This window comes from Clarias gariepinus, chromosome 21 (genome assembly GCF_024256425.1).
Source record: "Clarias gariepinus isolate MV-2021 ecotype Netherlands chromosome 21, CGAR_prim_01v2, whole genome shotgun sequence".
Classification (NCBI taxonomy): Eukaryota; Metazoa; Chordata; class Actinopteri; order Siluriformes; family Clariidae; genus Clarias; species Clarias gariepinus.
The window spans coordinates 3,326,769-3,398,857 of record NC_071120.1 but is presented as its reverse complement, the minus strand read 5'-3'; the positions used below and the strand labels follow the sequence as shown (position 1 = coordinate 3,398,857).

The following is a 72,089-nucleotide window of genomic DNA, read 5'->3' as shown; positions in this document are numbered from 1 at the left end:
GAGCTGTAAGACAGTGGTAAGATGTGCTGTAGGTGTGACAGAAGAGTTTAAGGTGGAGGTGGGTCTGCATCAAGGATCGGCTCTAAGCCCCTTTTTGTTTGCTCTGGTGATGGACAGGATGACAGATGAGGTAGGAGTCCCCATGGACTATGATGTTTGCAGATGACATTGTGCTCTGTAGCGAGAGCAGGAAACAGGTGGAGGAAAATTTGGAGAGGTGGAGGTATGCTCTGGAAAGCAAAGGAATGAAGGTTAGCCGCAGCAAGACGGAATACATGTGTGTAAATGAGAGAGACCCAGGAGGATCGGTGAGGCTACAGGGAGCAGAGGTAAAGAAGGTGCAGGATTTTAATTACTTGGGGTCAACGGTCCAGAGCAACGGAGAGTGTGGAAAGGAGGTGAAGAGGCGGGTACAGGCAGGTTGAAATGGGTGGAGAAAAGTGTCAGGTGTGTTGTGCGATAAAAGAGTATCAGCGAGAATGAAATGAAAGGTGTACAGGACAGTGGTGAGACCAGCAATGCTCTATGGCTTAGAAACAGTGGCGCTGAAGAAAAAACAGGAGGCAGAGTTGAAGGTAGCAGAGCTGAAGATGTTGAGGTTCTCTTTGGGAGTGACAAGGATGGATGGGATTAAGAATGAGTTTATCAGAGGGACAACCCACGTTAGATGTTTTGGAGATAAAGTCAGAGAGGCCAGATTGAGGTGGTTTGGGCATGTTCAGAGGAGAGATTGTGAATATATTGGTAGAAGGATGCTGAGGTTGGAACTGCCAGGCAGGAGGTTTAGAGGAAAACCAAAGAGGAGATTTATGGATGCAGTGAGAGAGGACATGAAGTTAGTTGGTGTGAGAGAAGAGGATGCAGAGGATAGAGTTAGATGGAGGCAGATGATTCGCTGTGGCAACCCCTGAAAGGGAACAGCCGAAAGACAAAGAAGAAGAAGACCATGCTTGTGTTTACATTTGCTTATTATGGCTTATGCCTATTTCATGGTACCTACCCAGGCTTGACCCACACTACTGTATGCAATTAAAATAAAAACACACCAAGGTTATATACTTATTTTTCTTAGTACAAGGACATTTATGTGCATTGGACGGACCAACATACCAAAATACCAACAGATAGAAAGCGGTCCCAACACTTTACAGAATCTTTTGCTTTAAAATAAAAGCATTAAATGCCTCTTTCTTCTTAAAAAAAAAAAAAAAAAACACACTCAGTAAACACTTTTATTCCTCAATTATTCCCATACAATCTTTATGTCCCAAAATTGGCAGTACATCATGTTAATGAAAACATCTGTATCCATGGGCGTCGCTAGGCCATTTTTAGGCACATTTGTACTCAACCCCCTTAAAAAGTCTCCATAAACTTCTCACACATTGGTGATCGCCCATAGTGCCCTTTAAATTTTATATGAAAGCGGCGGCAGACTTCGGCTCCTTCGGCTCCTCCCCGTCTTTCAGCACGGTCTTTAATTCGCCATCACAGAGGGAGGATTAAGGCAAGGTTTGTGTTTTTCGATAAATTGTTATATCTGCATGAGTGCAGTCCTTTCTCATAAATACAGTTTACAAAATGTCCTGAGGGATTAAACAGTTAAATCTTTGCTGTATTCACCCTCATCACACCAGCTGTTTCCTCTAGTGAAAATTAAGCATTTAATACACACTCTATAAACCTACTGTATAGTCTATTTTATAAAACAATCATGCTGTTGCTGTTTTAATTGGAAAACCTAACTGTCTATAAAACACTGCACAGTGCATATGGCATTAACTACCATATAGTTCTGCACATAAATGATTAAAAATAGTGATAGACAACATTCAGTGCACTCGTTTTAACTGCATAGCAGTGTGATTTACAGAGATAGAAAATCCTTTTTTTTTTTTGTAAAAAATATTGTATTGTATTAACTAATGTCCCAAATCGTAAAATACATTTATTAGCCTTAGAGTAGGGGTTTTGTCACTTTGATTATCATGTTTTCTAGTTTAATTTAATGTTTTAGCTACATATATAAGACAGTAGGTTCCCTAAACCCCTTAAAATCACATAGCTACTTATTCAAATTCATTGATATAGACAAACATTGTTTTAATGTAGTTAAAAAAGTATTTTTTTCTAAATCAAAGTTTTAATATTTATATTTAACTGTAGATGGAAGGGTTTTCAAGTCAAATGAAAAAAAAAAGATGTTCTATTCTTACCTGCTGCTTATTTGGAGACCTACTCCCATGTGACTTGAAAAACCTTCTATCTCCAGTTCTCTGTTCAGTTCTACAGTTCAGTTCTCTGAAAGCGCAGCCTCTCAGGCACATTAACACTGTGTTCCCAACATTGATTAAAGTCATTGCACCAGAAACCATTTTTTACATTTTTTATTTCTGCTAGTATCCAACAAAAAGGAGCAATATTGTCAAATAATTAACAGATAAATGTTTAACATTATTGGCCCCCACACAGTTTATTCCATTGTCCAGCCTCATAGGTGTGTTGTTTATATTGCTAATCAATGGAAGTTTAAAGTTATATGCTGTTTCTGGTTACATTTTTCTGATTGTACCTGTACATAGAAAAAGGTTTATATGGTAAACAGCGTGTGTGATCAAGAAGACTCATTGTCAGAGTACTAATTCTGAACAAGCCAAATATGTGTTAAACATCTATGGGGGCTGAGCCCCCCTTAACTTAAAATCCTACAAACGCCCCCTGTTTGTATCAGCACCAATATTTTACATCATTATGTACAATATCACTGGAAGTCATGAGTTTAATACAATTTAGACAAATAGTATTTTTTTCAGAAATATAAGGACAAATTTAAAGATCGGGGGTTCCAGCCCCAGCTCCACCAGATTACCATTGTTGGGGCCTTGAGCAAGGCCCTTAACTGTATCTGCTCCAGAGGCGCTGTATCATGGCTGACCCTGTGCTCTGACCCCAGTTACGCTGGGATATGCAAAGAAAGAATTTTACTGTGCTGTAATGTATATGTGACAAATAAAGGATTAACTTAACTTAACCTCACCACCACACCAGCAAGGCCCTTAAGGGCCTTGCATAAGGTCACTGTTTAATGATTTCTGTGTCACATGTGGGAGGTGCCTCATATTCTTGATAAGGCTTCATCTGCCCATCACTAGACACTACACATGGCTGGCAGGATGAAGCATTGAAAGCAAGTGATATCCTGGAGCACCATAAGAAACAAAAGAAGGCGAGGCCTTTATTAACTTTATGAAATCAAAAAGTGTTTTAAAGTACATTTGGCAGCATTTGTCTCATTCTAGTATTAACAGAATTTAAAAAAAATATCTTTTTTAATTCTGACAAATCCATCCTTTGCTTCTATGATTGAATACAAGAACTGTTAAACCCCATAAAGTGGGAAAGAGCAGTGAATTGGTGAGATGGTGACCTCTGAACTTTATGTATCTTCTATGCATATGTAATTTGTTATGATGTTCAATCACCTTTGTAATTAATTACTTAGTTATTAACCTAGTTAACCCAATGTAAGTATGTATCCAATGTTGTAAACATTAAAGCACTTTTTGTAAGTCGCTCTGGATAAGAGCGTCTGCCAAATGCCTAAATGTAAATGTAAATGTAAAAAAAAAAATTGTGCAAAAAAAAACAACACTTTTCTCCTTGTTCCAATTTGCTGCCATTGACTTACAAAAACACAATCAAAGCACAAGTTTTTAATAATAATAATAATAATAATAATAATAATGTGTAATCAACAAATAATTGTAAGCTGTATAGTGGTTTGTTTAGCATATAAAACATAAAATTGATTTAATTCATTCATAGGATAAAAAAAAACTTGGTAAATGTGTGAGGTAGTGATATGTTGAATGGCTGAAAAATAAAACATGAAAAAAATAGTTCAATATGATTTACATCATATTGAATGTTTCGTTATATTTTTGATGTTTTCGCTGATGTTTTTTACGCTGATAGTCTAAAATTGGCATAACAAATCGATTAATAACGCATAATATCTGGAACAAATATCTGTTCATACGGATCAGTATGTCTTTAGTCATTTAACCAGCATAACATTCCCACATCAAAGATCACACTTGAACACAATACTAACAGAACTAAACAGTTCCAGAGGGTCAGCTACTGTATTTTTTACTGCTTATATATTTTTGCATAGTTTCATTTGGTTTTACACGATTGCATGTTTTATTTGTTTGTGTGTGAGAGAGAGAGAGAGAGTGAGAGAGAACGCGTGCGCGAGAGAGAGCATATATTGTGATTTATCCAAGGTTACTAAAGCCTGGCTTACTACTACTAATAAAAAATATTTCATTGTAACCCATGGGTCTCAATTACAAAATCAGCCAACGCTGTAAACAGATGACAAGACAAATTATATACTCTGAAACGTTAATTTGAACATTTAAAAATATATTTAAAATATATTTAATATATTTAAAAAACATAAATGTAAAAACAATCGACTATTATTGTCAGGGTCAAGTTTACGGGGCTTCTCAGTCTTTCGTTAATTTAACTACTGACTCGAAACCAATGTGGCTTATTAAAGATGCACTGTTTTATTGGACATGGCTGTTTTGTAATGTTCTGCAAAATAAACACTCTCTACGGTTCGAATATACTGTGAACGTCTCAAAGTCACGTCTTTTTAAATCCTTTTGCACTGTTATCATCGTGTAAATTATTAACGTATCGATGTATTTCACTTGCGGACCAAATAGACCATGTCTGGTAACGAAAGTAATGAATTTGTCACTACTCTTCTCTTAGGCAGCACGGCTAAAAAGATAATAAAAATGACACCAATCCTGCCATGATGCTACCCTGTGCATACACAACACTGGCTGGGGAGATTAACTCAGACTTTCCAAAACTTACTATTATTTCTTAAGATAAAATTAAGCTAGGATGAAGAGAACAGAAGTGAACTCCCCTCTGTGCAATATCTAAGTAGAGTGTAACTGAAGCAGCCACAAAATGACCCCCCCCTCCCCCCCGTGTAACTCTGATTAGGAAAAGCTCACAGACACCAAACCTGCAGCACTTTGGTGTAATTTTTTATTATCTATTTAGCCAGGCTTCATGAGAGAAGAGTAGTGACAAATTTGTTACTTTTTATAACGTGATGTTTGATTGGATATTATATCATTTCCAGGTTTGATAGTGTCGATTTTAGAGTGCATTATACGTACGATGCGAAAAGGTAGTAAATAAACACGTAGCAATGCAAAGAGGACAGAGCTGTGAAATATTTAAGCAATATAAATTCAATAAAGTGTGATCATAATGGTTGTTGTTGCTGCTGTTTAGGTAATTGGTTCCACCGTGTTACTGAACGCAACTGTGTTCACAAAACCGAGCGTAGGAAAAGAAAAACATTCGCTAAAGCGTTTGAATGAAAAGAGACGGTGGCTTTTCTTTGAAGATAGCGATTGTGTAATGGGGGGCAATCCGTGGCAGGGGCCGTTTTAGGGCATTACACACCTCTGAACGTCTTTTGTCTTGTAAATGATTATCTTCGTTCACCTTCCAATCCCCCACAGCGCACACACTCTCTACACTGTTGCTATGTCTGTTGGGGCACTTGGTTATACACAGCACTTTAATTTATGAAACACTTACTTCCTGGTTTGTTTTATTTTAAATATTGCTTATTACATTTTCCCGCAAAATAAACATTAAACATAAACAACATGTTATCATTGTGTAAATTATTAACATATTGGTGTCTTTTAATTACGGACAAAAACAGACCCTGCGCTTGTGTTTAGGACTGATGCTGAACAGCTGTGTTCATAGGTTTAATCAACGATTTACAAGACAACAGTTAAAGCGTTTGTGGATGAGAGGTGTGTCTATGTGCGCTCCTGCATTTCTCCGTTGGTTTAACACAAACATTTGCGCACAGACAAGTAAGTCTGAAGTACCCCTCCCCCCGCCAAACACACACACAGAGCAATTAGCACCATGTCATAGTCAGTATTCTCCACTGAGGTCTCTTACCTTCTACTCCTTCTAAGTTTGTCTTTGCTCTTTTGATGGAGTTCTTAAAACCCCCCAAAAATTTTATACTGAGAAAAACATGATTATGGGTCACATAATCACAAACACAAACTAGCACAGATACATATGATCAAGTGTTTAACTGTTGTTTTCATTTGTTTCTATAACCAGTAATAATAATAATAATAATAATAATAATAATTATCATCATTATTATTATTATTATTATTATTATTATTATTATTATTATTAGCCCAACTTTGAAGTTGTTGGTTTAAGTAAATGTAATTTTAAATACCCAAACAATCCCCCAACAATTAAAACACGCACACATGACTTTAAAAATAAAATGTATTCTTCCAAAAACAATAATTTGTATAAAACAGGTGAAAACATGTTTAATTTTTACCTAAAGGTCATTAAAATACCCGGATAACACCAGCTGCTTATCAGTCTCTATCTGGTTCTTTTATATTAAAATATCATTTTTTAAAAATATTAAAGATGGAACTGTTTAATTTTTTGTTTCTCCCCTAAAGTATCAGACTTTTTGCAATTCTATGTTCAGAATATACAGTAGACCTGACCAAACATCATTCTACAGCTGTTGCACTGTGACGTCATCCCTCCTACAGCTCCCTCAACAGCTTGTTCAGGCTCCTCCAGTAGCTCCAAAAGGCCAACCGTCATCCGTCTGACCCCCCAATCCTCCACAGCAGAGCTCTGATTACGGAAAACAAGAGAATTTAGTAAAGACGAAGATAAATAAACTTTACAGAATATCTAGTTGTAATAAATATAAAAGATATTAGTAAACCTACACCACAGAGTGTGTAAAATACTGTTTTGGGGAATTCTGGAATGTAAATAAACTGGGATAACTTTAACCAGTGAACTTTGTTAGCGTTAACCCCGGTCTGTCTGTATTATCATCTGCATTAAATTAACTGAAAATTTACTTAATGCGCTTTTCATACAAATAAGTTAGGCGATATAACACTCATATATATTAATTCATCTCTGAAGCATAACTTCCCGAGTACTGAAGATTAACTCTTACCCAAAGAATAAATAAATTCTGAATTTATCCAGACAACACGCGGTCAGATTCTAAAGGCATTTTTATAGAGCACAAACACTCTTCATCCGGTAGTGCAGCTTTTGTAATAGGGACATTAATAGTATTTTCGAAGCTTTAGTGTCTTTTTTAGTTAAAGATGAGTGACATTGTGAGTTTGTGACACTGACAGTATGCTGTAATGTTAACTCTAGACTTGGTAAACAGACCATTAAGTTATCTAAAGTTACATCGCACACTGCTGGTGCTGCCAGTGATTTTCAAAACGGCCGATAAAAAAACTAAACTGGGAAATAAACTATAAACTAATCCCAAACTAATTTTATAAATTAAAACACCACTTACCGCGAATAGTCCATTAAGCCGCCATCTTCATCTCTAGTGCAGTTTGGTAGCGTCAGTTCGGCGGGGGTGGGGATGGTTTGTTAAAATCACGTGATTGCAACTCAGCGCAGCTAAATTGCTGGCTTGTGTTAACGTGTCCTTGAGAACGAAGCGCCATCTAGTGGTGGAACCAGGTAAATGCATAAATAAGGCTTGTATGGGCGTGTTAATATGAAATCTTGACACGCCTTTCTTGAAGGAAAAGGAAGGGGGACTACGGCATGCATAGGGCAGCCGTACGCCATTTACACGCCATTTACAGATGGAGCCACGCCAAATAGCCGCGGCCGTGTGAATTGCGTACGAATGGCGTACGGCTGCCCTATGCACGCTGTAGTCCCCCCTCCTTTTTCTTTGAGAAAGGCGTGTCAAGATTTCACAGTAAACACGCCCATTCAAGCCCTATTTATGCATTTACCTGGTTCCACCACTAGATGGCGCTTCGTTCTCAAGGACACGTTAACACAAGCCAGCAATTTAGCTGCGCTGAGTTGCAATCACGTGATTTTAACAAACCATCCCCACCCCCGCCGAACTGACGCTGCCAAACTGCACTAGAGATGAAGATGGTGGCTTAATGGACTATTCGCGGTAAGTGGTGTTTTAATTTATAAAATTTGTTTGGGATTAGTTTACAGGTTATTTTCCAGTTTAGTTTTTTTACCGGCCGTTTTGAAAATCACTGGCAGCACCAGCAGCGGTCAGATGTAACTTTAGATAACTTAATGATCTGTTTACCAAGTCTGGAATTAACATTACAGCTTACTGTCAGTGTCACAAACTCACAATGTCACTCCTCTTTAACTAAAAAAGACACTAAAGCTTTGAAAATACTATTAATGTCCCTATTACAAAAGCTGCACTACTGGATGAAGAGTGTTTGTGCTCTATAAAAATGCCTTTAGAGTCTGACCGCGTGTTGTCTGGATAAATTTAGCATTTATTTCTTCTTTGGGTAAGAGTTAATCTGCAGGTTATTTCTGTGAATATTATGTGATGCAGTTCATGAAGGACACAAGCTGAGGATAGATGTACAGGAGCTCGCGAGCTAAACGCTCATAACCGGGTTCATATTTTTCTCAATTTGGCCGTGACTTTGCGCGGTAGTGCGAGCGCTTAGTTACCGAGCTGGATAAAAACTCTGAAGTGTTTATCAGTTAAGGAGTAGGGTGTGTGTGTGTGTGTGTGTGTGTGTGTGGAGGTGTGGGGGGAGGGGGAGGTGTGTGTGTGTGAGGAGGTGTGGGGGGCTTCAGTACTGGGTAAGGTATAGTTTGGCTTCAGAGATGAACTAATATATACGAGTGTTATATCGCCTAACTTATTTGTATAAAAAGCGCATTTTAATTTAATGCAGACGATAATACAGACAGACCGGGGGTTAACACTAACAAAGTTCAATGGTTAAAGTTATCCCAGTTTATTTACATTCCAGAATTCCCCAAAACAGTATTTTACACACTCTGTGGTGTAGGTTTACTAATATCTTTTATATTTATTACAACTAGATATTCTGTAAAGTTTATTTATCTTCGTCTTTACTAAATTCTCTTGTTTTCCGTAATCAGAGCTCTGCTGTGGAGGATTGGGTGGTCAGACGGATGACGGTTGGCCTTTTGGAGCTACTGGAGAAGCCTGAACAAGCTGTTGAGGCAGCTGTAGGAGGGATGACGTCACAGTGCAACAGCTGTAGAATGATGTTTGGTCAGGTCTACTGTATATTCTGAACATAGAATTGCAAAAAGTCTGATACTTTAGGGGAGAAACAAAAAATTAAACAGTTCCATCTTTAATATTTTTAAAAAATGATATTTTAATATAAAAGAACCAGATAGAGACTGATAAGCAGCTGGTGTTATCCGGGTATTTTAATGACCTTTAGGTAAAAATTAAACATGTTTTCACCTGTTTTATACAAATTATTGTTTTTGGAAGAATACATTTTATTTTTAAAGTCATGTGTGCGTGTTTTAATTGTTGGGGGATTGTTTGGGTATTTAAAAATACATTTACTTTAACCAACAACTTCAATGTGCAAAAAATGGGACCCAACATTGTTTTAAATAGTCAAAGAGTTGGCCTAATAATAATGATAATAATAATAATTATTATTATTATTATTATTATTATTATTATTATTATTACTGGTTATAGAAACGAAATGAAAACCACAGTTAAACACTTGATCATATGTATCTGTGCTAGTTTGTGATTGTGACCCATAATCATTTTTTTCTCAGTATAATTTTTTGGGGGGTTTTAAGAACTCCATTAAAAGAGCAAATACAAACTTAGAAGGAATGGAAGGTAAGAAACCTCAGTGGAGAATACTGACTATGACATGGTGCTAATTGCTCTCTGTGTGTGTTTGGCGGGGGAGGGGTACTTCAGACTTACTTGTCTGTGCGCAAAATGTTTGTGTTAAACCAACGGAGAAATGCAGGAGCGCGCGCGCGCGCACACACACACACACACACACCTCTCATCCACAACTGCTTTAACTGTTGTCTTGTAAATCGTTGATTAAACCTAAGAACACAGCTGTTCAGCACCAGTCCTAAACACAAGCGCAGGGTCTGTTTTTGTCCTTAATTAAAAGACACCAATATGTTAATAATTTACACAATGATAAGATGTTGTTTATGTTTATTTTGCGGGAAAGTGTAATAAGCAATATTTAAAATAAAACAAACCAGGAAGTAAGTGTTTCATACATTAAGGTGCTGTGTATAACCAAGTGCCCCAACAGACATAGCAACAGTGTGTGCGCTGTGGGGAATTGGAAGGTGAACGGAGATAATCATTTACAAGACAAAAGACGTTCAGAGGTGTGTTATGCCCTAAAACGCCCCCCTGCCACAGATTGCCGCCCATTACGCAATCGCTATCTTCAAAGAAAAGCCGCCGCCCCTTTTCATTCAAATGCGTTAGCGAGTGTTTTTCTTTCCCTACGCTCGGTTTTGTGAACACAGTTGCGTTCAGTAACACGGTGAAACCAATTACATAAACAGCAGCAACAAAAACCATTATGATCACACTTTGTTTAATTTATATTGCTTAAATATTTCGCAGCTCTGTCCTCTTTGCATTGCTACATGTTTATTTACTTCCTTTTCGCATCGTATAATGTACTCTAAAATCGACACTATCAAACTTGGAAATTATATAATATTAAATCAAACATCAAGTTATTAAAAGTAACGAATTTACCCTAACCCTAACCCAAGAAACCCTAACCCTAGCCCCGTAATTTATATATATATATATATATTATATATATATATATATATATATATATATTTATATTTATATAAATATATATATATTTATATTTATATAAATATATATATATATTATATATAAATATATATATATATATATTTTTTTTTTTTAAATGTTCAAATTAACGTTTCAGAGTAGCCTATATAATTTGTCTTGTCATCTGTTTACAGCGTTGGCTGATTTTGTGATTGAGACCCATGGGTTACATTGAAATATTTTTATTATTAGTAGTAAGCCAGTCTTTAGTAACCTTGAATAAATCACAATATAAGCCCTCTCCCGCGCGCACGCTCTCTCTCTCTCTCTCTCTCTCTCTCTCACACACACACACACACACACACACACACGTACACACACAAACAAATAAAACATGAAATCGCGTAAAACCAAATGAAACTATGGCAAAAATATATAAGCAGTTAAAAATACAGTAGTATCCTGTATCCTGTAGGTGAATCCTGTCCTGATAACAGGCGCTGACCCTCTGGACCTGTTTAGTTCTGTTAGTATTGTGTTTAAGTGTGAATGTTTATGGGGATTTAATCTGTCTCTGCTGCCGCATCTATTCACCGTAGTGATAAGTGATTAATGTTCCATCAGATCTTTAATGGGGAAACGTTATACTGGTTAAATGACTAAAGACAGACTGATCCGTATGGACAGATATTTGTTTCAGATATTATGCGTTATTAATCGATTTGTTTTGCCAATTTTTGACTATCAGCGAAAAAAAAACATCAGAGAAAACATCTAAAATATATCAAAAACAAACCCAAGCAGGAGTTAAATTTTAAGCTTTACTTTGCAGCAAAATATTATCTACCAGTGTATTAAACGGAAATAGATAAAATACACCGTAATGTAAAATACTGTACATAGCCCGCATTTGTATTCCATACCTACAACGACTGGAATCGTTAACTACGTCATCGCGGGGGATCACATTCCGTGCACGGATCGATCATGGTCCTGTCACTGTCCTGTCATGGACCTATCATGCTCCAAGCGGCTGTTTGACGTGGCTCCCACTGTACACGGTCGCGGCTATTTGGCATGGCTCCATCTGTAGAAACCCCCGCATAAGCTCACCCGAGAGCCCCCTCTTCCTTACGGAGGAACACATCCATACCTGCTCTCCAGTAGCAAAATCTCGCCCCTGGCTGCGAGTGTCCATGCCCATACGCTCCATAGTGCCCCCACCCGAAAGTCCTGCAGCGATGCTTGCGAGTGCTGGGTGGGGCCCTTCTCCTGCTTGGCGATGAGCAGATCACGGTCCAGCTGTGACACCGGCGAAGAGACTACGGGTGACGCTCTGGGTGGTGCAGTAACTCGGCTGCACGCTGGCTCGGATGGCTGATCACCGGCGGAGAGCCTGGAGGACTGCACAGGGAGAATGATCAACATCGAGGGTTCTACGTCGCCGGAAGTTCCGCCCCGGGTGTGTGCTACTAACATGTCTGGCTGTGGTTTGGGTCTTAGCAACCTGGCTACCCCAAAGTTACCACGCAGAGTTCCGTTAGCCAAATTCAGCACCGCAACCCATCTCTTCAAAATGTCCAACCCCAAAATGCAGTCCTCCTCGATATTCCCCACAAAGAACTCGTGTGAATAAGTTCGCTCACCTATTTGGACTCGCACCGTGCGACACGCCCATACCTTCACGTAGCCCCCAGTAGCGGTGCGGATGTTGAAGGCGGGATCAGGCAGTCTGCAAACGCACTAGCGCACGTAGTAAGACGCCGTCCAGCACACAGTCGACGTAAATCTCAGCACGATGTCCTACACCTCCCGAACAGAAGTTAAACCCACCAGTTGGAGGAGCAAGAATGGTTGTGGGAGGCGGCTTCCCCTTAGCGCCCCCTGGCGCTAGTTAGGGGCTCCTGGAGTACGCTGTCCCTCAGGCCTTAGGACGTTGCAACGGTAGTCTCGAGGTCCCGTGCCTCGGCATCGAAACCTCTGAGACTTGCTCGTTGCCTAGCCGCGATGGGTAGCCCTGTCCCCGGCTAGGTTCACCTACCGAGCGCCACTGAGCTGCGGGCTGCCGCTCGGCTATTTCACCGTGATGTTCCGCCATTATGGGCTCAGCGCGCTCAGCCTCGCACAGCGCCTCGGAAAGGGAAGCTGGTGCCGCTAACCTGATGTGCTCACAGAGCCGCGGCTAGCTTTTCCCGCTTGTCGTGCTCGAATTCCGGATAGCCCTCGCTATCGTGGACCGCTCGTGGACCGCCAGCTCCTCGCACGCTGCCTCCTTACGATCACCCGCGCCGAACCGGAAGTGGAGCAACTCCCGTAGCTTTGCCCAGCCCTTTCGCTCATCGGTCCAGAGGTCTTCCAGAGCCCGGGGCGCATCACCCTCCAGCGAGAGAGTTACCCGAACGGGTGTTTCCACCAGGGACCAGTCAGCAAAGTCGGCGGCTAGCTCTACTTGGGTGAGGAATGCGTGGGGCATCTCGCCGCTCCACTTTGGTCGCCGTGCTGTGCACGCGGTAGCTCCGTCAGGTAAGAGCTTTTTTATATCCAGTAGCCGTTCTGCTACTCGGTGACCTGCTTGGATTTTTTGTAGGTCCTCCGTCGTGCGCTCCAACGCATTACTCTCCATTCCACTTCTGACACCATGTAGCGTTTTACCACCAGAAACGATGTTGGAGAGACGAGTGAGCTTAATTGCTGCCCAATGCAATGGCTGGGAGTACTTTATTTTGTACACAGCATGTATAGCATGAGCAGCACATTCACACAAGAACGTACAACCAATTCAGCCTAAGCATGACCCACCGCACATTTAACAGGTCACACACTCCACACACAAACATGGCCGAAGTCACTAACCCAAACACCCTTCCCCAACATGGTGAACACATAGAAACCCCCGCAAGGCATGCGCTCGTCAGCTGCCCCCCCGCCCACGCCACAATATAAAGACACCTACAGTATGTATAAACTATATACAGACACCAAATACTGATGAGCATATTGATGATGTTTGCTTCAGTGTAATGGTGGGCAGAGGCTGTGTGCAAAAATCATGTCTTACATTTGCAGTTCAACAAAACGCCTAGCACTGATTATCTCATTACAATCACAGTTCTGAGGGGGGAAGATTATGTACAGTATCATCATGTGTTAGAAGCCGGAAACATGGGCATGTGTAAGGATTTGAGCAACTTTAACAAGTACCAGACTTTGATGGCTAGATGACTGAGTCAGAGCATCTCCGAAAGAGCAGGTCTTGTGGGGTCTTTTCAGTCTGCAGTGGGTAGTACCCACCAAAAGTGGTCCAAGGAAGGGCAATAGGGTGAATCGGTGACAGGGTTATGCTTTAAGAGTTGTTGGTTGAAGAATCCCCTTCAGAGGCTGTAAGACATTCACATCTATCACAAAGTGACTAAACACTGTGTATAAATAATGTAGTGGTTTTAAACATCATTTATGGATCATAAAGGTTCACTTACAGGATTTGGGTGGAACAGATCTGAAGCCTGAAACAGATGATGGACAGACAGTTAGTATTAAATATTAATAAATTATATTAATAAACTTCACATCTGCCTCCTTCCATCCTCTCACCAGAGTTCTTCCTCTTCCAGACCACAATTCCAGCAACAACGGCAACAAGAGCAATGAGAGCCGCGACTACAGCAGTGATGATAGCAATTGGTGCTCCACCTGATCCTCCATCTATTAAAACACAACACACTACATTTTTAGCAAAACAGTCTTTATTATTTGTCAGATAAATTATTTATTGATGTATAAATATCTCTATATATACGCTCTACTGTATATGTCTCTAGTTGTATAGGAAAGTGTTTATCTGACCTCTCATGATTCGGCTCACATGCAGCACTAACTCCTTCTCCAAGCTGCTGTGCTGAACCATGCAGGTGTAGTTGTGTTTCTGCAGCTCCTCAGCTGGGACTTTCAGAATGCTTCTCTTCTGGAAGCTTCCATCCTGGTTGGGTAACGTCTCTCTGAGCTCCACATCCTCATGCACGTCCTCTCCGTCCTTCTGCCAGGTGATCATCACTGCTTTGGGGAAGAAACCTGTAACGTGACACACCACCTCTGGAGAAGATGAGTGCTTCTGGAACACTGACACTTCAGGACAAACTGCAGAGACATGCAGGTACACTAATATTAAAAGAATAAATATTATTTAACATGCAAATTAATTTACACAGAAGTGTAAGATGATTTTAATATAAAATAAATGGTCAATATTTTATGTATACAATTAAATAAATTACTATTAAGTTTCATGCAGAAAAATATATTTATAGAATGTTATAGTACCATTTCACATACTTTACCTTTTTTCTCCAGAGTCTCTCTGCCATAAGACACATATAACTTCATTCTTTTAATACAAATGGTGCTCAGATAGATCTTCCGGCCCTCAGTAGCGAAACTATCTATATAATCCCATATTTGCTGGCTGATCTCAGCTCCAAGTTTATCTGGAATCCAGGTTGTATTTTTCAAATCAAAATTGAGGAAATTCTCTCCATCAAATCCTAACTGTGCGTGTCCTCTATTGGTGCCATCATCATCAAGCTCACAGCCAAAAATCCACTGTAGTGTGTGAACTCCTGCAAACATACACCAAAATGCACAGGTAAGTCTGGTGAGGTTAAGGTGAGTTTCAGCAAACAGCCAATCATCCACTTCATTTACATTTACATTTACGGTGCATCCGAAAATTATTCACAGGGCATCACCTTTTCCACATTTTGTTATGTTAGTCTCAAGTCTTTTTGAATATGATGCCACAAGCTTCGCACACCTATCCTTGGCCAGTTTCACCCATTCCTCTTTGCAGCACCTCTCAAGCTCCATCAGGTTTGATGGGAAGCGTCGGTGACAGCTATTTTAAGGTCTCTCCAGAGATGTTTAATCACCACAGAGGACCTCTGGAGCTCTGACAGAGTGAGCATCGGGTTCTTGGTCACCTCTCTGACTAAGGCCCTTCTCCCCTGATTGCTCAGTTTAGATGGCCGGATAGCTCTAGGAGTCCTGGTGGTTTTGAACTTCTTCCACTTATGGATGATGAAGGCCACTGTGCTCATTGGGACCTTCAAAGCAGCAGAAATTTTTCTGTAACCTTCTCCAGATTTGTGCCTTGAGATAATCCTGTCTCGGAGGTCTACAGACAATTCCTTTGACTTCATGCTTGGTTTGTGCTCTGAGATGAACTGTCAAGTGTGGAACCTTATACAGACTTTCCAAAATCATGCCTTTTCAAATCATGTCTAATCAACTTAAGTTGCCACAGGTGGACTCCAATTAAGCTGCATAAACATCTTAAGGATGATCAGGAGAAACGTCTCGGGTTACTTTGCTGTAACCCTGTTCCCTGAAAAGGCGGGAATGAGATGCTGCGTGAAAACGATATGGGAGCATCTTTTCATGTTGCCGGTTGTGAAGCATGTGTGTATCCAACACGCCAAATTTTGGCCTATATAACCTCGGTAGGGTGATGTCATCTGATTAGACGCAACTGCAGGTTATAAATGCATGTGAACCGGAAACATGCCTCAGATTGATTTATCTGAACGGACGTCCGGTCACGAGGCAGTGCAGCATTGGGATGCAGGATCTCGTTTCCGCCTTTTCAGGGAACAGGGTTACAGCAAAGTAACCCGAGACGTTCCCTTTCAAAGGCTACACTCGATGCTGCGTGAAAACGTTATGGGAACGAGAGTACCAACGTCGCTGCACTGCAAGTGTCTGGACCCCTGAGTTGTGTAGCGTGTGCACACAAGGCCAAGAGGTCTCAGAACTACATCTGGAAAGCTAACTCGAGGACTCGTGAGCCCGGAGTGGCATGAACATCCAGACTATAAAATCTAACAAATGTGTGCGGAGAGGAAACCCTTGCTAGTGCAATAGATGAGTTGATCCCCTTGGTTGAATGAGCCCTGATTCCTAGAGGTGAAGTGAGCCCACGCGCCTCATAGAAGAGGGGAATAGCATCTCTGACCCAGTGTAGTGGCGGCCGCCCCCCGGTTGCGGCCCCAAAACATGTAAAAGCTGCTCTGACTTACGCCACTGGCTGATGCGGTGGATGTAAATCTGAAGAGCACGTATTGGACAGTAAGGAAAGTCTCTCCTGCTCCGAAGCTGTAAAGGCGGAGGACAGAAGGCTTCAAAAAAAATAATAGGGTGCATGCTGTTAATAGAACTTTCGGAAGATAGTTCAGTGAGGATGCAAAGTGGATGCACTTAAAATAGTCTTAATTACGCTGGCTAGGAGACCAGCTTGACTTAGTTGGTCCCGTTCAGAGACTGAACGTGAAGGTTTCAAGGCCGGGGGTGAAATATCGTCCCCTGCGCCTGAGACAGAAGATCCCACCTCATTGGAATCACCCATGGTGAGCCGTTGAAGCGGGATACTAGATCCAAGAACCACACTCTGGTCGGCCAACAGGGTGCTATCAGATAAGAGGTGCAAACGCTGTTAAGTGACCCTTGCCAAGACTCCAGTGAATGCTTCTTGATTCACCATGCTGCTCATGCTCAGAGCCCTAGAGTAAAATCCCCTCATTCTTAGCCACAACTGAGATGCTCTCATGTGCAGAAGGCCCAAAGGCATCACCGTGGATACAGCTGCCATGAGAGCTAAGATCTCTAAAAGTGACGGTCACTTTCTAGTCTAGCTTGAATTCCTTAAGGGTGCTGGAAATTAATTCGACACGAGCGGGAGACAGCTGTGCCCGCTTACAATCGAATCCCATGTGGCACCCAATATGTTGTCCTTTGAACAGAAAAGAGCACACTTTTCGTGGCGTTGGGTCTCAATCCTAAGAAACAAAGGTGAGCTAGGACGACATGCTGATGTTGAAGCGCTAACTACTGAGACTGGGCCAGCCAGTCGTATATGTAATTCAATATGGATGCCCTGGAGTCACAAGAGCCAGAACTACATCCATGCATTTTGTATATGTGCGGGTGAGAGCTAGACCAAATGGAAGGACCCGATACTGGTAAGCTTTGCTTTAGTTAGTGGTTCGGCATCCTAGGATGTAGCAGGATAAAACCGAGGCACTAACATATCTTTGGACATCGGTGTCATCTGAAACACCAGAGGCGGCGGAAACTGAACACCGACCCCCTGGGGGTGCCTGGGGAGGGCATGCTCTTAAGAAAAAGAGCGCTGAGTGCCGCTTTCCGGGTCCTGAGCGCGTGGGCTATCAGGACTTATTTTTAGCGAAGAAGACATTGGGGCGATCTGATTTTTCGTAGGCTGTCTGTGAGGGGCGAAGAGCCATACCCCAGTCGTTACGGGGGGGGGGGGGGGGGGGTTGTGGTGCCCGGGTGCTGCCGCTCTCCTTCTGCGCCTCTTGCCTGGCGAGAATCAGATCTGGTTGAGGCTGGGTGGCCGACCGCCTTGACTCCTGAACACGGCGTGGGAGAAGTTTCCCAAAGGCCTGTTCATACAATCTAGCCTCTCGGAGGGAAGTGTTCCCTGGAGTGAAATCAAAGCCAGATATAAATGAGATGCATAAAACATAAATGAAAAACATTATAGTTTTATTAAACATTTTAAAAATCCTCAATTGACAGCAGACAGTGAGGAGCCACAAAAAAAAAAAAAAAACACCACCTGGGACCAGTCAGTGTCCATACTGTCCACCACAACATTAAAACCAGCAGATTAACAATGTTAAAAATATTACAGTTTACTATAATCACTAATTTGTAAATCAAGCCCATGCATAAAAATAAATACATAAATGAAATAAACTAAAATGTGCAAAATGCAACATACAGTTTTTATTGTATAATAAATTAACAATTTGCACAATATAATAGGCAACAGCAAAATCTGTCAAATCAAGACACTAAATGATACAAAATGTCACCCAACCTGACAAAGATATTGTAGCGTTTTACCGCCGAGAAGGATGTTGGAGAGACGAGTGAGCTTAATTGCTGGCCAATGCAATGGCTGGGAGTACTTTATTTAACACAGCACTGTATAGCATGCGCAACACATTCACACGAGAACCACATCCAATTCAGCCTTAGCATGAACCGGCGCACATTCAACAGGTCAAACACTCAACTAACAAACATGGCCGAAGCCACTAAGCCAAACATGATGTTCGTCAGCTGCCGCCCCGCCTACGCCACACTGCCGCCACCCGAGCTGTGACCGTCCCCGGGCACCATGACAAACACAGTCTCTGAGGCGTGAAGGAGGTCGGCACTGGCGTTGGGAACGTGGGAGTCCTTTTGCGGGGGAGGGATGAGAGCAACATTGTCCTGAGGCGGTCCGCCCACCACAGAGTTCAATGTTTCGCTGGCATGTGGCTGGTAAGGCGCAAGACGGTCCCGGTGGAGCAACCCTTCTCACCAACCGCACCCGGTAGATGACATCGGAGAGCTGAGCAATTACCGTACAGGAGCCCACCCAGTGGGAGATAAGCTTAGCTGAGAGCCCCCTCTTCCTTCCAGAGGAATACACCCATACCTGCTCTCCAGTTGCAAAATCTCGCCCCCGGCTGTGAAAGTCCTGCAGCGGTGGCACCCGCTCGGTGTAGGTTTCCCACTCGGTCTGCTACCGGATGTTTACCTAGCGTGACTCCCGGAAGTTCCGCCCCCAACCCCACCCCGGGTGTGTGCTACTAACACGTGCGGCTGCGGTTAGGGTATTAGCAACCTAGCTACCCCGAAGTTACCACAAAGAGTCCTGTCAGTTAAATTCAGCACCGCACCCGATTTCTCCAAAATGTCTAACCCCAAAATGCAGTCCTCCTCGATATTCACCACAAAGAATTTATGTGAATGAGTTTGCTCACCTATTTGGACTCGCACTGTGCGGCAAGCCCGTATCTTTATGAAGCTCCCAGACACGGTGCGAATGTTGAAGGGCGGGTCAGGCAGTCTGCAACTGCGCTCGCTTTGCCCCAGGCATCGACAGTGCTGCAGCGAAACAGTGGAGCCGGTGTCCACGAGCGCCCGTAGTAAGACACCGTCCAGAACACAGTTGACATAAATCCCAGTGCGGCTTCCCAAACATCCCGACCGGAAGTTGAATCCACTAGTTGGGGGAACAAGAACGGTTGTGGGAGCCGGCTTCCTCTTAGCGCCCCCCCGGAGCTAGTTTACTGGCTGATGGAGTACGCTGTCTCTCAGGCCTGAGAACGTTGCAACGGTAGTCTCGAGGTCCCGTGCCTCGGCATCGCGCGAAACCCTGGAGCCCTGTTCGTTGTCTAGCCGCGACAAGTAGCCCTGTCCCTGGCTAGGTTCACCTAATGAGCGGCCCCGAGCTGCGGGAGGTCGCTCGGCTCTTTTGCCGTAATATGGCCTCGCTCAGCGCCTCATGTGTAAAACATATTAAATTTTGTGTTTGTAAGCGTGTTTGTGCAGCGGCATATAAAGCAAAAGCAAGTCTCATAAGAGAATAAAGATCCATTTTTTTCTTTTTCTCTCTGTATCAGCCTGTCATGTTTCACTTTACCTTTGAAAAGAATCGCGACAGAATGGAGTTTCTGTGTAAGGCAGAGTGTGTGTGTAGGTGTGTGTGTGTGTGTGTGTGTGTGTGTGTGTGTGCGCGCGTAATTTGACATCGTGCTCCTTCACTCACACCAATACATACACAGACACACTCTCGCCTTTACAGCCCCCGTAAACCCCCCCTCCACTTCCCACACATACAGACACACACCCTCTGCCTTACACAGAAACTCCATTCTGTCACGATTCTTTTCAAAGATAAAGTGCAAGTTCATTTGTGTTTTTTTTTTGTTTGTTTTTCTACTTTACACCAGTGATTCTGTTAGTATGGCTCACGTGAGTGTGACTAGCAATGTTCCTTGGTAATTTTTCTGATAAAACAGTCTCTCCATTAATGTGTGTGTGCGCACACACACACACACACACACACACACACACACATACAGCACGTGCGCGAAAAAAAAAGAAACACTTATCCGTCTGGATTTATTTTTACTTTTTTTAAAGGTAAAGTGCACGTTAATTTGTTTTATTTTTACTTTATATTTTTATTGATTATTTTTGGGACTGTAAAACGAATAATTTGAGTTTCCATTATTTCTAATGGGAAAATTAAATTTGGATTACAATTGTTTTGGAATACGAGCCCGCTTCCGGAACGAATAATGCTCATAAGCCTAAGTTCCACTGAATTTAGATTTATTTATTTTTTTGAATTAATTTCACATTTTAGAGATCCAACCTACTAACCCTCCCCTCCATCCACCTGTATGTGAAGAATAAGATAAAATATATAAAAAACACTAAACACACTTTAATGTAGCACTGTTTGTCAGAGAACCCTAGCCCTTAAACCCCAAAGCATTGTTAACCATTCCTTTGCATTATTATGTTTAAATAAATATATATGAGTCACAATTGTGTAACATGGAGTAAAGATTTTTCCAGCACAACCTAGGCAATATAATTAACTCAATTTAATTTCATTTTAACTAACTATACACACATGTCTAAACAAAAATATTTAAAATGATTATATAGGCAAGAAATAGAACAGATTTGTAAGGTCACATGTCCATATACTAATACTACTACTACTACTAATGATGATAATAATAATAATAATAATAATAATAATAATAATAATAATAAGTAGGATAAGAAGAATGCATCCATTAACTATGCAGTCTAAAAAAAGTGACATCTAATAAAAACCTTCTTTGTCAGTAAGTAAGCCAAGTAAGCATGATGTGTTTTTCATCTGCTGCAATAGGTTTCGTTGGACAACCACTGTGTCTACAGTTTTCTACAATGCCCGTTTGTTTGCACTTCTTTAAAACAGCTTGAAGACCTCACCCTGAAACCCCAGTCTGCTTTGAAATCATTGCCTGGGAGAGTCCTTGCTGATGCAGCATAACTATCTTGTATATTGTTTTTTGTGTTCAGTCTTGCCATGGTGTATAACCTGTGACATGATACTGTCTTTCACAACATTAGTAGCAGAAATTGGCTGTTTCTTATCCAGTTTTAAGCCTATTCCTGTCTTTGTTTCAGTTAATGTGTTTCAATCTACATATGAACTTGATGATCATCAAGCACCTGCTTGGTGTAATTGTTTGACTTATATTAAGTTTAACTTAAAGTCTATTAGCTTCTTTAAAAGACAGGATACACAAGGGTATCCATAGTAAGATTTTCCATTTATTACACCTGTATGAGGGGAATTTTATGTAAGTCATCACTTTAAATTATTTTAAGCCATGAATGTATGCATAATTAGGGGTGTGGCCAACTTAAGTGACAGCTGCATTAAGGGTGTCGGACTGCTAACTGTCTGCTATGCATCACTTTAGCTAACCAGCTAATTGTAATCATTGTAGTTTAACTTACCACAAGAAATGTAAGAATTGACATTGGGTGATGTGTAGGGTATGGATGACAGAGTAAAACTAAAGGCAAATTACCTTTAGCATATAAATCAACAATAGCCACCGAAACATTTTAATTAAGTTAAAGATAAGATAACTAATTTGCGGTGACTGAGGTAAGAAGGCATGTTCCAGGCTCTGTTCGCTCTTGTCACATCTGAGCCACCTCAGTCCTGGGGAGTAAGATCTGGCTCACCCGTCTACTGAGCCGTCGCTTTGTCTCCCCCTAGTGTGTCTGCGTGTGTAACATGTCCTCCCTAATTCTTAGATTACCTGCACCTGTGTCTACTCCATGTGTGTCCCTATTTATTCCAGCCGAACCCGTAGCCCCTCGTCTGTTCACTGTTTTCATCATGCTTTGTGTTCCCCCATGTGTCTGACCATTGTGTGTTTTTGTGTTAACCCAGGACTGAGGGAGTCTGCAGGCGGAAGACCTTTTTGTTTCGCTCACGGAAAAGTTCAAGTTCAAGGCTGACCCTGAGGCAGCGCTGAGTTCCTCGCAAGGCTGTAAATCCAGTCGTTTGGTGTGACCTAAGTACTCTTCATTATTTCCCGCCTGCAGACCCGGCCTGGGGAAGCTCGTCCCCATTCAGTTTTGTTATCTTTGGTTTCGTTATGTTCTGTGTTTTTTTTGGTCTTTAAGTATTAATAAATATTCTCATTATTTCTAGCCCTGCGTTTGCGTTCATTCCCACCATAATCATGACAGATGAACAGACCTTTTTGAACGCAGCAGGGACACCCCTCCCTGAAGATGAACCCCCCTACCTTGATTACGTCCGACGACAGCAAGGACAGATTGACGCGCTGGCGAGGTCAGTTCTCGATCTGGCGCGCGGCGTCCAGAGCCTCGCCACTGGCCCGTCCTCACCCCGACGCCGGTCCGCACGCTCTCCACCACGCGCAGCCCCACCGGAGAGATACGCCGGAGACCCCGAGGGGTGCAAGAAATTTCTTCTAGCCTGTGAACTCTATCTGGCCGACTTCCCTGACCTTTCAGAGGGGAAGAAGGTCAGTTTCGTCATTCAGCAGCTAACGGGGCCGGCGATGGACTGGGCCGCAGCGGTATGGAACGCCGGCGGGAGCACCACGTCCAGTTACCCACAGTTTCTCCAGGAATTTCGCGCGGTTTTCGACCATCCTGACCACGGAAGGACGGGGGAACAACAACTGCTGAGGCTGAAACAGGGACCATCTATAGTCGCGGACTACGCCGTGAAATTTCGGATCCTCGCCGCGGAGAGTGGCTGGTGCGACAAAAGTTTGCTCGCCAGGTTCCGAGATGGACTGCACCCCGACCTGCAACTGGAGCTGGCATGCAGGGACGCGGGCTTGTCACTAGATGACAGTATTCAACTAGCGATTAAGCTGGACCAGCACCTCCGTGGCCATCGCAGATCGTATCCAGCGAAAGGAGCCAGCGGAGGGTCCGAACCGCGTCGACAGCTCAGCCTCAGCAAAACCCCCGTCGAACCACGCGAACCGAGCCCGCCGGAGCCAATGGACGTGGGCACATCCCGTCTGTCGGCCCAGGAGAGACACCGAAGGCTGTCGTTGGGGCTATGTTTTTACTGTGGGGGGGGTACACATCAGCTTCGCAATTGTCCGTTACGCAAAGTAACCGCACACACCACAGTTTTTGTGTACAAGCCACTTTATCATTTAATAACCATTCTATTTCTGTGTTTCCCCTAATAGATTCTGGTTCGGCTGGAAACTTCGTCTCATCTGCAGTCCTTTCCTCGCTGCAAGCTCCAGTGTCGAAGCTTCCGCACCCGATCACAATTAAAGCTCTAGATGGCAAAACCTTAGGATATTCACCTGTTGAACATCTTTCCGTGCCCCTCCGGTTAAAATTTCCCGGTCATGCAGATGAATTAAAATTCTTTGTGATTCCTCAGCTAGACCAAGCCGTCGTACTGGGTTTACCATGGCTCAGTTCTCACAATCCCAATATCGATTGGGCAGGCTCACGCATCATTTCCTGGTCCCCAAGATGCGCTAAATTCTGTACACCGTCCACGTTAACGGTCCAAACCACCACTATTGAAAGTCCGACCGCCCAGGTATCTACCACAGTGCCATCTGAGTACACTTCGTTTAAAGAGGTATTTAGTGTTAGGGCAGCCGCACGACTTCCCCCTCACCGCCCGTGGGACTGCGCGATTGATCTCTTGCCGGGGAAAACACCGCCTTGCTCACGCATTTATCCATTGTCCGTGGCGGAAACGCGGGCCATGGAGGAATACGTGACTGAGGCTCTCAGTCAGGGGCTTATCAGCAGGTCCACGTTTCTTTTTTATTGAAAAAAAAGGCGGGGGTCTTCGTCCATGTATTGATTATCGAGGGCTCAATGCAATTACAGTGAAATATAAGCACCCTCTGCCCTTGGTACCGGCCGCTATCGACCAGCTCCGCGGCGCGTCCATATTTTCCAAACTCGACCTCCGCAGCGCCTATAACCTCGTTCGTGTTCGCAAGGGAGATGAATGGAAGACTGCATTTAGCACGACATCAGGTCATTACCAATATAACGTGATGGCTTATGGACTGGTAAATGCACCTGCGGTGTTTCAGGGGTTCATGAATGACGTGTTTCGACATATGTTGAACCGTTTTGTCATAGTATATTTAGATGATATCCTAATATACTCGCGGTCATATGTCGAACACGTCCGTCATGTAACCGCCGTCCTTCATCTACTAAGGGAACATGGGCTCTATGTGAAGGCAGAAAAATGTGAATTCCACAAGAGTGAGATCGCATTCCTCGGCTATCACATAGGACCACAGGGGGTCGAAATGGATGCGACCAAGGTAACGGCGGTGCAACAATGGCCGGAACCCAAGACAGTAAAGGCGCTACAGAGCTTTCTTGGGTTTGCTAATTTCTATAGGCGCTTCATTAGGGGCTTCAGCACAATGGCAGCACCGCTCACCGGTTTGTTAAAAGGGAAACCACAACGGCTACGCGCGTTTTCGCTGGAAGCACGTACGGCTTTCCAGCGCCTAAAACACGCTTTCACCTCTGCGCCTATTCTAAAACTGCCTAACCCAGAAAAGCCCTTTTTAGTCGAGGTCGATGCGTCGGAGGTGGGGGTGGGAGCAGTGCTGTCACAGCGCCACGGCCACCCAGAAAAGCTCTACCCCTGTGCTTTTTTTTCACGGAAATTGACACCTGCCGAGCGCAACTATGATATCGGGAATCGCGAACTGCTAGCAGTCAAAGCGGCGTTAGAGGAGTGGAGGCATTGGTTGGAGGGGGCCAAATATCCATTTGTGGTACTAACAGATCACAGGAATCTAGAGTACCTCCAACAAGCAAAGAGACTTAACTCTCGTCAAGCCCGATGGGCGCTGTTTTTCACGCGCTTCCATTTTACCATCACGTACCGTCCCGGTTCAAAGAATATAAAGGCGGATGCGCTATCCCGCTGTTTTCCGGCGCCGGATCCGAATTCGGATCCTGAAACCATACTGCCTCCGTCACTTGTCGTGGCTCCGGTACTGTGGGATATCGACTCGGAGATCACCCAGGCGACGCGGTCCCAACCCGTGCCGCCGGGGTGTCCACCGGGCCGAACCTACGTCCCGGAATCACTTCGGGAACGAGTGACGATAGAGGCACACTCCAACTTTTCTTCAGGACACCCCGGCGTTTTGAGAACCTACCATCTCCTGGAACCAAAGTTCTGGTGGCCAAACATGCGGGAAACCGTGAAAACAGTAGTTTCGTCTTGTGCAGTTTGCGCAACAACCAAAACCCCTCGATGCTTGCCAGTTGGAAAATTAATGCCCCTGCCCACACCGAACAGACCATGGTCCCACGTAGCCGTGGATTTTGTAACGGATCTGCCGGTGTCAAAAGGGTACACTACAATATTAGTCGTGGTAGATCGCTTCTCTAAGGGATGCAGATTTCTCCCATTTGGCTCGCTTCCAACCGCCCTCCAGGTGGCAGAAACCCTATTCGATTCGGTGTTTCGCTACTACGGTATTCCGGAGGACATTGTTTCAGATCGTGGTCCCCAATTCATCGCGAGGGTCTGGAAAGCTTTCTTCCAGAAGTTGGGGACCACAGTTAGCCTAACGTCGGGTTATCACCCCGAATCTAATGGGCAGGCAGAGTGGACTGTCAAGGATCTCGGGAGGTACCTCCGGGCATATTGTAGTAGTCGACAACATGAGTGGGCAGACTGCTTATTCTGGGCGGAATATGCACAAAACTCACTGAAACACTCCTCGACCGGCTTAACGCCGTTTCAATGTGTACTGGGGCACCAACCACCGCTTTGTCCATGGGATGCCACTCCCACCGATATCCCCGTGGTGGATCAGTGGTTCAAGAAAGCGGAAAAAGTATGGGAGGATGCGCACACAAAGATCTCCCAAGCAGTTCGCCGTTTTAAAAAATTCGCCGATAGACGGAGAAGGGAAAGTCCTCCGCTTCAGGTAGGAGATCGAGTGTGGCTCTCGACAAAGGACCTTTCCCTTAACCTCCCATGCCGCAAACTCTCCCCTAAATACATCAGCCCCTTTCCCATTGTCACATGCATTAACCCCGTCTCCTTTAAGTTACAGCTACCTGCACATATGCGTATTAACCCTGTCTTTCATGTGTCCCTTCTCAGGCCAGTAGTACGAGGGCCCTTGGACGGAGGCGTCGCAGAGCCTTCGCTCCCCGGGGCTGTGGAAATAGCGGGCGCCCCTGCGTTTAGAGTCAAAAAACTTCTAGACTCCCGGAGGAGAGGAGGTGTTCTGCAATACTTGGTAGATTGGGAGGGGTACGGACCGGAGGAGCGCAGCTGGGTCCCGGCCCGTGATGTGCTAAGCAGAGAGCTCATTACAGAATTCCACTTGACACGGCCGGGTCGCCCAGCACCCCGACCTCCGGGCCGACCCCCCCGCCGGCAAATCCCGCGGGTCGGTGGGTCCCGACTCCCTCCGGTCACGCAGAGAGCGCGCCCGCACCTCTCCCGGGCAGCCGGTCCTGGGAGGGGGGGTAATGTCACATCTGAGCCACCTCAGTCCTGGGGAGTAAGATCTGGCTCACCCGTCTACTGAGCCGTCGCTTTGTCTCCCCCTAGTGTGTCTGCGTGTGTAACATGTCCTCCCTAATTCTTAGATTACCTGCACCTGTGTCTACCCCGTGTGTGTCCCTATTTATTCCAGCCGAACCCGTAGCCCCTCGTCTGTTCACTGTTTTCATCATGCTTTGTGTTCCCCCATGTGTCTGACCATTGTGTGTTTTTGTGTTAACCCAGGACTGAGGGAGTCTGCAGGCGGAAGACCTTTTTGTTTCGCTCACGGAAAAGTTCAAGTTCAAGGCTGACCCTGAGGCAGCGCTGAGTTCCTCGCAAGGCTGTAAATCCAGTCGTTTGGTGTGACCTAAGTACTCTTCATTATTTCCCGCCTGCAGACCCGGCCTGGGGAAGCTCGTCCCCATTCAGTTTTGTTATCTTTGGTTTCGTTATGTTCTGTGTTTTTTTTGGTCTTTAAGTATTAATAAATATTCTCATTATTTCTAGCCCTGCGTTTGCGTTCATTCCCACCATAATCATGACAGCTCTGCCCATTTGTCCATTTATGGATTAACCAAGGTTTAAGTAGCTTGGCTCCTGTCAAGATTATTTTTTTTCATTAAAATGCTAATCAATTTATAGCCTAATATATATATATATAGTTGATATTCTGTCTCTACCTATGATAAAAATTATAGACCCTTTATTTCTTTGTTAGTGGGCAAACTTCTTTAGTAAATCAAATAATTATTATCTCTACTGCATGAGTGTTAATTCAATCTATAAGTGTATTTTACCTGTAGAGTGATTAAAGAAATTCAGCAACATATTTAGACCATTTTTAAAGCTCTTCTGCCAAAACTGAAACTGAGTGTGACTGTTCCAGGTCTCTGGATTATCCTCAATGACCTTAAGCATCCACTTTGTCTTTGGGATCAATTCTCTGATGTCACTGTCGTAGTACTCAAACTCCTGTCCATCAATCAGACCCACAACCATGAATTCTGGGAAATTTATTCCTGGTGTAACTGCAGTGTAGAGGTACTGCAGAGAGTGGGTGACTGAAAGTGTAAAAACACACATTAACACTATGCTAGAAACTCGTATAATAATAATAATAATAATAATAATAATAATAATAATAATAATAATAATAATAATTATTATTATTATTATTATTATTATTATTATTATTATAGTGCAGATTAATGCTTTACAGAGTAATATATTTATTTTTAAAATGTATTCATTAGTAACTATGCTATTTCAGCCTGAGCATTAAACATTAATATAAGAGAGTAAACATTACAGAACTCACCTGCTGATGAAAAATGAAGAGGAAATGTGAGGAAAAACAGAGCTTTCATAACTGCACTGCAGCACCACATTTCTCATTTTAAACTCTGGTACATCTATAAAAAATACACAAATATGTATTTAATTTTTCATTATAACTCTACTACTTTATTATTATATTTTTCATTATAACTACTTTTAACTTATTTTTTGCAAGTTCTTTTGTGACAGATTAAATTGATGAATAATAAATATAACATACACACTTCAAATACCAAATTACTGCAACACATATTGAATGTGCACATCACAATATATTAAATATTCACATTGCATAAATTGTCAAATACTTATATCATTATACCAAATAACTAGGGTCCAAACATCAAATAATAAACAATCAAAGTCTAAAAATCAAATAATAAATATCCATATCTCATAATAAAAAGCCAAACACCTGTTAACAATTACACATCACATTAAAGTCCATTTAATGAAAAACTAAGTACATGATGAACATATTGGTCGAATAGTTAAATTTTAAATGTAAAGACAACCCTATAACCTATGCACATTAAATTCAAAATCACCTTTTCTATTTTAAGGTCTATGTATAGCTTTCATCAACAGATGTTACAATTCATCATTTAACACGTCTGTGATATTCATTGTTGCCGCATTTGTTATTTAATGAGGTCATTGATTATTTCATGTGTGCCTTATGCATGAGCTGCCAATCAATCTACCAGCAGCGGTTTCCACCCATTTCCATTCCCAGCTTAAACAACATAGCCTGGATCTAAAGTCAGCAAAAAAAAAAATCACAAACATGAAAAAAATACTGCTATACAGTATATATTGATTTATATGATAATATGAATATTGTATGAATATAATACTGTATAATCATACTATTTCTCTTTTGATAAAGTGTTTATATTTTTTGCCTGTCTCTCTCTCTCTCTCTCTCTCTCTCTCTCTCAGTATATACATTATATGTAGTATAAAATGGACACTTTGCAGCTTTAAAAAGCCAGAAGGAAAATATGGAAATGCTGCTTGTGTCTTATTGGCTAATAACGCCAGAACTGTTTAATCTTGAGAAAAAAACTGACTTGTTTAATTAAACCAGTGAAAGGAAATAAACAAATAAATAAAAATCAATGAAAATATATTTTGGGTTCCCAAGAGGTGCCTCTTGTGGGGATGAACAAGTAGATTATTTGGGTACTAGTTTGTGGTCACAGGGTCACATGACTTAGAAGCTATTGAAAAAAAAACAGTGATTATAGAAAAATTAAATTGAAACAAAATTAATGAAGATATATATTGGACTACAAAGAGGTGCACCTTGTGGAAGTCTCAGAGTAAAGTATTTTAGTACTACAGTAGTCTGGGGTCACAGGGTCACATGACCTGGAAGCTTTTGAAGAAATACTGACGTAATGAAATTAAAATTTATATAAAAATCAACAAAGACATATATTGAACTACAGTACATAGACGTGTACCTTGTGGGGGTTTCAAATGAGATTGTTTTCTACTAGTTTGGGGTCACATAGTCACATGATCTAGAAGCTAATTAAGAAATTGTGAATTAATAAAAAAAAATTGCATATTAATTCACATGGAATATTATATATTAATTCAACAATTATTAATAAATAATTAAAAGCAGTATGCTAAGAATAAATTAGAATAACTAAGTCATGTAGCCAGGTAACACTCTTTGTTCATACAGAAGTTTATTGATGGCTCCTAAAATACCGCTTTCAATTGTCTGTCTAATGTCGAAATATTAAACTAACTTCACTGCGGTTCACAAGTCTCCCAAAAAAACGTGTGTGAAGAATACATGTAAAAATTAAGTGTTTGCTCTCTCATGTACATTATTATATTTATTGCTATATTATTGCTGTATTATTATTTTTTATAATATACACATTTTATTTTATATTTTTTGAGATATACAATATACAATATAAAAATATAGTTTATAATGAGGGAGAACAGACTAATTATATTTGCTGGGTTCACTGTCTCGGGCTTCATTTAAAAAGAAAAAGGATAAAGTTTTAACCCTCACAAATAGGTAGAAATTATTTTCAAAAATGTAAAAAAATAGAACAGTGATGACAACATTATGAAAAAATATTATTACAATATTACAATTATTATGACATTATGACTCATTTATGTCCATGCCTGCCAATGTCTCAAATGTAATGAAAAGGTTGTGCCCTCCGCAGGACTGAATAATCATTCAGTCGGGCAGGAATTTACAGGCGGTCCCTAACTCGCAGGGTAAGCGAGGTGTCTTAAAATTAAGGTAACAGATTGAAGCCTTGAGCGCTTTCACATAATCCAGCTTTTGACTTCAAGCCAATTTCACCATGGTGTGGAACTGTCAATAATATTGCCGCTGTGGTGATACTTATGTTAAAATTTTGTCTGGTGGCTGATGTTTATTTTTCTTGTTATTTATGAACACATCATGTAAAATTATAAAACAATCTTTAATATAACCTTCTGTGACATGACTGACCTTAATAAGTACTTTTTGCCCAACCAAATATATAATTTGTGAACCATAAATTAAAGTTAATTAAATGTAAACACATAAGCAAGGTAAAAAAAAAAAAAAAAGCATCCGTCTTGATGCACATCCTCTTGAAATGTCCCTGGAACAATATCTACTTCAGATCTGTTAGAAAACAATCCACATGTGTGTACGTCATCACCATTACTGGACCTTTCTTAAAACTGCAGCAGGGTTCACTACCCACTGTGGTTCTGATCAACACGACCGATAATCACCAGCCACTGGCATCATGGAATATTATTTTTTTTGAGTATTTAAAATAATTTTATTTTTTTGTAAATTTATGTGTTATATGATGTATATTTATGTTGTCTGTTTTAAATGTTGGCAATTTAAATTGCCTTAAACTATTTTGCTAAATAAGACATCGTTGTTTGTTAACTCACCTTCTGAAAAAAAGATGAATATGAAGTGTGAACAAAACTACAAATCCAGCTCTGCCGTGCTCCAATTTACAGTCCAAACTTTGGTCAAAAAAGCATGGAATCAGACAAAAAAATATATATATAATAATAATAACAAATCTCACATAAAATCCTCACTACAGGAGAATTTATAAAGCTTGTGCTCAGATGAAAAGACTATCGATGGATTAGTTTAAAAGTGAAAAAAAATATGTTGTTATGCAAAGCCCAACAGTAACTTGTCGTAGGCGATGCATGACGCCACCATAGCCGTTCAACTCGTTCGACGAGTCCTCAATCATAACTAGAAAATATGCAACTCAAAGAAGTTTTTATTTTGAATAATCTCAATTTATTTTGAATAATCTCATTTTCAATCTGTTTTAGGACTTGTCACTGCAGCATTACGGCTCCTGTGGCCATGGCAAATGCTCTTTTTGGTTGTTTGGACAGAATAACATATTTGTGTCTACATAAATAAAGAAATAAACACAAACATTGCTCAACACTGACAAGTATAAACAAGTATTTAATTAACATGAGATAACTATCGCACTATAACATTGGGTATGAATAATGAATAACCAGATATTTAAATACACTTCACAAAAAAGACAAAACTTTATTTCAAATATTAAATCAGAGTAAACCTTCTTTTGTTTTAGATAAATAAATATTAACATATTTTTTGTATTTGTTAAATGTCAGAATCGAGCGAGGGAGAATTTTATGGAATTAGTAATTTTTTATTACTTTCATCAGTCAAAAATGTACATACTTAGTATTTGGTAGAATTGCCCCGAAACTGTTTCACTTGGGCCAAATGTTTTAGGTATTCTTCCACAAGCATTCTACAATAGTTTGCTGGAATTTTGGCCCACTCCTCTTGACAAGACTGGTGTAAATGGGTCAGGTTTATAGGCCTTCCTGCTCGCACTCATTCCACAAATTTTCTATGGACTGAGATCAGGGCTTTATGATGACCGCTCCAATACCTTGACTTTGTTGTCCTTAAGCCACTTGGTAACTAATTTGGAGGTATGCTCGGTCATTGTCCATTTGGAAGACCAATTTGAGCCCAAGCTTTAACTACCTGGCTGGTATTTTCAGATGTTGCTTTAATATATCCACATAATTTTCTTTTCTTATCTTTTATTTTGTGTTTGTTTGCGTGTGTGTACAGTGCGCGTGTACTATTTATTATAACACGTGTGTGTGTGCACGTGTAAAGCAAAAGAAAGTCTCATTAGAGAGTTTAAAGATCCCTTTTCTTTCTCTCCCTGAGTCAGCATGCCGTTATGTGTGTACGCACGCGTAATTTGACCTACACACACACCCTCCTCTTGCCTTCACACACCTCCTCCCTCCTTCTCACGCCTTCACACACACACACACAGACACACACACTCTCTGCTCTACACAGAAACACTGCTCTGTCACAATTCTTTTTAAAGGTAAAGTGCAGTTTAATTTGTTTTATTTTTACTTTATATTTTGTATTAATTATTTTTATGTAATTCTTTGGGCTGTGGAACGAATAATTTTTAATTCGGCGGAGAATGGTTGCTTGATTTTGAGTTTAAATAGGCGAAGGTGATGAGCTGAGATAGATAACAGCGAAATTCTACAACTGAAATTCATAGATGTGCAAACGAATACAGATTTGAGATCATATATAAACCCGCTTCCTTTCAGTAGCTGACTGAGCTAACCCTCAGTATGTGGTATAATGAACACTTTGGTACATTCTTAAAATGAAATGATAAGCACCGGTGAGCTCAGGAATACCAAACTGCCTGGAAGACAAAATGCAACTAAAGTTGATGATGACAGAAGTCTTACAGTACCTTGGTGAAGAAAACACACACACCTTTACATGTAACCAAGTCAAGAAACTTCTGGAGGAGAGGCATATCAGTGCCAAAGTCTACAATCATAATAATAAGTTTTCATACAACATCTTCGTACCACCATTATCATCATTAGATAAGCTGGGGGAAGTGTTATAGAATGGGTGTGTATGGCTGTCAGTGGAACTGAATCACTAATGATTATTGATGATGTGATAGATTTAGTCAAATGCTTACAGGACTTATAGAACATCACAGTACAGATGGATAAAGACACAAAAGGTAGAACCAAAGCAACTCTGAGACCCACAAACACACAGCAGTGAAAGTATCTGCACCTTTTTTGTTGGTTTGCAGCCTGAAATGAAGACAGTTTTTTTTTTTTTTTTTTTTTTTTTTTTACAAGATGTATTTACTCAGTGCAACCTTGAATATCCAAGTCAAAGATAACACCAACATGCCAGAAGAAAAATCACTGATGTGGAAATGGATTACTCCCTGCAAAAACTGACTTGTAAACTTAATCTAAATCAAAGCTAGTTCCTCCAATTAATTTTGAGCCTTTGAAAATGAAGGGAGTTTAAAAATAAATGGCTGTAATTTGTAAATGATTAATGGAATCTTAAAAGCTAAAGTTGGAAATCTACACATAAATCACATGCTGACTGACTTCAAGCCAAGTCCATTCTAGTGGTGTGCAGAGACACAATGAGCCTGTCCAAATACTTATGAACCTGACTGTGTATGAAATTATTATTGTGAAAAACAAATAAACTAAATAGATTTTGGATTTAAACAAAATAATCCCATGGTCATAGCAAGGTCAAAGTTTTTTTTTTTTTTTTTTAATGCTTCTTTCCTGATTTAAGTCCTACTGTATATACTGTAAATGTATTTCAAGCACTGATGTTATTACCAAATTACTGACAGATACCTGTGTCCAAAACAGGTGACAAAAATAAATACATTTAATTTAAGTTGTGATAAAACACCATGAACTCATGGAGTTTATTTTAGTCCAAGCACAGTGTTTGATTTTGTGTGCAGGGGTCCTCCACCCCCTTTCAGTTCAGCAGAAAGCCACATAGTCAGACTTTAAGAGTTGTTGGAGGAAGAATCTCCTTCAGAGGCTGTAAAACATTCACATCCATCACAAAGTGACTAAACACTGTGTATAAATAATGTAGTGGTTTTAAACATCATTTATGGATCATAAAGGTTCACTTACAGGGTTTGGGTGGAACAGGTTTGAAGCCTGAAACACAGATGATGGACAGACAGTTAGTATCAAAAATATATTAATATATATCTATAAAAACTTCACATCTGCCTCCTTCCTCCTCTCACCAGAGTTCTTCTTCTTCCAGACCACAATTCCAGCACCAACGGCAACGAGAGCGATGAGCGCCGCGACTACAGCAGTGATGATAGCAATCGGTGCTCCACCTGTTAAATCAGCACAGAGTCTTTATTATCTGCTGCAGCAAGAAATCAGCTTTCACTCTCTACAGCTCTAGTTTATTAGGAACTTTTATTAGGAGGACTTTTAGTACTTCTCGCACTAACTCATGTGCTGGGTGAGAGAAGTCTTACAGTAACTGATAATCCTGGTAATGCTACAGTAAAAAAAAAATAACTCTTTGAATTAACTTCATTAAATCATGGTGTAAGGGTCCACCACCAGAGGTCGCTGTTTTTCATTTGTAGTTTTTGTTGGCTGACTCAGTTTCCCAGCAGGCACCTCGGTCAGGTGATGCGAGTGCACACCTGAGCCGAGGTAGCCATTAACCCATCTATAAATAGCTGTTTAGTCTGGGAAACTGGGTCGAGCGTTTTTGGTGTAACCACTGTCATTTGTGTGGGCATTTTGGTTTGTTTTGGTTTGTTTTGGTCTTTGTTTAGTTTATGTTTTGATTTAAGTTGTTTTCATGTGTGTTTAGCTAGAACAGGTAAGTAGCTAGGTGTGTGTTTGGCTAGGAGTGTGGGTAGCTAAAATCTAGGTTAAGCTAACTAGCATGCTTCTAGCCATAGCCCCTTTGTGTCTCTAGCTATTCTGTGTTTTCTGTCTCCCTAGTGGCCTAGTGAGCTTGGCCTTTGAGTGTCCCCTAGCCTAGCCACTGGGTATACCTTGTCTCTGTGTGTAGAGCTATTAGGTAAGTGTAGCTAAATGCATGTTGGGGCTGAAAACATGTTTAGCTCGGTGTATGTGTAGCTGACTGCCATGGTTAAGAGCAATCTTAACCATGTTTAGCTAAAAGCCATGCCTAGCTGACTGCCATGTCTTTAGCCCTAGTCTCTACGTGTCTCCCCTAGTCTCTACGTGTCTCCCCTAGTTTCTACGCATAGTTTGTGTGTCCCGTTATGTGTTTGTCCTCCTATTGCCTGTGTCTCGCTACAGGGTGTTATTCGTCCCTCTGCCTGTGTCCTGCCAGAGAGTCCTTGTTAGCACAAAGTTAAGTATTGTTTGAGTTTGGTTGTTCCTTTGTTTGTCTTTATACTTTGCATTTACCATCTTTAAAAGACTCAACTTCATGTTCTTAGGTTCAGTCAAATTAATTTTATTAGGTTCATTTAACTTATTTACTACAGCTGCGTCCAACATAATTTAATACTGTTAAGCCAGCATATTTTAAGGTTCATCCAACATAAATGAATAGCGTTGGTACAACAAATATTTCAGTTGTAAATTAAGTTGATCCAACTCAAGTAAATTTAGTTGGCACAACAGAATTGCTTAATGCTGAAAGAATTTTTTCCATGATTTAATTAGGTTCATTCAAAGAGTAACTACAGTACAATGCAAAAATAAAGGAAATCTTTTCCAGTTTATATCGAATTTAAGTGAAAATATCGGCAGCAGAGATCTTTAAAATATAGACAGGCCAGCTAATTCAACTTGCTACCAGTTACAGTACAGTGGGTGGATTAACCGACTCAAACACAGATTGTGCAGTGCACCAGGGAGGCAACGGCACAGGGTGCTTGGGCACATCATCCTTGCTTGCATCTTTATTAGTATGAATTGCAGTTAAAATAAAGCCAGTGATGCATGGTGTCCAATTTAGTGGACATGAGATTAATTGCAAATTTATCCATGCACAAAATAAATATTTGGAAATTTTAACAATTATATTAATCCTTAGATGTTACTTGCATTTGGCAGATGCTCTTATCCAGAGCGACTTACATTTTTATCTCATTACACATCTGAGCAGTTGAGGGTTAAGGGCCTTGCTCAAGGGCCCAACAGTGGCAACTTGGTGGTTGTGGGGTTTGAACCTGGGATCTTCTGAACTGTAGCCCAATGCCTTTACTGGGCTACCCCACACACTACCCCTTACTTGATGCTAGCAAATATTTTTTTTATCCAGAAGGGGTGTCCTGCTATAAAAGGATTTACAAGATATTCCTGGCATGTTCTGCATTTCTGACTTCCGGAGGCCATTTTGGGTTGGGGAAAAAATGCACTTACCATGACTGGCCTATAGGTGGCAGTGCATGGAATGATGCACAAGCATCCACTGTGTTGGCTTACAGTACAGTATATGCAACGATAACAAAACCCCTGTATACACAAGAGAAGAGCATTTGAATAGCTGTCCACTGTAGTGACCACTATGCATAAAAGGGCCAATGACTAATGTAACAACTGCTTGCAATGACAATGTTATTCTCACAGCAACGATGACTTGTCATGGTGTGGAAATCCCCTCATTTAAATATGTTCCCAGTCCAGATGTGTTCACCTACCTGACAGACACACACTTTATCCCTATCTCGGTGCAAACAGCGGAGGGGACATCATTAAAAAAGAAAATGGACATGTCCCAGTTACATTATCATCTTGGGTGCTTTTTGACAAAATATTTTAATTTTAAACAGTGGATCACTATCATTTTGTACTTGTTGTGCTAAATAACCTAAAGATTTGATAGTTTCTAAAAGGGCCATTATGTGCATTAGCACTACACAAGTTCCTTCTGCTTTTCCATATTAGGGTGGGTTTTTTTTCTTCTAGAAATGTATTTGCATAATTTGGCCATGAGAGAGCGCTGCTGACCAGTGAAGTTAAACTGTTGTGAGGGAAACTATTAAAACAGGAGTTTCTGACACGTTTCAATCAAAGCAAATTAAGTCTTACACAATTTACTGTGGCAACTGCCTCAGCATGCTTGAACTAACCTGCTTTACTTTCCTGGCATGAGCTGTGATATGACTAAATGGGTGAGAATATATTTGTTTTAATCTCCATACTTAAAATGGCATAAAACACTCAGACATGATGTTAAATATGAATTCCTAAATAATTTACGAGAATAATAATTTAAGAATAATTAAATTTTATAACCATATATGCTTATCTTTTCAACAAAACATTTATAACATAAATATGTTATAGAATAATGATTGTTTTTTTGTCTCGCAGGTTGCACAATGTCTGTAAGGTCAGGTCCTGGCTGTAACTACAATGTCTGGCCAAAAGAGCGGTCAAAAGATTTGTATTAAGCAAAGTAAACTAAGGAGATTTAAAAAGAATTCCATTGGGGTAAATACCCTCCAACATATTATTTAAACCTGGAAAGATAGTAATGAACCCCCATGGAAGAAAGGTGAAAGAAAAAAAAAAACATGGAGAACACTTAAATGCTTGGTAACGTTGCATCATCAAAATATAGACTATAATTTTTAATAGGGGGTTAGTAGGAGCATTTCCACACACGATGTGATGGGAACTCCAGTATTTGGACTAAATCCAGAACGAAAAATCCTGATAGAGGTCAACGTTCAATGAAAGTCCTTGAAGGGAAAACTCACTGGCTGCTGCTTGTGCATCGTCATCGGAAAGACTCAAGATTGCAGAATCTGATGTATTCTCAACAAATTTACACATCATTGGTGACTCTAGCAATTCTTTTGTAATGCAAATGTTTGGCCTCAAACCTCATGCATCAGTGGGACTGAGGTGACCCGTACTCAAGGATGAGCTGAGTCTAATGAACCAGCAAGTGTAGCTTAGATGTGAATGAAACATATTACTGAACTTTGTCAAAAATAGATTAACAAGTAGTCCATTTCTGTAAGGCTCTATCAATATTTCCATGGAGTACTTTTCTTTCTCAGGTTTTTTTCTTTTCTTCTTTTACTTTGTCTTTCTGAACAGGTTTGGACAGGCAATAATTGTTTGCTAACGTACAAGGCCTCGAAATCGGTAAAACAAGGAGAACAATCCTTCAAGGAAAGAATCTGGCAGGATGCCTGTGTGGAATGAAAATATGTCAACTTTTTAAAGGGACATGGGCTTTTTTATACAATAATTTTAAGTCTTTTTCAATACAATTCAAATGGTTTGAATGAGCTATTTTTCTTTGTCCAGAATTTTCTTGGATGATCTTTTTTAGTGACACATAAAAGAAATCTGCATTTTCATCTACTACTGAATAAGCTGCTAAAACCTGCAAGAGAGTTTGTTTACAGAGACTGTGTTTAGACGGTTATGCCATATTTCCCTTTCTCAAAAAAAGTTGTTGTAAACTCTTTGCACCATCTACATATCACAGATAAGTACTTCAAATTTTTTTGGTTGTTTTTATCAGCCTGTGTTTGTTACATATCAATAGATGAACATGGCTTTAAACACAACTTTGTTTGGGGGAAATATTTCCAACAGTAATGTAAAAAGTAGATATTTTATGTAGTCTCTCTGGTCCTGGGAGATTAGCAATGTCAAAATCATCACTGTATACCTGAATCACTGGAAATCAAAAAAATTACATTCTTGGTGGATTTTACCATAATTGCAGTCTGTTGAGCTATGAGCGGTACAAATGGTTAAATTCAAATTTTATTTGTTACATACCCAGTCATACACAGTACGATATGCAGTGAAATGCTTATATGACTGCCAGTGACCTTAAAAAGATAATTAAATCTTATAATAAGAAATTAATATGAATAGAAGATGAATAAAAGAAATACGATAAAAATTAGAATTTTTAAAGAATTTGAAATTTGGTGAAAGAAAGAGGGTGTGCAAATATGCATAGAAAGTCACTTATTAAAGTGTCTTTGTGCAATGGTCCAGAATGTAAACATGAATATGTAAGTGTAGGTGTGCGTGAATGTGTCCATAGTGTCCATGGATGTTAAACAGATGTTATTAGTTCTGTGTTGTGTTGTGATTGAGAGACCGTAACGCCTGCGGGAAGAAGCTCCTCCTCAGTCTCACTGTGTTGGTCTTCAGGGAGCGGAATCGCTTCCCAGACCGCAACAGAGAGAACAGTCCATTGTTGGGGTGGCTGAGGTCCTTCACGATCTTCTTGGCCTTGGTCCAGCACCGCTTGCTGTAGATTGAGTGCAGGTCAGGGAGCTCGGTGCGGATGATGCGCTCAGCTGATCGCACCACCCTCTGTAGAGCTTGTCTGTCCTGCATGGTGCTGTTTCCAAACCAGGTCGTGATGTTTCCCGTCAGGATGCTCTCTATGGTGCAGGAGTAGAAATTCCTGAGCACCTTAGAGGGCAGTCTGAAGTCTCTCAAGTGTCTGAGGTGGTACAGACACTGCCGGTCCTTTTTCACCACGGTGTTGATGTGACAGGACCATGATAGGTCCTGAGTGATGTGGACACCGAGGTATCGGAAGCTGTCCACTCTCTCCACTGGGCTGCTGTTGATAACGGGGGTCTGGTAGTTCCTCACCTGCTTTAGCGATAGTCCACTATCAGCTTCTTTGTCTTGCTGATGTTTAGGAGGACATTGGAGGAGATAAGTTTGGTCCAATGTTTGGTCTGAAAATTAGTTTTTTTCTTATTTAGAAAAATAAAATGCCTTACTTGCTTTTAAAATAAATACTTGAATAGTGATTCACTTAACTTAAACACTTAATGGAAAAGTACATTCGGTATCATATATGATCATTTTTTTTTTACTTACAGGTGCATGTATTGATAATTGGTAAGGTACATGTGTTGTATTGCTAACCACCATGATTCAATCAGTCAAATCATTACAATTGTATAACAGAGATGCAACATCAACTAATACTCCACTGATAATAAACACAGACACTCAGTTTCACAGCTTCCTGATTTCTGACAAACTTATAAAAAATGTTTCAGAAATTGATGCAAATAATGTAAGAGAATGTAAAACTTGTTACTGTGCTAAAATTTAAATGACAATAAAAACAATACTGTAACAAAAAAATCAAATACAATATATAAGAAGCAGATTTGAGAGCTTTAATGGACACTTTGGTACATTCTTAATAAGAAGCGCTAAGCACAGGTGAGCTCAGGAACACCAAAACTCCTGGAAGAATACAGATAACTATAGTGAGTGACCACAGAAATCTTTTCTCAGTGAAAAAAAGACAGAATAAAGTTTGCATGAAACATTATCAGACATGGTGGATGCAGTGTTGTGACATGGGCATGTACGGCTGTCAGTGAAGCTGCAGAATTAATACGCTGTAAACCTGAATAAGTTAGCATAATTCAAAGAATTTCAGGTAATCAGTTACATCAAATGTTTTAAGTAAAGATGTTTCCAATTTTAAGTAAACAGAAATCAGTTTTTGAGTTTGTTGTACTCATTTATATTAATCGTTCTTTACTTGGATTACTGAGTGGCCTAAGTCATACTATTTAATAGCAATTATCAGACATCTTTTAGTTTTGTTGTTATGAATTAAATAAGTTGTTATTTTGGCTGCTCCCATTAGGGGGTCACCACAGTGGAATACCCAGTCCGTACACACAAGCTTGGCACAGCAATTACGCCGGATGCCCTTCCTGGTGCAACAATCTCATTTTATCCAGGCTTGGGACCAGCACTGCATTCAGTGGCTGGGGTTTGGGCATATCGCTGGGAATCAAACCTGGGCCTTTGGCATTCACAGACAAAACACCTACCACTAATGCACCACTGCCCTGTTGCAAATACTGTAAAATAAATAAGCATCATGTGAAGACAAACCAATTCGCCATCTTGAATAAAACAATTCAACGTGGGAAATTTACATGGGCATTGATGATGTCAAATGCAAAATCGCTAAGCTGAAACATTTTAAGTTGATGGAACTTTGGAACTGTGGCTTAAAATATCAAACTTGTTCAGCTAACTTGAAAAGTGTAATTTTTTAAAAACTCACAAATACCAAAAAGTTCTAAATATTCATCAAGGTGAAAAATGAACATACACACACACACACACACACACACAGAACTGAATCTGCAATCAAGCAAAGATAAAGAAAACTCAGCATATGGAAATGTCTACGGACTCTAGACGGGCATCACTGACTGCAACAGCATTTACACCCAGGTATTACAAATAATATTTATAATAATGATTAAGTTTTCTCCATTTCATTTTGAGCCTATGAAAATGAGTTTGTGAATAAAGGACCTAAATGGTTAATGTAATGTTTTTGTTGAAGTCTACACACCAATCACATACAAGTCCATTGTGGTGTGTTACAGGGAACTGTATATGGAATTTCTATTATATAAAAAAAAAAAAAACACACAAATAAACTGATTAGCTTTTGGACTTGAACAAAATAATACCAAGGTCATAGCAAGGTCAAATATCAGTAATAATGTTTAAGAGAGTATTTCCTAATTAAAGTTCTTTATACTCTAAGTGTATTTCAAGTGTTAACATTAATGACAAAATACTGACAGTTACATGTTTCCAAAATAGGACATAAATATACTTGAGTTGTGAACTTTAATTTTTACACTTTAGTCCAAGCATAGTGTGTTTGTGTGTCCATGATCCTTCTCCCTTTCAGTTCAACAGGAAGTCACACAGTCAGACTTTAAGAGTTGTTGGTTGAAGAATCTCCTTCAGAGGCTGTAAAACATTTACATCCATCACAGAGTGACTAAACACTGTGTATAAATAATGTAGTGGTTTTAAACATCATTTATGGATCATAAAAGTTCACTTACAGGGTTTGGGTGGAACAGGTTTGAAGCCTGAAACACAGATGATGGACAGACAGTTAGTATCAAAAATATATTAATATATATCTATAAAAACTTCACATCTGCCTCCTTCCTCCTCTCACCAGAGTTCTTCTTCTTCCAGACCACAATTCCAGCACCAACGGCGACGAGAGCCGCGACTACAGCAGTGATGATAGCAATCGATCCTCCACCTGTTAAATCAGCACAGAGTCTTTATTATCTGCTGCAGCAAGAAATCAGCTTTCACTCTCTACAGCTCTAGTTTATTAGGACCTTTTGGTACTTCTCGCACTAACTCCTTCTCCAAGCTGCTGTGCTGAACCACGCAGGTGTAGGTGTGTTTCTGCAGCTCCTCAGCTGGGACTTTCAGAATGCTTCTCTTCTGGAAGCTTCCATCCTGGTTGGGTAACGTCTCTCTCAGCTCCACGTCCTCATGAACGTCCTCTCCGTCCTTCTGCCAAGTAATATTTAGTGATTTGGGAAAGAAACCTGTAGCGTGACACACCACCTCTGGAGAAGGAGACGAGTGTTTCTGGAACACTGACACCTTGACAAGGACTGCTGAGACACACAGAACTCAACATTTAACCACTGGTTTCTCCACACGGAAATTAAACATTTAAACATTCTTGACTACCAAGATATAAAAGACAGTTTAGGTTGTATGGACAAAAAAAAATATGTATATACAGACCAAAAATTCCACAGACATAAACATTCCTTGTCTTAGGTCAGTTACGATCACTAATTTATTAATTTAGAATAGGTAATGTCGGAATTATAGTAGAGAGAAAATTTTATTTAAGCTTTTATTTCTTTCATCACATTCCCAGTGGCTCAGAATATTAATACATCACATGGTGCTCATGGAAGACTGAAGCTGGGTCTTTTTTACTTCTGTCTTGTCTTGTCTTTGGCCCTGATACAGTATTTTACCCGTGCTACCTAAACGATCGCACAATGTGCACAGGTATCAGAGTGCTTGTAGCTCTTCCCCTCGCAAGCTCCACGTTGTTACAGTACTGTAGATGTCATTCATATATGTTTATAAATAAGGCATTATATATATATTGTGGCGTGGGCGGGGCGGCGGCTGACGACCAGCATGCCTTGCGGGGATGTCGGTGTGTGTTCACCATGTTGGGGAAAGGTGTTTGGGTTGGTGGCTTCGGCCCTGTTTGTGTGAGGGGTGTGTGACGTGTGAAATGTGCTCCAGTTCAAGCTAGTGCTGAATTGGATGTAGGCTCCTGAGTGAAGGTGCTGCTCATGCCTTTCATGCTGTGTGCTTAATAAAGTACTCCCAGCCATTGCATTGGGTAGCAAATAAGCTCACTCGTCTCTCCAGCATTTCTTCAGGCGTAAAAACGCTACATTGGTGTCAGAAGTGGGATGGAGAATAACGGGTTCGAGCGCACAAAGGAGGACCTTCTGAAAATCCAAGCGGGCCGCCGAGTAGCGGAGCGACTACTCGCGCTGAAGAAGCGCTTTTCTGGCGGAGCTAGCACGAGCACACCACGTCAACCAACGCGGAGCGGGAAGCAGAAAATCCCGGCGCTGGATCTCGGGGCGGAGGCTGGCACTGCGCAAGCGCTGGAGCAAGATACAGCTCCGTGCGCCGTTAGCCGGCAAAGCGACCTGCCGCTGCGCGAGGCCGAGCGCGCTGAGCCCATATCGGCGGCACATCGCGGCGGAAGAGCCGAGCGACCGCCCGCAGCTCAGTGGCGCTCGGTTCGTGAACCTAGCCGGGGACAGGGCTACCCGTCGCGGCTAGGCAACGTGCAGCTCTCCGACGTTTCGCGGCGAGGCGACGGCGCGGGTCACCGTAAGGAGGCGCTGTGCGAGGTCGAGCGCGCTGAGCCCATAATGGCGGCACATCACGGCAAAAGAGCCGAGCGACCGCCCGCAGCTCAGTGGCGCTTGGTAGGTGAACCTAGCCGGGGACAGGGCTACCCGTCGCGGCTAGGCCTCGACACCGCTTCCAAGATTCCGCGACGACGCCGAGGCCAGGGACCGCCGGACTACCACTGCAACGTTCTCAGGCCTGATGGACAGCCGGACTACCGCTTCAACGTTCTCAGGCCTGAGGAACAGCGTACACCAGCAGCCGCTAAACTAGCGCCGGGTGGACGGTTGGGGAGCCCCGCGGGGCTTTACATCGACTGTGTGCCGGACGGCGTCTTACTGCGGGCGCTCGTGGACACCGGCTCCACTGTTTCCCACGGGTTGTGGAACTGTGAACCGCTCATCGCCAGACAGAAGGGGCGAATGGGCGTGGACACTCACAGCCAGCTCGGCTCTCCGATGTCATCTACCGGGTGCGGTTGGCAGGGCGGGCACGAGTTTTGCCCCACCGGGACCGTCTTGCGCCTCCACAGCCGCACGCCGGGTAACCATCGAACTCTGGAGGCCGGACCGCCTCAGGACTACATTCGCGTTCACCCCTCACCTGCCAAAGGACGCCGGCGTTCCCACCGCCAGCGCCGACCGCCTCCACGCCTCCGAAACGGAGTTCTTCATGGTGACCAGGGACGGTCACAGCTCGGGTGGGGGCAGTGTGGCGTGGGCGGGGCGGCGGCTGACGACCAGCATGCCTTGCGGGGATGTCGGTGTGTGTTCACCATGTTGGGGAAAGGTGTTTGGGTTGGTGGCTTCGGCCCTGTTTGTGTGAGGGGTGTGTGACGTGTGAAATGTGCTCCAGTTCAAGCTAGTGCTGAATTGGATGTAGGCTCCTGAGTGAAGGTGCTGCTCATGCCTTTCATGCTGTGTGCTTAATAAAGTACTCCCAGCCATTGCATTGGGTAGCAAATAAGCTCACTCGTCTCTCCAGCATTTCTTCAGGCGTAAAAACGCTACAATATATATATATATATATATATATATATATATATATATATAGTAGCGTTTTTCACCGCCACGCAGGAACTTGGAGAGACGAGTGAGCTTCTTTGCTGCCCAATGCAAATGGCTGGGAGTAATTTATTTCTCTTCAGCACGTAAACACCAAAACCACCACATCCAACCTCCATAAAACACACATCTAACCACACACACACCTTTGGCCGAAGCCACTAACTTAAACCCCTTTTCCCAACAGGGTGAACACAAAACAATCCCTCCCGCAAAGCATGATGGTAGCCCATCAAAACCCCGCCCACGCCACACTGCCCCCACCCGAGCTGTGACCGTCCCCGGTCATCATGGCGAACTCAGTCTAGGAGGTGTGCCGGTGGTCGGCGCTGGCGTTGTAAACGCCAGAGTCTCTTTGCAGAGGAAGGAGGGTTGCAACCGTCCTCCTGAGGCGGCCCGGCCTCCACAGAGTTCGATATCTCGCTGGCGTTGGGCTGATAGCACGACCACTCGCGACCGCCCCGTCAACCGCACCCGGTAGACTACGTCAGAGAGCTGGGCCAGTACCGTGCAGGGCCCCACCCAGTGAGACATAAGCTTAGGGGAAAGCCCCCTTTTTCTTCCAGGGGAATACACCCAAACCTGCTCCCCAGTAGCAAAGTCTCGTCCCCGGCTGTGGGTGTCATACACGCGGCGCTGTTTAACACCAGCGTCCGCCAAGTGTCTACGCGCTAACTCGTGGACACGGAACAGTTTGTCTTTTAGCGAACAAAAATAATCCAACCCCGGCTTCGTAGGTAAATCCACTTGTGGAGGGGGGCCGAACACCAGGTCCACGGGCGTGCGCAATTCGCGACCGAACATTAACGCCGCTGGCGTCAGCTGTGAGGACTCCTGCACTGCGGTGCGATAGGCCCACAGCACGAGGGGCAGATGTTCGTCCCAATCCTTCTGCCGGGCGCTGGTAAGCACGGCGAGCTGGGTAGTGAGTGTTCGGTTAAAACGCTCCACGAGGCCGTCACTTTGCGGATGGAGGGGCGTGGTGCGGGTCTTTTTCACCCCGAGGCGCTCGCACACCGCCACAAACACCTCCGCCTCGAAGTTACGCCCCTGATCGCTGTGCAACTGCTCCGGGGCGCCGAACCGGCTGAACACCTCATCCACCAGCACTCGAGCCGTGGTGGAAGCGCTCTGGTCAGGAACGGCAAACTTGGTGAAGTAGTCCATGGCCACCAGCACATACCGGTTCCCGCGATCGGAAATGGGAAAGGGCCCGAGAATGTCCACGCCCATACGCTCCATAGGTGCCCCCACCCGAAAGTCTTGCAGGGGTGCTCGCGAGCCGCAAAGTTTTTGTTACGCCGAAGTGTCCCGCGCCCGCGTGCCCATGGACCATCCCTAACACCCGTGTCTGCAAAGTTTGCGGCACCAGCAGCTGAAAATACTCGTCAGCGCCGCACGGCCGCTCCCAGTGGCGATAGAGTAGGCCCCCCCAGCTGCGGCACCGGCGCAACGGCTATAGGCGATGGTTTAGGCACCGCAGTAACTCGGCTGCACGCCGGCTCGGACGGCTGGTTACCGACGGGGGCTCCGGAGGACTGCGCAGGAAGACTGTTCTGACTCACGGGGTTCGAAAAGTGCTCGACGTCGCAATCACCCGCGCACGCTTCTAACCTCTCGCAGTGCCGAAAGCGCTCGTTGCTACACGCCGGCGGGACAAAGCATCGGCGTTAGCATGCAGTTTCCCCGCTCGGTGCTGAACGATAAAATCGTAATCTTGCAACCGCTCAAGCCAGCGCGCTAACTGTCCTTCAGGCTCTTTAAAGCTAAGCAGCCACACTAACGAAGCGTGATCGGTCCGCAGCAAGAAAGACTGCCCATATAAATACGGCCTAAAATGCTTAAGAGCCGCGACGACCGCTAACAGCTCACGCCGCGTGACGCAGTAGTTCCTCTTCGGTCCAGACAACGCGCGGCTGAAGTAGGCGATAGCACGCTCTTTGCCCTCGGACACCTGAGACAGGCGGGCCCCCAGGCCTACATCGCTTGCGTCCGTGTTGAGGATAAACATACGGGACGCGTCCGGATATTCTAGAACAGGCGACGTAACCAGAGCTTCCCGTAACTGGGTGAACGCTCGCGCGTGCACCCAGTCCCAGCGAAACGGCTGGTTCTTTCTCGTGAGCTCGTGTAGCGGGCTGGCGATCGTGGCAAAATTCTTTACGAACCGGCGATAGTACGAGGCTAACCCGAGAAAGGTGCGTAGCTGCGACACATTTACCGGTTTAGGCCAATTCTGTACCGCAGCAATTTTGGCCGGATCCGTGGCAATCCCCTGGACGCTAATCACGTGTCCCAAAAATACGGTCTCTCGCCGCAACAGCTGACACTTTTTGGGATTAAGCCGCAAGTTCGCCCGCCGGATGGCTAAAAATACCTCGACACACCGGTTGCGAGGAATATCTGCCAATACTTTCTCCATCAAGCGTTCGAACGTAGCTGGAGCGTTACATAGGCCAAATGGCATGCGTCGAAATTGCCACAGCCCCTGTCCGATCGAGAACGCCGTTTTAGGACGTGCTTCCGGGGCGAGTTCTACCTGCCAATACCCGCTACGCAATTCCAGCAAGCTAAACCACGCCGAGCCGCAACGCAACAAAACCGCCACGATTCGTCTTTCTTCCGCACAAGCACAACCGGCAAAGACCACGGCCCGGATGCTGGCTCCATCTCCCGCAGCGTCTGCTCGGCGATAGCCCGTTTAGCTAATGGGAGCCGTCTCGGATGTAGCCGCACAGGAGCTGCGTTACCCGTATCTATGGTGTGCTGCACCAAGTTGGTATGAGTGCACTCGCGCTCGTCTACCGCGAAAATGTCCGCGAACTCGTGCAAAAGAGACTTCACGGTGTCGGTCTGTGTCGGACTTAGCCCCACACTGCTACACTCTATCAGCTCGGCCATTATCCTCACTCGGTCGGCTACCGGATGTTTACCTGGCGCGTCCACCGGAAGTTCCGCCCCCCTGGTGCGTGCTACTAACACGTCCGGCTGCGCTTTGGGCACTAGCAACCTAGCTAACCCGAAGTTACCGCACAGAGTCCCGTCCGCGAGATTCAGTACCGCACCCCACCTTTGCAAAATGTCTAACCCCAAAATACAATCATCCTCTATGTCTGCCTCAAAGAATGGATGGGAAAGAATGACTGCACCTACTTGTATTCGCACTGTGCGACAGGCCCGTATCTTCAGGTAACTCCCCGACACGGTGTGAATGTTCAAAGCTGGTTCCGGCAGCATACAACCGCGCTCGCCGCGCCCCAATAGTCCCCAGCGCAGCAGCAAAACTGTAGAGCCGGTGTCCACGAGCGCCCGCAGCGAAACGTCGTCCAGGCCACAGTTCACGTACACACCCGCGCGATTCCCTAAACGTCCCGACCCCCGGAGCTAGTTTAACGTCTGCTGGGGTACGCTGTCCTCGGGGCCGAAGAACGTTGCAGCTGTAGTCCGACGGTCCCTGGCCTCGGCGTTGTCGCGGAAATTCGGAGGCTGGGTCGAGGCCTAGCCGCGACGGGTAGCCCTGTCCCCGGCTAGGATCACCTACCGCGCGGCCCCGAGCCACGGGAGATCGCTCCGCTCTTCCGCCGTGGTGTTCAGCCATGATGGGCTCGGCGCGCTCAGCCTCGCGCAGCGCCTCAGAGAGGTAAGCCGGTGCCGCTAACCGGATGTGCTCGCGCAGCCGCAACGGCCGGATTCCCCGAAGAAACGCGCGACGAGCTAGCTCCTCCTGCTGGGCGTGCTCAAATTCTGGGTAGCCCCGGCGCGCGAGAGATCTTAAGTCCATAGCAAACGCCCCCAGTGGCTCGGAGGCGCGCCGCTCGCGAGTCACTAGCTCTTCGCACGCAGCCTCCTTACGGTCACCCGTGCCGAACCGGAAGTGGAGCGACTCCCGCAGCTTCGCCCAGTCCTTCCGCTCATCAGCCCGGAGGTCCTCCAACGCCCGGAGCGCGTCGCCTTCAAGCGAGAGGGCCACCCGGACGGCGGTTTCCGCCGGGGACCAACCCGCGTAGTCGGCGGCTAGCTCCACTTGGGCGAGGAACGCGTGCGGCTCGACGGCGCCGTTGTAGGCAGGCAGGCACAGCTGCATGTCGCCTCGCCGGCTGGCGGCGCTCGAAGCTGTAGCTCGCTCCTGCGCTGCGTCGCTGGAGGAATCCCCTCCGAAATCCAGCGCCGGAACCCGAAGCGCGCCGCTCCGCTCCGGTCGCCGCTCCTTGCTCGCGCTGGCCCCGTCAGGGAGGGTTTTCTTCCTTCTCAGCCGCTCTGCTACTCGGCGACCCTCCTGAATCCTCCGGATTTCCTCCGGGGTGCGCTTCAACCCGCTTCTCTCCATCCCACTTCTGACACCAAATGTAGCGTTTTTCACCGCCACGCAGGAACTTGGAGAGACAAGTGAGCTTTTTTGCTGCCCAATGCAAATGGCTGGGAGTAATTTATTTCTCTTCAGCACGTAAACACCAAAACCACCACATCCAACCTCCATAAAACACACATCTAACCACACACACACCTCTGGCCGAAGCCACTAAGTTAAACCCCTTTTCCCAACAGGGTGAACACAAAACAATCCCTCCTGCAAAGCAAGATGGTAGCCCATCAAAACCCCGCCCACGCCACAATATATATATATATATATATATATATATATATATATATATATATATATATATAAATGTTAAATGTATTTTATGTTTTTATGGGATGAATGTTTTATGAATGTTTTATTTGTAAATATCAGTGATCAGTAGTACAGGAGAGAACTGTGTGTGGATCTGAACTCTACAGGAGGAGTGTGTGTTGTAGTGAAGGAGTCGATCAGTATCATGTGCATTGTATCAGTTTATGTGTGTTACAATATGAGATCACACACTTCACCTCTACTCTTCAGAGTCTCTCTGCCATAAGAGACATACGTCGTTATCCTCTTAATACAGGTGGTGTTCATGTAGTTCACCTGGCCATCAGTGGTTAAATCATTAATATAATCCAAAATCTGTTTGTTAATCTCAGCTCCAGGTTTGGCTGAAATCCAGGTTTTAGTTTTTAGATCCAGACTGAGGAAATCTTCTCCATCATATCCTAATTGCGCGTGTCCTCTAGTGGTGCCGTCATCATCGAGCCCACAGCCGTACATCAACTGTGCCGTGTGAACACCTGTAGTCTCACAAACACACACACACACAGATGAGTGTGATAAGGTTCAGATGAGCTCTGTGTTCTACACTCTCTATTCAAGCATCACACTACTCTTAAATCTTTATTTAGTTTTTAATTTTTCACATATTCACATTTCACTTATATTTAATATATACTTTTTTTTTTTAATATATGCTTTTGTAACGGCCAATTACACGCTTCACTACATGACATCACTACACTAGTTTACTAAATGCTAACGCTATCTCAATAACAAATTCACTGTCAGTTACAGAGTATATGGGGAGATGGGATATTTGCTCAATTATTATCAAACACACCGAATTTTATCATTATGAAGTAGGACTGCGCCAAGGAAAGTGTGTGACATCCAGTAACCTGCATGTTAAAATGGGTTTTGTAGTTTCTACACATTTTGGCTGTTTTAAATGGTTGAAAACTGAAACGGTGAAATAAGCGGCAGTTGTGTGACAGCTTTGTGCAAACAGACGAAACCTATAACGATGCATGACTCACTGCATTGCGTTATTTTAATCAGACTGCTCCAATACAGTAAGTTTGCCCCTGAAGCCCTTATAATAGAATGATTTTATATAATATAATAAAAAATGATTTCGCAAAGAAGGTGAAACTAGAGAGAGGACGAGAGAGGTTTTGCTTGCGGAGGAGGGAGTAAAATGTAAAGAAATCATTAAAGCAAAATTCTGCCCTACTTTTAAAAGGATTGCAATTTGCCACCTTTCAGTTTGCAACACGTACCGAGGAATGTGAAACACGGGGATATGCTGTGTTAATAAAATGATGTACTGTAACTATACAGTAAGTGCTGCTTATGACAAAAATAACTAAATCTAAAAAAAAAAAGAAAAAAAGGTGGGTATTCTCAAATTATTTAATATAAATACATAAAATGTTTATATAAATATGATTATTTTAATGTGTGTGCCATGAATGATGCCCACAAATTCATGAATGCAGATTGTTTATTGTTGTGTGGTGGGGAAATATATGCGCATGATGTATGGGCGTAAGATCCCTGCTGCATCTTTGCAGTTACAAAAAAAGGAAAGTATCATTAACCTGTGGAGACATCATCTGATAATTTTGTTAATACATACTGCATGCGATGGGTAAAAAAGCAACAAAAAAAAAGTATTTACTTTTTGTCTAAATGTACCTTTTAAGAACTCTGTGTTTCTGTGTTACTAAAACGTCTCTCTTCTGCGCATGCCTCTGCTTGAACACTATTTCCTCGCTACTCCTAACCAGTTAGGACACCTCTGGAGCTCTCCTATATTTTGGTGAAGATATGAGTGATTTTCTATTTTAAGAATCTTAATAAATGGCTCTCACTCCTACATCTGAATATAGGACCAAAATTGTGTCTTTCAGAAATTTTTTTGGACACTTTATAGCAATTTTCTATTCCAAAGCATTCAATAAATACAGCCCCTGACTCACAATGTCCATTCAATTCCATCTCAAAGGTGCTCGATGGGGTTAAGGTCAGGGCTCTGTGCGGGCCAGTGAAGTTCTTGCACACTAAACTCATCAAACCATGTCTTTATATTCTTTGCTTTGTCAACTGGCACACAGTCATGTTGGAATAGAAAAAGACCTTGCCCAAACCGTTGCTGCAAAATTGGAAATAAAGCATTGTCCAAGGTGTCTTGGTATGCTGAAGCATTAAGACTGCCCTTCAATGATTAAAACACCTGAATTCAGTAATTAACAGGTTTTGCCAACGTTTTTTTTTTTCATATTGTATATATGCTGCTATGATTGAAACTCCTATGATTGTAACAGAGTATTATATGTTTAACAATATTCACAATTTAGGCATTTATTTATTTAGTTTGCAAGAATAACTTAATTTACACATAGTGTAATGTACAGTAAAACCTCGGATTGCGAGTAACGCGATGTACGAGGGTTCCGCAAGACAAGCAAAGATTTTTAATAAATTTTGACTTGGAAAATAAACAAGTCTTGGTTTACGAGTACCGGGTATCATGTATCTCGCATGCGCTTCTTGTTTTAACGCCGAGCGTCACGTGATCACAACTGAGCCAACGTTTTTTCTCTCTCTTGAGCTGCGAAATTGTGGGTAATTGTTTCTCCTCCCGGGTCTTAGTGCGCGTCTCTTACTGGTATAATCAACATCCGTGCACACGTGTACTGTTTACTATAACACTGTGACCATGTGTGTGTGTAAAACATATTTTAAAGAACGCACACACACACACCCCTCCTACTTTCGCCTTTACACACACACACACACACTTTCTCTCTGCTCTACACAGAAACACTGCTCTGTCGCAATTATTTTTAAAGGTAAAGTGCAGGTTAATTTGTTTTATTTTTACTTTACAGCAGTGATTTCGTTAGTGTGTCGCGTCAATCAAGTGATATTAGAGAGATTTCTTGTTTATTTTTTCCGATAAAACAGTGTTTCCGTTGTGTGCACGCACGTGTGTGAAAAGAGTCGAGAAAGGGTAACTGTGTAAGATGAGAACGGGAAAGGGGAGCTTATTTTTGATTTACACACACACACACACACACACACACACACACACATAGCGTTCTTATGGGATTTTATCTAGTGTTTTGGAATACAAGCCCGCTTCTGGAACGAATTACTGTATGCTCGTAATCCAAGGTTCCACTGTAGACATAGTCTTGGAATATTAAGCTACATAAAGAATATTTATCAGTTATTATTTATATTTATTGCTATGAAATAAGCAATATCGGGATATGAGACCTAGGTCATCACACACAGCACTCTGTGTGTGTGTGTATGTTTTACCTGTAGTGTGATTAAAGTGCTGTAGTGTCATATTTAGACCAGTTTTGAATTTTTCCTCCAAAAACTGATAAAGTTGTGTGTGTCTTTTCCAGTAATCTGACTCATATACAGTAATCTTCTGTATCCACTCTGTCTTTGGGGTCGCATTCCTAATGTTACTGTCATAGTACTCGAATGCCTCTCCGTCCACCTGACCCATAACAGTGAATTCTGGAAAATGTATTCCTGGTGTAACAGCAGTGTAGAGGTACTGCAGAGAGTGTGTGACTGTAAACATGTAAAAACACACATTAATATGATGCTAGGAGTTGGAGGAAAGTGAGAAAAAACATGAGCCACAGTAATTAATAACAATAATAATAATAATAATAATAATAATAATAATTAAAAGGATATTTGTTTGTTTACTTATTTGTTATGTGTTTTGTAATATTGAAATAAAGCCTGCAATGTAATAGCTGCTATGGCAGCTTTAGCATTCAACTTTAATATTAGAGAGTAAATAAATATAGTAAAGAGACTAAACATTAGTATCAGAGAGCAAATAAATGTAATAAAAATAGTAAACATTTGTATTATGGAGTAAATAAATATAATAAAGAGAGTAAACATTTGTATTATGGAGTAAATAAATATAATAAAGAGAGTAAACGTTAACATTATAGAGTAAATAAATATAATAAAGAGAGTAAACGTTAACATTATAGAGTAAATAAATATAATAAAGAGAGTAAACGTTAACATCATAGAGTAAATAAATATAATAAAGAGAGTAAACATTAACATCATAGAGTAAATAAATATAATAAAGAGAGTAAACATTTGTATTATGGAGTAAATAAATATAATAAAGAGAGTAAACATTTGTATTATGGAGTAAATAAATATAATAAAGAGAGTAAACGTTAACATTACAGAGTAAATAAATATAATAAAGAGAGTAAATGTTAACATTATAGAGTAAATAAATATAATAAAGAGAGTAAACGTTAACATCATAGAGTAAATAAATATAATAAAGAGAGTAAACATTAACATTACAGAGTAAATAAATATAATAAAGAGAGTAAATGTTAACATTATAGAGTAAATAAATATAATAAAGAGAGTAAACATGAACATTATAAAGTAAATAAATATAATAAAGAGAGTAAACATTACAGACCTGCTGATGAAAGATGAAGAGAAAATGAGAAGAAAACCAGAGCTTTTATAACTGCACTGCCGCGGCCCATCTCTCAGTATAAACTCTCATACAGTACAGAACTCTCTTTTATTCAATTTTACTCTGTTTAACTTTTTTAAATTCATTTTATTTTTGTTAAACTCAGTAAGAGAAAGTAACATTCCGCATTGCTTTTGTTTTTAGAAACAGCGAGTTGTTTAGAGCTGTGAGATTTTAGTGGATCCCAGACAGATGTGTCTCAGCAAGTGGAAACACCCTCAGCAGCTTACTGCAGGTCTTGTTTTGAATTTGCTTCACCTTTATTCCCCTGAGTATTAAGTTCATGTAAAAACATGTTGCTTTCCTTTGCAAAATTTTGGCACGGTTATACTTTTATACAGGCATCAACAGGTTGGCCAGGCAATCATTCTGGCAAAAAGAAAACCTCTTTAGAATATCATTAACTGCTTGTATACCAACAATAAAAGGGCTTCAAATCCCTACCGTATGTAAAAACAAGAGGAACATCAGGTGTCACATATGGCAGGACCCTGTTTGGTTTTAAATATTTTGGCTTGTTACATTTATATGGGCCATTTATTCCATTTGCTTTTGATTCTCAACAAACTTAAAATGTTATGCATAAGCTGTATTTATCCTGGGAACACATTGTCCTCACATATTGTCTGAGATAAGTCTTTGTAGTAACACACTGTAGTCACAGATGGCTGTGCAGTGTATGTTTGAGTCTTTCTTGGTTGTTACAGGGAAAAATCAATACTCTTAGTAATAAATTATGTTGGAAAGTGTAAGTTCTTTTCATAAGAAGACTTAACACCCAAAACATGTTGAATAGGTTTAATAAAATTCAGTGCCTCTGTATAGTTGACATGTTTAATGCCCTAAAGCCCTATTTAAGCAAATTATCATCTTAAGTAAATTAAAGTTAAGGACTTTAACTATTAACATTTAAATTCTGAAAATGTGGAACAAAAATCATACATGATTCCAAACATTTTTTTTACAAATAAATAACTGCAAAGTGGGGTGTGCATTATTATTCAGCCCCTGAGTCAATACTCTGTAGAACCACCTTTTGCTGCAATTACAGCTGCCAGTCTTTTAGGGTATGTCTCTACCAGCTTTGCACATCTAGAGACTGAAATCCTTGCCCATTCTTCTTTGCAAAACAGCTCCAGCTCAGTCAAATTAGATGGACAGCGTTTGTGAACAGCAGTTTTCAGATCTTGCCACAGATTCTTGATTGGATTTAGATCTGGACTTTGACTGGGCCATTCTAACACATGGATATGTTTTGTTCCATTGTTGCTCTGGCTTTATGTTTAGGGTCGTTGTCCTCCTGGAAGGTGAACCTCCGCCCCAGTCTCAAGTCTTTTGCAGACTCCAAGTGGTTTTCTTCCAAAATTGCCCTGTATTTGCCTCCTTTATCTTCCCAATAACCCTGTCCCTGCTGAAGAGAAGCACCCCCAGAGCATGATGCTGCCACCACCATATTTGACAGTGGGGATGGTGTGTTCAGAGTGATGTGCAGTGTTAGTTTTCTGCCACACATAGCGTTTTGCATTTTGGCCAAAAAGTTCCATTTTGGTCTCATCTGACCAGAGCACCTTCTTCCACATGTTTGCTGTGTCCCCCACATGGCTTGTGGCAAACTGCAAATGGGACTTCTTATAGTTTTCTGTTAACAATGGCTTTCTTCTTCCCACTCTTCCATAAAGGCCAACTTTGTGCAGTGCACGACTAATAGTTGTCCTATGGACAGATTCCCCCACCTGAGCTGTAGATCTCTGCAGCTCATCAAGAGTCACCATTTGCCTCTTGGCTGCATTTCTAATCAGCGCTCTCCTTGTTCGGCCTGTGAGTTTAGGTGGACGGCCTTGTCTTGGTAGGTTTACAGTTGTGTCATACTCCTTCCATTTCTGAATGATCGCTTAAACATTGCTCTGTGGGATGTTCAAGGCTTTGGAAATATTTTTGTAGCCTAAGCCTGCTTTAAATTTCTCAATAACTTTATCCCTGACCTGTCTGGTGTGTTCTTTTGGACAATCTCTGAGGCCGTCACAGAGCAGCAGTATTTGTACTGACATTAGATTACACACAGGTGCACTCTCTTTAGTCATTAGCACTTATCAGGCAATGTCTATGGGCACCTGACTGCACTCAGACCAAAGGGGGCTGAATAATTACGCATACCCCACTTTGAAGTTATTTATTTGTAAAAAATGTTTGGAATCATGTATGATTTTCGTTCCACTTCTCAAGTGTACACCACCTTGTATTGGTCTTTCACATAAAATTCCAATGAAATTGATTCATGTTTATGGATGTAATGTGACAAAATGTGGAAAAGTTCAAGGGGGCAGAATACTTTTGCCCATGGTACAAATGTCATTTCTGAAAAATGATGTTCAATTATGCACTTAGTACTTGATCAGGCCCCTTTAGCATGAATTACTACATCAGTGTGGAATGGCATGGAGTCAACAGAGTAGGAAATTGCACCCAAGTAAAAAAAAATAAAGTTTTGGTCCTGCTTTTAGTGGGAGTAAGACCAATTTATCAACATTCTTAAAATAGAAAGTCACTCCTCTCTTCACCAAAATGTAGGAGAGCACCATAGTCTTCTGCAGGGTATGTGTGGCAAACTGACAAGTGGCATTGATGGTTTCACAAATAGAGTTAAGTAATAAACTCCCTGGATGCCTAGCCATACTGAGAGTACCTTCATGATTGGAAACCAGTGTTGAGTTTTTCTAAACCTGTTCATCTCCTATAACTCAGTTTCTGCCTGTGTACAGGATTACTGTGCTGCTCACCTCCTTCTCCAGTTATCTGTTTCAGTCGACTCCCCAAAACCTGACACTGAGTTCTGTGTGAGTGTCGAACATTCATTCGAACGAGCTCTCACTAAAATCCAGCTCACAGCAAATCACACTGCAAACCTACGAAAAAAGAATAAAGTGACCAAGTCACCACACCACTGCTATCCACCATTAGGGTCGACCCTGCAGCCACTATGAGGGTCAAGGAGATCTAAAACAATAAAGCATAATAATAACAGCGGGTAATGCAATTAAATAGGTCAACACCTGTTTAGTATCTACTGTAATACCAATATTGGCTTGAGGAGAAACTGAGACCACATTCAAATAAAGGAACTACAAAATACAAAGTAAAATGAACTCTACAATAAACACTGAAATAAACACTAAACGTAAACACAAAACGTATAAACGCTAGAAACAAAAGGCAAAATGCCAAAATAAACGGTAATTGTGCCTCCCTGTAAGGGAAAACACAGCCGATAACTAACATGTTCAAATAACATTTAAAACTTACATTTATAACTTCTTTAAAAAATAAAAACAAACAATACCATCCGTTATTCAGGTTTGTAGGAGACTATTTAGCCATATTACTAAAGAAAAAAAGTAACATTAATAAAAATGTGGCAAAGAATAATACAACTACTACATCCAAACTGATGCATCATATACAGTATGCAACGCTCAAAACTTCTTCAGGGATCTGCTTGTATATTGCTGCTGTATAAAAGGCAAATCGACCTTAAACCTGCCGCGAAAACCAACATGGAGAAAACAACAAATCCCATCAATCCCTTTTATAACATTTTTTTATAACATTAAGGCTGATGTGATTTGTAGTTCCCCAAATCACATTTCTATACAACCTAATGCTAGGGCTGATGGGATCTGTAGTTCCCCATATGCATCTCATTATGCTAAAAACATTAAAACTGAATAAAAACTGTGTAAAGTTACTTTTTAAATCAGGGTATTTATCTCTTTAAGAGTGTCAGGCTCCAGCTGCCACACTTATCTGGTAAGTGGTAAGAAATATCATTGCATAGAAAACAGGAAATTAATTACATTTTTTTTGCCTTGCATCAGCCACATTATGTAAACTTCTACACACGCACATTCACAAAATGAATGTGATGAACTCTCCATTCAACATCACTTAATTCTTTCTTTAGTTCCTAATGACACAAATTTACATTTATTGTACACATACATTTATTTTGTATTACACACGTATCTCAACTGTACCTTTGTGCTTATTATTGTTGTTATTACGAGTGCATCTTAAAAAGGGAGAATATCAATAAAATGTTAGTTCACTCACTCACTGTCTATACCACTTTATCCTGTATACAGGGCTGTGGGGGGCCTGAAGCTTATCCCAGGAGACTTAGGACATGAGGCAGGGTACACCATGGACTGGGTGCCAATCCATCGCAGGACACAAACACACACACACACTCCAGGCAAATTCAGAATGCCAATTAGCCTAATCTGCAGGTCTGTCGACTGTAGGAGGAAACTGGAGTACCAGAACGAAACCCTTTAAGCATAGGGAGAACACACAAACTCCATGCACACAGAGACAAAAATCGAACCCGGACCCTGGAGAAGCAAGCCGACAGTGTTAACCACTACATCACCAAAAAATGTAGTTTTCTTTAATGATTTAATATAGAAAGGCATTCTATATATCCAGCATTTCTCACCAGCCAGTATTTTAAAACCTGACTCTGGTGCAAGCATTTAAGTAATTTAAGCATTGCTCTCATAAGGGCACAATAATCTCTATACTGTACTTATCAGTGATGCTTTACTCGCCCCCCAGTCTTGTCCTACTACAGTAGGCAACTTACAGTAACATACTGTTAATCTTTTTGCACTTGGGTTTTGTTGTTCCAACATGTTGTCTCCAGGTAAGTTTCTCATAAAATAAAACACAGGGGAAGGTTTACATTAAAAGGATCTTTAATAAAATTACAAAATTCATCCAGTATTGAATCACATTTATCTCGACTAGGTTCTATTACTCTACTCACTTACTGGAAGTTTGTCATTATAAATATAAAGCAGGCAGAGCAATTTAAACATCACACAATGTACAGTAGCCACTCTTTCACAGTAATCTGTAAAGCTTAGATACATCATATACTGCTCCACTTATACAGTAACAAACACAGCCAGTAAGATTCATGGTATCAGTTTCACTGTACAAGTTTTTCAACTCCCTGATTTATGACTAAAAAGACTAAAACAACACATTCCAAAAATTTATGCAAATAACATGACACTTTTACAGTTGCTGAACAAAATTATCAAAGTACAAAAAATATGAGATAAAATAAACAGATATGAGAGTATCTATAAACCATTTTCCATTTTGTAGCTGATCTTGATAACACTCAGTAATAAACACTTTGAAACATTCTTTAAAAGAAGTGATACAGTAAGCATCAGTGAGCTCAGTAACACCAAAAGGCCTGGAAGACAAAATACAACTAAAGTGGATAATCGCAGAGGTCTTTTCTTGGCGAAGAAAAACCCATTCACAAGGTTACATCTACAGTAGCCATGGCAAGAAACCTCTGGAGCAGGCACGAGTATCAGCGTCTACAATCAAGAGATAATTTACACCTTGATGAGTGTACAGTAAATACAGATGTGTTATGGTGTTACTGAGATGTCACCTAATGATGCAAACCACTGGAAACACTAGGAACAGAAAAGACAGACATTTCTCATACAGTACATCAATATTGTACCACAACATCATCGGACACAGTGGAGGCAGTGTTGTGGCATGCTTGTGTATGACTGCCAGTGAAACTGAACTGAGCTTCACAGTACAGATGGATAATGGAACAAAACATATCACATACTGACTGCTTTAATTCAAGTTCAGTTGTTGGTTGTGTAAAGGAACATACTTTAAATAGGAATATTGTGTCTCTGTCCAAATACTTATGGACCCAACTGTATAAAATGCTTATAAAAAAAAATTGATAAACTGATTAGCTTTTGATCTTCAAATAAGGTCATAGCAAGGTCATAAACAAGTAATAGCTTTGCTTCAATAACTTCTTTCCTGATTGGAGCCCTGTATATTTAAAGGGTATTACCTTTATTCACATTAGTAACAAATTACTGAGTTACGTGTCCAAAATAGGACAAAATTAATTCACCTGAGTGGTGATTAAAAACCATGAACTTGGGGAGTTAATTTTTACACTTTAGTCCAAGCACAGTGTGTGTTTGTGTGTGCATCAATCCTCTTCTCCTTCTCAGTTCAATAGGAAGACACACAGTCAGACTTTAAGAGTTGTTGGTTGAAGAATCTCCTTCAGAGGCTGTAAAACATTCACATCCATCACAAAGTGACTAAACACTGTATAAATAATGTAGTGAATTTAAACATCATTTATGGATCATAAAGGTTCACTTACAGGGTTTGGGTGGAACAGGTGTAAAGCCTGAAACACAGATGATGGACAGACATTTAGTATCAAATCTGTCTACTGGATTTACTTTCACAAGACAATTAGTCAATATCAGCTTATTGTTTCATCTAATTTATCAGTTCAACTTAAACAGAAGCAAAATATTCATCACATCCCCTTTCAGGAATTAGAAAGTGTAAATCTGTTCTCTGAAAACTTGACATCTGCCTCCTTCCTTCTCTCACCAGAGTTCTTCTTCTTCCAGATTATAATTCCAGCAACAACGGCGACGAGAGCAGCGAGAGCCGCGACTACAGCAGTGATGATAGCAATCGATCCTCCACCTGTTAAATCAGCACAGAGTCTTTATTATCTGCTGCAGCAAGAAATCAGCTTTCACTCTCTACAGCTCTAGTTTATTAGGACCTTTTGGTACTTCTCGCACTAACTCCTTCTCCAAGCTGCTGTGCTGAACCACGCAGGTGTAGTTGTGTTTCTGCAGCTCCTCAGCTGGGACTTTCAGAATGCTTCTCCTCTGGAAGCTTCCATCCTGGTTGGGTAACGTCTCTCTGAGCTCCACGTCCTCATGCACATTCTCTCTGTCCTTCTGCCAGGTAATATTAAGTGGTTTGGGGAAGAAACCTGTAGTGTGACACACCACATCTGGAGAAGCAGAACGTTTCTGGAACACCGACACCTCAGGATTAACTGCAGAGACACACACTGACATCAGTATTAAACCACTGATTTCCCCCACAATGAAATTAAGCTTTTATTTTATCACATTTCCAGCTCAGAAGTTTACTTGAAAGCCACCCCCCTTCATTATGCAGGTGAAAAAGGTCAATTTTGCCCAAACAAGGCAATTTATATTTCATTAGACCAAAGGACATTTCTCCAAAAAGTAAAATATTTCTCTCTTTTAACTTTGGATATAGATAAGTACCAGTGTCTTCACAGGGCCTTTGCTGTTATTCTGGGATTGATTTGAACTTTTTGTACCAAAGTACTCTGCTCCTTACTGAGTGGTATGGTGGCTGTGTGATCCCATGGTGTACAGTGAAACCTTGGATTGTTAGTAACTCGGTCTGTGAGCGCTTTGCAAGATGAGCAAAAAATTTTTAATAAATTGAAATACAAGTTGTAACCATGCACCTTAAAAAAAGGCAAAAGCAAGTGTCATTAGAGAGGTTCCAATGATTTGCTGACACGTGCGTGCATGTGTGTGTAAGTTGTCCTACACAGCAGCCCCCTTCCTCCTCATCTGTTCTCTTGTCTTACACCAGTCACAATTATTTTTTCAAAGGTAAAGTGCAGGTTATTTTGTTTTATTTTTACCTTAGATTTTGTATTGAATATTTTTGGGTTGTGGAATGAATTATCTGAGTTTCCATTATTTCTTATGGGAAAATTCGCTTCAATATATGCTTTGGATTACAACCTTTTAAAAGGAATTATGCTCACAATGCAAGGTTTAACTGTACTGTATATAGTAGCCTATTATTTTTTGTACAGATGACTACAGCTACATTATGTATAGATAAATTACATATATAATATATATCTTTACTTTTTTAATGTTATATGAGATGAATGTTATATGAATGTTAGATCTGTAAATATCAGTGATCAATGGTAGAGGAGAAAAGTGCGTTTGATGTACAGTACAGTTTAAGAGCTGTATAGGATTGAGGAGTGTGTGTGTTGTAGTAAAGGAGTGTGTTAGTATTATGTGCATAGTATCTTTTTACGTGTGTGTGTATATGTGTGTGTGTGCGAATAAAATGTCTGTGTGATTTTTACAAAAACAAATCACACACTTCACCTTTCCTCTCCAGAGTCCCTGCACCGTAAGACACATACATATTTATCCGGTCGATACAGGTGGTGCTCACATAGTCGTTCCAGTTCTTAGTAGTCTCATTAACATAATTCCAAATATGTTTGTTCATCTCAGCTCCATGTTTCGCTGGAATCCAGGTTTTAGTTTTTAGATCCAGACTGAGAAAATCTTCTCCATCATATTCTAACTGCGCGTGTCCTCTAGTGGTGCCGTCCTCATCGAGCTCACAGCCGAACATCAGCTGTGCCGTGTAAACACCTGTAGTCAGAGACATGTAAAGATTAGTGTAATGCGGTTCACCTAAACCTGTTTCGCACTATTTAATGCTTGTTTAGTTCCAAATGTCTCACATCTTCACATTTTACTTAGATTTATTTTCTAGATTTTCTAATTGGCGTTACCAAAAAATTGCCTTGCAATGGATGCCTTGCAATGGATTGGCACCCTGTCTAGGGTGTACCCTAAGTCTTCTGGGATAGGCTCCAGGTCCCCTGTGACCCTGGATACTGGATTAAGTGGTACAGACGATGATGATAAATGTATCTATTTTTTCTGGTGATTTTCTCTCGCCTCAAGACCCCCTATGCCCTCTGGAGCTGTCTGACTCGTCCTGTGTGTCCTGCTTCTGGTTGTAGAAGATGTAGACAGCTGTTCTTTGAGTCTCAATAGTTCAGGACTGGAGTTTCTTACAGTCTACCTGAGCCTCCAATAACAAACTGGACTCCATATGAACACATCTCCTAAACTTCCAGTCTCCTAACACACACTATGATGCAAATCGATTCCTGCTATCTGTTTTTACCCAAATGAGGATGGGTTTCCTGTTGAGTCTGGTTCCTTTCAAGGTTTCTTCCTATTACCATCTCAGGGAGTTTTTCCTTGCCACTGTCGCCCACGGCTTGCTCACCAGGGATAGTCTTATCATTTTGATTCATACACGTTCACATCTCATACAAACTAAAATAATTATTTTGATTGTGTAAAGCTGTTTTGCGACAATGTCATTTGTTAAAAGCACTATACAAATAAAATTGAATTGAATTGAATAAAAGACAGATTTACTTATAACAGCCCTCAGGATTAATGGCATTACAAAGTCTGTGTAATTAACACACACTCTTATTCTCTTTAGTCACATTTTCTCTAAGATAACTTGAGGGCGGAGCTTCAATTACACTCATCAGCCAATTATACACTTCACCAAAGGACATCACTACAGTAAGTTTACTGAATGCTAACACTAACTCACTAGCAAACTCTGTGTCAGTTACAGTGCATATGGGGATACGAGATATTTGCTTACTTACTAACAAACACCTAATTTTATTATTTACACACACAGTCTACTGATGAGATACAAACAACGATTGTATGTTACATTTGCAAAGACGTGGCCAATTCACAAGGTGAGAAAGGTGTGTTTTGAATGAGAAACTGAAAACTCTTCGTCAAGATGTCAGAAGTTAAGGGTCACAGTAGATGAGGAAATTCATAAGGTACATGGTATATGTATGTATGTACAGTACATGTATGTATGTACAGTATATACAGTGAGCTTTATTTTACTATTATAGTTTGAACATAAAAGTATTTTTACGTTTACATTCAGGACTTGTAAATGCAAGTGTTTCTGTTTGGTCCATGTTCATTTTGTTTTCTGCTATAATCTAAATGCTTTTAATGGTATATAGTATTATTAAATATTATGTTTGATTAAACTTTAGGCCTTTATTTATTTAGTTTGCAACTATAACCCAGCGGGCACAACACATGTAATCCACGTGGATTTCTGGTGGATATTTGGTGAAGTGGTGGATCCACCAATTTTCACCTGATATCCACGTTGGTTCCACATGGTTTTAGGCACGTGGAAAACCTGTTGTAAATTAATGTGGAATCCACATGGAGTTTTAGATCTACATTATTCTTCGCCCATTTCCACGTGGATATCACGTGAAAAATAATTTTGTACCACCTATTGATGGTTGCTTGATCTAATTTTGAATGCATATTTTGTATGCTTTTACATAAATGTGACAATCATTAATTAACATTAAACACCCTCTAAAATAAAATGACGTATATGACGCGTCCAATGTGTTTTAAAGTTGAACACATGAGCCAAAATGTGTTCTAAAATGGCATTTTCGAAATGTGTTACTGATCGCCTAAATGCCACATCTGACTACAACGTACACTGGATTTACAAACTAAAAAGTAGTTTAGAACACCGATGTGCTATTAGAGGCGACACATAGGCGTCGCTGCGCAGAGTGACTTTGCAGTCTAGCGAGTGGTACTGAGCATGCGCAGTGATCAGCCTTTCCTGGATCCCGTTTTTTTAAGTGGAAGCGTGAAACATTTATAGCTAATAAAAAGAAATTAGAAACTTCGAAATTTGTTTAAATTTGCGGTCTGCTGAAGTTACAAAGTACCCGTGGCAATTGTGTTTCATACAGAGAACATTTGTGTGTGATGTTACAGTGTAAGCACTGAGGTAAGCAGTAATATTCTAGTATGTTCTGTGGCAGTTAGTGTAGGTTCTAACCGACGCGGTTAGCTTGATTGTGAATCTATGTATGTAGCCAACGTAGGCTTCGAAGCATAACAGGCAATTGCAAACGTTAATTTGTCAAAAATCATAAAAATAGGCTAGTATTTGATGAACAGGTATAATTTGTCATAAATGCAACACCATCGTCATGTATAATATATTATATGCACTGGGGAGTTCTGACAGTGAACACTAACATTCACTTGCAGAATATGTTCCATTGAATTTCTAAGAATGGGAAAAGGAACTTTTCAGTGTAACTTATGTGGGTACTCTACCCATTTATTTCTTTAAAGATAAATAGATAAGTTTGTTTTCTTTTAGATTCCTTACCAATTCACTTATGTTTCAACTAAACATTAAGGGATCACGAGGGGATAAAACATCATTTGACAGCGCTGTGCAAATTAATAACTGGTAAGTAATTGAACAGTGCCATGTGGTCGTGTCTTTGCTTTATATTAACACAATGATTGGATTGATAAATTGCAGTCCATGCATCTAAATTATACTAAACATTTTTGTCCTTTGACAGACAGTGTAGTAAAGGCGCATGATGTTACAGAAGCCTTTGCCCTCAGCACCATTGCCAATCAGTTACGAAATGCACCTAAGAGGAAAGAAAGGCTGGATGCAGTGTCATTTATTAAGTGTTAAGTAAATGTTTTTGTAATTTTGTTTTTTCTTTGCTGTTTGAGACAGTTGTCTATCTTCTCTTAGATGTTTTGTTTGTTTAATTAGTCTTTTAGTATTCACATTTCATGGTATTTCAGTATTATCCACTACACCCAGTTTTTATGTGCATTTTGTATTGTTTGTTTTAAAATATGAATAAATTATTAGTTATTACAACTTTTATGTGATTTGTGTCTGCTTTACACAGGATGTTGTAGACATTTTGAACTTTGCAGAATTTACGTTGAACACAACACGTATTTTTCAAGGGCTAACATCCATGTCTTTTCCAAGTGGTAAAAAACACGTGGATTCCATGTGTCAAATCCACGTGGAATTCAACTTGCCTTTTACGCCTAAATTACCCGTCTTTTCCACGTGGTGAAAACACGTCTTTTCCACGTGGTTTCCACGAGTTTGTGCCCACTGGGAAAATACCTTATTGTTTTATATTTTATTACATGCTTCATTGAAAATGTGCACAAACGATCAAAATAAAAAGAGAAAAATAATCTAAGTATGAAATGAGCAATATCGGGATATGAGACCTTGGTCAAGTGTGTGATTGTGTGTGTGTTTTACCTGTACTGTGATTAAAGTGCTTCATCCCCATATTCAGACCAGTTTTGAATATCTCCTGCCAATTCTGATAAATCTGTGTGTGTCTGTTCCAGAACTCTGGATGATCATCAGTGACCTTCAGTATCCACTCTGTCTTTGGGATCGCCTTCTTGATGTTACTGTCATAGAGCTCAAACTGCTGTCCATCCACCTGACCCACAGCAGTGAATTCTGGGAAATGTATTCCTGGTGTAACTGCCGTGTAGCAGTACTGCAGAGAGTGTGTGACTGGAAACATGTAAAAACACACATTAACACTATACTAGAAACTCAACTCTCCCTCTTACTCACATAAACCATAGTTGCCAGTTCTGCTTATAATACTAGACTGTGGGTTTCTTAGTATTTAAAATCACTTAAAAATATTACAGGTTGTGTTTTTAAAAATATGGTTGCTTGATATAAAAATCTGATCTTTCATTATTTATGGTCTCCTTTTTCCTAATTTTATAGTTTGACACCGTCTACCCAGGCTAACATCTACCCAGGCTAACATCTACCCAGGCTAACATCTACACAGGCTAACACTTCAGCACAACCTAGCACAACTCACCCTTTCACACACTCCCATGTGAAACTCTATAGAACCTATAGAGACCCTGCTCCCCAGAGCTGTTATGGGTTTGCCACAAAAGGAAAAGTCATGTTGTTCAAACATTTCAATACCAACAAAGGTTTTTTTTTAGAACGTTTTATTAATCCCAGAGGGAAATTGCTTATTTTTCGCATATCCGAATTAGTAAACTGGGGTCAGAGCGCAGGGTCGGCCAGCTTGCAGCGCCCCTGGAGCAGATAGGGTTAAGGGCCTTGCTCAAGGGCTCAACAGTGGCAGCTTGGCGATGCTGGGGCTCAAACCCCTGACCTTCCGATCAGTAACCCAGTAACCCACAGCCTTAACCGACTGAGCCACCACTGCCCTAAATTATTTATTATTTATTTAGTTATTATTAATTATTATTTAGCTATTATTAATTATTTATTTAGTTGTTGCATAATTATACAGCATTATTTTACAGTTTAATGGAATTAGAAGATGTGTGCGTATGTGTACTGTATACTGTGTATAGATAGATAGATAGATACACACAGTATATTCCAGTTTAATATGTTGGTAACATGTTAATATTAACTCTGTGGCTGTAACTCTGGGCGGTTTATAAAGCTGTGGTTTTGTAGTTGCTTATTTGTCTCGTGAGAGTTGGCAACTATGAAAGAAACACTCACACATTCTTTTTTTAAAAAGTAAAAAGACAGTACTGTATAAAAAGGCTCTTCTCTGGATTATGACATTAAATCCAAATAAATGAATTAAAACTTAAATAACTTAAAGCACACTTAATCTGTTACTAGTTTATTTTTCTCTGTACTTTCTCCTTCCTGAACACACAGTACAATAAACACCACATTCCAAAGTCTGCTGTCAGTCCCAGAGCTTCTACCGGAAATATCAGATTACAGCAGGGGTGAGAGAAAGTGTCAAAATTAATGTAATGCTAAACATTAATATTAGAGAGTGAACATTACAGAACTTACCTGCTGATGAAAGATGAAGAGAAAATGTGAGGAAAATCAGAGTTTTTATAACCGCACTGGAGCGACACATCTCTCAGTATAAAGGCTACACTCTCATACATCTCAACTCTAATCTAATTCTATTGTTTTACATACTTTAACTCTGTTTAATTCCTCATCGTGGTTAATCTCTGCAAGAGAAAGTAAGACATTGCGCACTGCTTCAGTGTTCAGCAGTAGGGAGGTGCACAGAGTGAAATTCGGGGAGAAACTGAGGGGGTCCCAGACAGACGGACGGTAACTGCAGAGTCACAGCAACGACACGCTGTCGCGGCGCGGAAACCCCCCTCAGTGCTTATCGAATATCCTGTGTGGAAGTTTTCCAAGTGGTGCTCGCTGCAGAGCCAAATGGGAGGAGCTGGAGCTCCAGCTCCCCCTCGCTGGAGCTCTAGCTCCGCCTCGCTAGATCTAGTAGAGCCAAATGGGAGGAGCTGGAGCTCCAGCTCCCCCTCGCTAGATCTAGTGGGCGGGGCTTCAGACGCTATTAAGCGCTACCAAGTGGATGTTAATGTCAGTGCAGGTTCAACCATAACGGAAGTAAATGCTTATCTTTCTCTAATATTTGTCAAGATTAGGATTTATTCTTTTCAGCATGGCCAGTACCATTTTTGTGACTAACGGCATTACGTAAATATTTTAATAATGCTTTATTGCCCACAAATAGTGTAGTTTTACGCAAATACTTGATACGAACATTACTCACACTATATATGTGTGTGTTTCTAATAACTTACTAAACGTTGTATTTATGTAAGCTTGTCTTATTTACTACTTATAAGGATGAATAGTTTCCTCACTTTTTAAGTCACTTTGGATAAAACCGTTTGCTAACTATCTGTGCACCCCTCTTTAATTCATCAACTATTCTAAAGCATCTGATTAATAATGTAATAAATAATGAAGTTTATTTAAATTGAATTTTGACTATAATTTTAAACAGACACCACCTTTATGTGATAGGCTACACATTATGCTATTTTTTACGTTTTATTATTATTATTTTAAATGGAAATAAGTGACCAGTCCAGTAGCCTAAAACCAGCCATGCAACTTCATTTAATGGTCACATACTCCACTGTCCTACAAGTCTTTTGCTGGATTTATTTGTTTCTGTTAACCTAAAACAGGAAAATGTGCATCTAAACACAAAATAAATCTTAAATTTAGATAAGATGTCATAAGAAGTCATAAAATTATAAATATATTTCAAGAACACAACACTTCTTTTCACACAAGATTTTAATGGTATAACAATATATTAAAATAAATAAATATATTTCAAAAACACAACACAAAAATCAATATTTACATTATACACACGGATGTCTTTTTTGTCTCGTACTTCCTGCAAGAAAATGTCCATGTCCTCAACTCTCTGAAAAGTAAAAAGAAAGGGAGCCCAAATTTCTTGTTCATCCCTTTCACCTTCATAAAACATTGTGTTTAGGAACAAGTCTCGCATTGTGATAGCCAACAATGCATCTTCCTCCTTCATCTTTAGGATCTTTGGCAGTTCAATTTTCCCAGCAAATTGGTGTTGGTTCTCCTCCACCCACTTACAGGCCAGCAAAATGTTTTTCATCACCGCTGAGTCCTGTGTGCAATATAAGGATTCCAATAATAATGTAATTAGTGAAGTTCTGCTTATAAACACCTATATAAAACAGAAAAGGTAAATGCATAAACGATTTAAGCAATACATAAACATTGTGTCTACATACATAGATTCCTGTGGTTGGGGTGATCTCCATGCTATCTGACTCAGCTGGAGTGACTTCCATCATGTCATCTGGATTTGGTAGTTGTTCCTGGGTGACTAGTTGTTGGATTTGACTGTGGCAAGTGACAAACATTAGGCATGGTTTTAGGCATGCATTGTTTATATATTGTCTGCACACTGGAAATCCACAGTATGATTATCAGTACCATACCTTGTCAGAGGAAATGTCTGAATTAACTGATAGCACCACCACTTCCTGATTATAGGCATGTCAGACTAATAAAAGATAGCAATTGAAAGGCTTAGTCTTTTTTTGAATGTCTTTTTGCTTTATAAATAACCATAAATTGATGCAAACTCACCGCAGCAAAATCAAATGGCTTTGAAAGCGTAACATGGAGTGCATACTAAAAAACAAAAACAAAACTTTATTAACAAATGTGGTGTTTAGCACACAAACACAGCTGCATAGCAATTATAAGACCACTTACCATCAACATGAATACCCCACAATCAATTCCTCCAAGCTGAAGAGGGGCACCCTGTAAATTTTAGACAATTTACAATTAGACCATATTCAATAAATACATTATATAGCTGTCATGTCCGGTAAATGTTTAGTTAAAAAAAAATGTTTAGTTAAAAATTTAGTTTTGTCTTTGTTTATAGTTTTGTTAAAAAAGTGCACTTTGAACTCAGTTCACCCATAGCGGGTTATTTGTGACATCTCTGCACTGCATTCTTTCTTAACACTCACCTACAGATATGAAAAGTTCACAAGCAAAGAAGTTAAAAAGCTGTACCTCAAAATCTGCCAGTACAGACATGTTCCAGTGGCCAGGTGAAATGTGACTTGCCAGTTTTCTAAAGGAATTACAGGCAGTCAGATGTAAACAAAGATGTATTTGACCATATTGCAATAAAAATGTTGGAGCTTCATGTTAGAGCCAGGGGTTTGTGTTTTACCATGATTAAATTATAATTAGATAATACTGAAAACCATAACTGGCTGAAACATAAAAATATGAGCTCAAACAGATCCACCATACATTTCATAATGCGCTACACATTTCAGTTCATGAAGTCGAATGAAAGTACTATTCCATCACTCTCCAACCCTGTAAAAAAAAACACAATTTTATAGCCAGTTCATTTAAAATGTGGAAAAGACTAATACATAATAAAAGCTGGTTTGTATAAGAACACAGACATTCATTTGTTTTAGTATGAACTCCAAACACATGCATGTTATTAGTTTGAACACAGAACACTAGAACTTGAAATGTGCTATCCTCTGGTAAAAACCTGAAAATCTGAATGTAACTCCCATGTCCAAAGTCTCTAGGGTTCATGGAGTCAAAAAATAAAATCTCCCTTGACTTTGGCTTAAGGATCTGTAAAAGAAAATGACATTAGAAACCAGTAAGGACAGCAGAAAATTCTTGGCCAAAGCAAAACTGATGATACTGGACACACTGAGCTAAAATTGATCCTATTAATCTTAAAGTACTTTACTGTTGTAAAAAATAACTTCTTTCCATTAATGTAACTTAACATCTTGTTTTAAAACAAAGTATGATGATGTGCAGCAAACCTGACCTCAAAATTACTTTCAAAGTTTGGATAATAGGCTACCAACAAGAAAACAAGCTACAACATGAAATGTTTGGTTTGTTTCCCGTAATGCACACTTGTGTAATTATGACCATGTAACAACCAAAAAGTACAAAATTACATTATGCATAGCAGGCTAACATATGGAAAAAATGTAACTTAACACATATAATCCAGTGCCCTGACTCCAGTGTGGGAAGTAAAATAAAGTCCTTGGTTGCAGCATCATCCTGTGAGAATCATGGTAAACCACAGTTGTGATGATTAATATTCTATACATGATTATTGATTTCTTGCACTAACTATTCATATTGCAAAATAAGCAAATCATTAAAATGTGTGCCACAAATTTTAAAGGATACTAACAGGTAAAGTTGGCCGAGGATCATTGTTATATGGGGGCAACCATGTGACCACCACATAACTGTTGACAGCAAACACATCCTTGCCCTAAAAGGATGCAGTGTGACATTAAACATTTTTCATATCCCCTGAAATACTAAACAGAACAAAAGCCATCAAACTGACCTGTGAAGCTGCAAGTGCAGCTATGAGCTGAAAGCACTGATTAGCAATCTGATAAAAAGAATGGATAAATATTAGTAAAGTTGCATTTATATCAACCCTGTCAACAGCAAAATAATGCCTATGAATGGACATTTACCGTTGCCTCTAACTCATCAAAGGCCAAAGACCAAAAGTCACTTCTGTTTAATGTTTGGGCTGGGCTTAGCTGAAGTAAATCCTCACTTGGATCTTTGGCTCTATCCAAGACATAAGCCATCTGATGAAATGAAATAGACATTGTTATTCAAATTCAAATTTTATTTGTCACATACACAAACATACACAGTACGAAATGTAGTGAAATGTATTATACGAC

The 72,089-nt window shown here is 41.1% G+C and overlaps 3 protein-coding genes across 6 annotated transcripts; all 3 read right to left on the bottom strand.

Annotated features, from left to right (window-relative positions):
• Positions 1 to 13,348: 13,348 nt before the first annotated feature.
• Positions 13,349 to 31,643, bottom strand: LOC128509174 (class I histocompatibility antigen, Gogo-B*0201 alpha chain-like). Of its 2 annotated transcripts, none has more exons than XM_053480792.1 (8): positions 31,458 to 31,643; positions 28,492 to 28,585; positions 27,971 to 28,234; positions 15,076 to 15,354; positions 14,585 to 14,875; positions 14,333 to 14,461; positions 14,218 to 14,244; positions 13,349 to 14,119 (listed from the first exon to the last, which is right to left on the bottom strand). In XM_053480792.1, exons 2-8 carry the CDS (start codon positions 28,559 to 28,561, stop codon positions 14,085 to 14,087), a joined length of 1,095 nt encoding a protein of 364 aa, XP_053336767.1. In that variant the 5' UTR covers positions 28,562 to 28,585; positions 31,458 to 31,643; the 3' UTR covers positions 13,349 to 14,084. The 2 variants fall into 2 exon arrangements, with proteins under 2 accessions (XP_053336767.1, XP_053336768.1); XM_053480793.1 differs by having other exon boundaries at positions 13,352 to 14,119; positions 14,333 to 14,443.
• Positions 31,644 to 41,520: 9,877 nt separating this feature from the next.
• Positions 41,521 to 54,569, bottom strand: LOC128509180 (BOLA class I histocompatibility antigen, alpha chain BL3-7-like). The gene is made up of 7 exons (XM_053480801.1): positions 54,328 to 54,569; positions 53,163 to 53,429; positions 50,072 to 50,350; positions 42,569 to 42,853; positions 42,397 to 42,486; positions 42,278 to 42,304; positions 41,521 to 42,179 (listed from the first exon to the last, which is right to left on the bottom strand). Exons 1-7 carry the CDS (start codon positions 54,395 to 54,397, stop codon positions 42,145 to 42,147), a joined length of 1,053 nt encoding a protein of 350 aa, XP_053336776.1. The 5' UTR covers positions 54,398 to 54,569; the 3' UTR covers positions 41,521 to 42,144.
• A 4,573-nt stretch (positions 54,570 to 59,142) lies between these two features.
• Positions 59,143 to 67,977, bottom strand: LOC128509178 (BOLA class I histocompatibility antigen, alpha chain BL3-7-like). 3 transcript variants are annotated; one of them, XR_008356010.1, is made up of 8 exons: positions 67,834 to 67,977; positions 66,262 to 66,528; positions 62,433 to 62,708; positions 61,034 to 61,315; positions 60,853 to 60,951; positions 60,614 to 60,640; positions 60,353 to 60,517; positions 59,143 to 59,780 (listed from the first exon to the last, which is right to left on the bottom strand). XR_008356010.1 is itself a non-coding variant. In XM_053480800.1 (7 exons), the coding sequence occupies exons 1-7, from the start codon at positions 67,901 to 67,903 to the stop codon at positions 60,483 to 60,485; spliced, it is 1,056 nt and encodes a 351-aa protein (XP_053336775.1). In that variant the 5' UTR covers positions 67,904 to 67,977; the 3' UTR covers positions 59,143 to 60,482. The 3 variants fall into 3 exon arrangements, 2 of the variants coding, with proteins under 2 accessions (XP_053336775.1, XP_053336774.1); XM_053480800.1 differs by having other exon boundaries at positions 59,143 to 60,517; XM_053480799.1 differs by lacking the exons at positions 59,143 to 59,780; positions 60,353 to 60,517; positions 60,614 to 60,640 and having other exon boundaries at positions 60,773 to 60,951.
• Positions 67,978 to 72,089: the final 4,112 nt, after the last annotated feature.

Bases quoted from the DNA above. Each gene is read 5' to 3' on its own strand.
- LOC128509178 (XM_053480799.1), bottom strand. From the start codon at position 67,903: ATGTGTCGCTCCAGTGCGGTTATAAAAACTCTGATTTTCCTCACATTT. The intron at 62,709-66,261 runs GTAAAACACACA...CTCTGACTACAG, and splicing joins GCACTTTAATCACAGTACAG to GTGTTTACACGGCACAGCTG. The intron at 61,316-62,432 runs GTGAAGTGTGTG...GTGTCTCTGCAG, and splicing joins AGGGACTCTGGAGAGGAAAG to TTAATCCTGAGGTGTCGGTG.
- LOC128509180 (XM_053480801.1), bottom strand. From the start codon at position 54,397: ATGGGCCGCGGCAGTGCAGTTATAAAAGCTCTGGTTTTCTTCTCATTT. The intron at 42,854-50,071 runs GTGAAGTGTGTG...GTGTCTCAGCAG, and splicing joins AGAGACTCTGAAGAGTAGAG to TCCTTGTCAAGGTGTCAGTG. The intron at 42,305-42,396 runs GTGAGAGGAGGA...TCTGTGTTTCAG, and splicing joins CTGGAAGAAGAAGAACTCTG to GCTTCAAACCTGTTCCACCC.
- LOC128509174 (XM_053480792.1), bottom strand. From the start codon at position 28,561: ATGTGGTGCTGCAGTGCAGTTATGAAAGCTCTGTTTTTCCTCACATTT. The intron at 14,462-14,584 runs GTCAGATAAACA...CTAAAAATGTAG, and splicing joins TGTGAGCCGAATCATGAGAG to TGTGTTGTGTTTTAATAGAT. The intron at 14,245-14,332 runs GTGAGAGGATGG...CATCTGTTTCAG, and splicing joins CTGGAAGAGGAAGAACTCTG to GCTTCAGATCTGTTCCACCC.